General features: G+C 55.5%; 4 protein-coding genes across 9 annotated transcripts; 2 read left to right on the top strand and 2 right to left on the bottom strand.

The window, feature by feature from the left end:
* Window positions 1-10,691: 10,691 nt before the first annotated feature.
* Window positions 10,692-14,393, top strand: MSX1 (msh homeobox 1). Its single transcript, XM_081959170.1, has 2 exons — window positions 10,692-11,142; window positions 13,755-14,393. Exons 1-2 carry the CDS (start codon window positions 10,716-10,718, stop codon window positions 14,189-14,191), a joined length of 864 nt encoding a protein of 287 aa, XP_081815296.1. The 5' UTR covers window positions 10,692-10,715; the 3' UTR covers window positions 14,192-14,393.
* Window positions 14,394-33,939: 19,546 nt separating this feature from the next.
* Window positions 33,940-45,046, bottom strand: NECAP1 (NECAP endocytosis associated 1). Its single transcript, XM_081959678.1, has 8 exons — window positions 44,866-45,046; window positions 44,289-44,389; window positions 39,252-39,356; window positions 38,513-38,594; window positions 37,518-37,626; window positions 37,219-37,414; window positions 36,299-36,404; window positions 33,940-35,740 (listed from the first exon to the last, which is right to left on the bottom strand). Exons 1-8 carry the CDS (start codon window positions 44,961-44,963, stop codon window positions 35,692-35,694), a joined length of 846 nt encoding a protein of 281 aa, XP_081815804.1. The 5' UTR covers window positions 44,964-45,046; the 3' UTR covers window positions 33,940-35,691.
* A 130-nt stretch (window positions 45,047-45,176) lies between these two features.
* On the top strand, window positions 45,177-47,948 carry C3AR1 (complement C3a receptor 1). Its single transcript, XM_081960060.1, has 2 exons — window positions 45,177-45,455; window positions 46,376-47,948. The coding sequence occupies exon 2, from the start codon at window positions 46,396-46,398 to the stop codon at window positions 47,734-47,736; it is 1,341 nt and encodes a 446-aa protein (XP_081816186.1). The 5' UTR covers window positions 45,177-45,455; window positions 46,376-46,395; the 3' UTR covers window positions 47,737-47,948.
* A 2,577-nt stretch (window positions 47,949-50,525) lies between these two features.
* FOXJ2 (forkhead box J2) lies at window positions 50,526-66,883 on the bottom strand. 6 transcript variants are annotated; one of them, XM_081960278.1, is made up of 12 exons: window positions 65,821-66,216; window positions 63,560-63,654; window positions 57,682-58,032; window positions 55,634-55,708; window positions 55,253-55,321; window positions 54,729-54,869; window positions 54,416-54,611; window positions 53,048-53,335; window positions 52,709-52,810; window positions 52,375-52,575; window positions 51,660-51,758; window positions 50,526-51,330 (listed from the first exon to the last, which is right to left on the bottom strand). In XM_081960278.1, exons 2-12 carry the CDS (start codon window positions 63,560-63,562, stop codon window positions 51,251-51,253), a joined length of 1,605 nt encoding a protein of 534 aa, XP_081816404.1. In that variant the 5' UTR covers window positions 63,563-63,654; window positions 65,821-66,216; the 3' UTR covers window positions 50,526-51,250. The 6 variants fall into 6 exon arrangements, with proteins under 6 accessions (XP_081816404.1, XP_081816405.1, XP_081816403.1 ...); XM_081960279.1 differs by lacking the exon at window positions 65,821-66,216 and adding an exon at window positions 64,555-64,573; XM_081960277.1 differs by lacking the exons at window positions 63,560-63,654; window positions 65,821-66,216 and adding an exon at window positions 66,598-66,883.
* Window positions 66,884-68,099: the final 1,216 nt, after the last annotated feature.

Genomic DNA, 68,099 nt, shown 5'->3' with positions numbered 1-68,099 from the left:
GCTTTGTGGCCATTGGGGCCGTTTTTGTTGTGCACAGAGGCAAAACGTCACCACAGAGCAGTGATGGCGATCCTTTCCGGCACAGAGTGTCCAAACACACGGCCAGCTGGTCCTTGGGTCCCTGGCACATGCGAAGACCAGCTAGCCGGCATGCATGACGTGTGCCAGGAACCAGAGAAGCAGGTGGCCATGGTGTGCGTGCCCACAGAGAGGGCTCTGCGTGCCGTAGACCCCCCCCATCACAGGCATAAGGGAAAGAGATGGGGTGAGGACAGCTCGTGTGTGCGTGCGCAGGGAGGGTGGGAACGCGGAGTGTCCAAAGGCTGATTGGTGAGGGAGGGGAAAGAGAGCTACCCCCAGGTTGAGAAAACCCCCACTTCCTTCAGCCATGGCCCCCCAGAAGCCTTTTCACACAGCGGCCCTTTTCTCGCTCAGAGGCCCGTGGGCCAGCCTGTGTCAACCATCTCTGGCCACGCGGTGACAAGTCTGCGCCGCCATTCGTGGGTAAGGCGGGGGATGTATTTGTTGGGACTAAGGTGACATTTGACCCGGAAGAGAAGGCCTTTATATCCAGCTACATGAGACTTTCCCTTCTTGGCTGGCCAAGGATGTTTCCAAGGCCCCCTGGCTGGAGTGGAGCCCAAGAGGTCCCAGCATCTTTTCCTAAGAGAGCACCAGAACCTGGCTACAGAATGGCCTGGCCCAGACTGGATCCCAAAAGCTGGGCAGATCGCCTCTCCCTCTCCTGACTATTTGAATTTCCTTGGCACGTACAATATTGGCAATGGGTAGAAAAAGTGCCAACAAGCAGTTTTTGACACCAAGTAACCACATACAGATAGATTTCCTCCATCTCTTTAATCTACCTGTGATGTGTACAAAAAGTTGCCTGGAATGAAATGTATTTTTCAGCTATTTGGATTTAGTGGGAGAGGGTCTTCCTTCTTCTGCAGCTTCACTCAGCAGCAAATGGTCCGTTCTGATGGAATCAACAAGATCTGCTGCCCATCCGCCCATCTCCTGTAGGAGCAGCCTGGCCGATCCCATCTGACAGAATCAGGGTGCTCCCATTCCTGCCATCAACCAATGTCCAGCAGCGCCTGCCCTCTGGAAGGGGGTCCCCCACAAATCTGAACAGCCCCCCCACCCTGCTGGTGCTTCGAAGGGCTTTAAAGGCCTGGGTTCTTGTCCAGGTGCTGGGAGAGCTGGTTGGAGCCCCCTGCTCCTCCTCCTCCTCCTCCTCCTCCTCCTCCTCCTCCTCCTCCTCCTCCCCCCCTTTCTTCCCATTCAGGTTTTCTCCCTGCCTTCTTTGTCCTGTGTGAGAGTGTGTGTGTGTGTGTGTCATTGTTTTCTTGTTTTAGTTATTTTTTTTTTAAACAATTTGTAAACCACCCAGAGTTGCTAGAGTCAGGCACTGCACAAATGTAATAAATAAAGAAATAAGCCGTCCTGTCTTGGCGAAAGTGGGTGGGGATTCAGTATTCGACCAAGGCTTCCTTCTGACCTAGCGAGCGTGTTGGGTCCCTGTCAGAACCACAGTCAGGAGATGCAACTGAGTTAGTGACGCCGCCGTATTCTGGGAAGGGAGCCACGATCCCGGGATAGCTCCAACAGGGGCTGATGGGGTGGAAACACAGACTTGAGGCTCGTTTCGGCAAATGTGTTCCATTCTGTTCTCCATTTTCTCATTTTCAATAAGAGTCGTACAGAAATTGGCAGAGTATCAAGTTGGCAATGTGCTTGTCATGGTTGCTGTTTTTGTTTTCTCCAAGAATTCACAAAATGCCAGAGTTTTCAGACGTGACTCCCCCCCAGCTTGCTTGGTTGAACTGAATTCCAAGGGGTTTATTTCTGAGCAAACAAATTCCGTTGTTCTTCATTTGTATTTTTCAGATTGTCAGCAAATGCCTAACAGTTTGCTGCACAATTACAAGAACTGGTAGCATTAATTAAGTTCAGCACTAACATCTTAGCATGAAAAGAAAATATGCTTGGATTAAGTTCCAATGTTGACAATAAGTTTACAAATGTATTAATTGCGTTTTAAATAACGAGAGGCAAAAAGAGCAGAATGTAAACAACATTCCCCCCCACACACACACACACACACACAGCCCCCATCCTGGTTGCCTTTCATCTATTTCCAAGCCCTGGAAATGCATTTCGTTTGACTGCGACCAGTTGCTGAAAATGTCAGGCTCAAAAGAGATTTCACTGTTCCATTTAGAGCCCCTTCAATATTTGCAATTCTGCTCATACTTGAATCCAATTCTTCAAAAGGGAATCGAAGGTTTTCAAAAGCTCAACTCGGGGTATCTGCAGATCATTTTCAAGAAGGGCATCGTGGACCCAACTGCAGGACTGATTTTGCTGGACATCTTCCCAAGAGATGCAACCTGGAGGGCTTCCCCAGGCAGGAAAGGCTTGTCCTGCGGCTGAGTTAAAGTCCCCGGGAGCCAGGTGGGAGCACCGCAGGCCTTACAGCTCTGTTGGGGCCAAGGTCAGGGTACCTCAGATGCTTCCTACTTTGGGGCTATTTCAGATGGTAGGTTTAGTCATCTGTTAAGTTGCCCCACCCAAAAATCTTAGGAAGGGAAGAGGACCATCGGATACTCCTTTCTGCTCTGCTGAGGCCCTGCCCTGCCCTTTGGAGACAGCCAAATCTTTGCCTCTTTCTGTTTCCCTCTGGCGTGAGAGTTGGTACAAAGATTCCGTACGAGAAGAATGGAACAATATTGCCTACTGTTGAACAAGAACCTAAACTACAAGCTTCCCTGCAATTCTTTCGTGATGCAAACCCCTTCACTTTACTGCTCTTGGTGGTACATGCAGGCCAACCTTTAGGCAAATTAATTTGAATTCCTTCTTCATATAGAAATGGTACTACTGTTCCGAAATGGAAAAGATTGCCCACAGGGATCCTTGCATTAAAACAAATTCCTTCTGCTGATGTTGTTTAACTGTCAAATTTAAGCTGAGCGGTAGAGGGCTGAAAGAAATAGGGTAAAACCTCTGCTCCAAAGTTGAGGGGAGGGGGGGTTCTCCTTAAGAAATTGCATGGCTTAGCCATGGAGTTGTGTTTTCTGTGATTCTAAGCGATGGGGAAGGATTTGTTTTACATATGTCTGAGGCTTCAAAGAGGATAGCAACCACCTGGGGGAAAAAATAAACTACTAGGACAGATGCAGCCTTAATGGATCTGGGACAAGGAACAGATTGGTCCTGCAAGAGAAGCAACCCCAGGTTTCAATGCTCCCCTCCTCCCATTTCTTAAGGTGACCAACATGGCCTTAAGACCAGATGCCAAGAGGTACAGGGGAGCCTGAAGGGCCCGTTGCTTTCTCTGCCACCAGCAAACCCTCCCCTCCCTGCCCGTTTTGCCTCTCCTTATGATGTCCGGGCACATGGACCCAACTAAAGCAACACTCCGTGCTGAAAGGAGGCTCAAGTGAAGTTTTATTCAACACCTTGCAGAGGGATGGGTTTTTTTAAAAAGATGTTTTTTATTTTAATTTTTCCATCACCTCTCTTACATCATTAAACTTACAGTATGTCATCTGGGTACGATCTTTGTGTCATCATATTTAACAATTACATCATTTTTAATCTATTTTTATCCTGCCTTTACATTTACATTTCAATTGCCTTTTAATTCAACTCCTCCTCTATACTTCTGCGTTCTTTTCCAAATTATTCAGTTTTCTGTTTCTTTTTGTCTATATTGATTTTCTATCCAGTGATAAAAACATCCCCATATCTTATAATACTCTGATTTTCCTTCTCTTTATTTGCCAATGTTAATCTAATCAATTCTGCACAGTCTTAATATTTTTTTAATTACCTCTCCCCCTGAGGGATTTTTTTTTCCATTTTCTGATTTTGTGCAAATACAATTCTAGCTGCAGTTATTACATGAATAATTAAATATATTTTTTTCTTTACTACATTTCTTTGGTTGTTAGTCATTTTGAAGGCCAAAAATGTTTTCTTAATTTCCCAAAATTGTTACAATTTTATAATTGTAATACTGGTTATCTACATCTGCTTTGAATCTTCAAGAGGGAAGATTAATGGATCTCCAAAAACTACATTCCTCCCTTAGATACTCGTGCCAAGATATCACCTTTGGACCCTACACAGAGAAGGGTCTGGTGGTCTTCTGGGAAGTTTTAATGCACAATTATTTGTTCTATGGAAGGAAAAACAATGCATGTTTGGAAAGTCCAGAAAGGATAGTGCATGCAGCAGTGTGATTATTGCACAAGTTGGTGATGGCGCCTCCCATTCTGTGGATTGGGGACTCTGTGCACTTGGTTAAAAGACACACTGTTGCTTTACAATACAATAAAAGCAGTTGGGTTAATCACAAGCATCCCATCAAGTGTCCGGTTCCCTTGACCACCATTTGTCTGGAATTGTGTGCTGTAGCAGGAAACCAGGCTGACATTATGGATTTTTCTTTGGTCTGGCTGGTCCTTCCCAGAGTTGAGATGGGGAGACTTAGACTCCACGGGAGAAAAATCCTCCCATTGGCAACAACAGCAGGTACTTTCTGACCTGTCACAGCTGAGCCCTACACACACACACAGAGAGAGAGAGAGAGAGAGAGAGAGAGAGAGAGAGAGAGAGAGAGATCTTTTGGACATCAAGATCCTGCCCCAACACCCACAACTCCATCCCATGGTCCAATCTTCCACTGCCACAAAGATAGGTTCCTCCCATCCAGTCATCCAGTTCTGGCCAGGTGCAGAGACAAAGACAACCTTGAGTTTCTAAGAAGAATGTCATTATTGCTACATATCAACCAACCCCGACAAAAAGATGACCAGGTCTCTTGGTCTAATCACTTTTTCAGTCCTATATCCGTATATTTTTATCTGCATTTAATGAGATGTGATGTAACTGCACTGATTTGACGGCCCTTTGTCTGAAATGGTAGAGGGTCTCCTCCTTGAGCAGGGGGTTGGACTAGAAGACCCCCAAGGTCCTTTCCAGCTCTGTTATACTGCCTGTAGGAAGCTCTCCGGGATAAGGATGGATGAAGGGAAAAGATTTACATCTCATTCCCCAGCTGCTGACTCTCATCCAACAGGTCTGGTTCCCCATGACATCTGAAACTGCTTTCCAGTTGAGACAAAATTAGATTTTGAAGGGACACCTGTCCTTCCCCGAAAATAACCCATGCCAAATGCAGACGGAGGGGCACAGATGTGCATGTGTCTATGTGAATGCAAAGGATTTTTTTTGCAAATTTGGAGGAAAACAGAAAAAAGCACCTCTTGTACCTACTGTTAAGTAGAAAAGACTACTTTGGGAAAGCCACTGGCCCTGAAGAGCAGGACACCTGCCAACAGGTGGGTCCTGGCAATCCTGAGGTGTCCTATCCCCAGCCCCCCAAGGCCCTGCCTGGCTCAATGCAAGCCGGGGTGCTAGTGGGGACCAGCCAGGGACAGGCAGCCTCCGCCAACGGAGGCTCAGGGGGACCTCGACTGAATCTGGCCCTCTTCACCCATCCATCTGCATCTCCCGATGGAGCCCACGCTGACCGCCCTCCAGCCCGGCCTCTCGGGACCACGACGCTTTTGTCCTGCCGACGGAAGGGCTCGGACGAGGGAGGGTCCTGCAGGCGGCCCAGCGCGTGCCAGCGGCCCTTGGAGAACAACAGCCTGCAGGGACCCGCGCCTCCCGAGCGGTTCGAAGCCCGAGGGGCCCAGAGACAGCGGGCAGGCAGAGCTGGAGGATGGAGAGAGTCGCGGCTTCCCCCGCACCGTGGAATTCGAGGAGTCCGCCTTGCTCGCACAAAGGCCGGCAGCCCGACCCACTCTGCCCGTAGGCTCGCCCAAGCGCTGACTTGGCGCAGCAGTCTGGGCCGGCCCTTCCTTCCTCCCACGGCGTCTGTCGCTGGCCGCCCCGATCCGCTCCACCCTGCCCGCCCCGAAGAGGGGAGACGCCGACGTCTCTGGCCATCCGAACGGTCGCCAGGCCCTCTGAGCTTCGGCCCTTGAGAAGGCGCCCGACGGCCTGGCCAGGGTCGCTTCCCTGACCCACGCCGGGACTCGGGGACGCCTCTCGCAGCCGGATCCGCCCGCTGCCAGTTGGAGCGCCGTTTCTCTGGAGCCTTCAAGTGCCACCCCGGGCTGCCCAGCGTGCTCAGACTCGAGGATCTGGGCGAGGGACTGCGCTCCCGCGCAGGGACGGCCGGGGCTGGGAGTCGGCAACCGGGGATGCAGCCTGGCAGAGGCCTCGAGGCCGGTCGGGTCAGCTGGGCCTCGAATTGGACGGTTCTAACCGTGGCTGTTCGGACCCGCCCATCGGGTGCTGCCGCCGGTCGGATTTGCTTGCCGCCTCCTGAATTCGTCTGTGGGTCTCCACCGCTGCCTCCGCCGTCCACAGCGCACGCTCCCAGCGCCGCCGCTAGTCCGGCCGCTTCGATCGAAAGATTGGAGGGCGCCAGGTCGAGGGCGTTCGAACTGCAACCCAAGGTCTCCCCGGCCTCCCCGGCCGCCGCCGCCGCCGCCGCCGCCGCCATCCAGTAGCCCTGCTCTCGAAGGGCTCGGAAGCGGCGCAAAGCGAGACCGGACTCCATTCAATCGAAAGGGAATTTCTAGCCAACGAAGGACGGCGACCCAATGCCGGAGGGAAGATCCCGGTGAAGCGGAGAAGACGCGACGAAAAAGCCGCGGGGAAGGCCGGGACTCTGTTCGCGGGGCACTTGCCCAAAGGCCGAGGAAGGAGGGCGCCGCGCCAGATCCTAGAAGGCCGCCAGTCCCCCTGGCCGCCGCTGTCCGGGCCCACCTCCGACGGAGCTTGAGGGCAGGGACATCCGGCCGGGGCCCGAAGGGCGCCTCGAATCGTCCCACCGCGAGCGAGGCCAGCGGGCGAGGCTGCTCTTAACTTTCCCTTACCGTCCTCTGAGGCGCCGCTGGCCCAATTCCTCCAGTCCCGAAACGAAGAGTCTGTTGGCGGAGGGCCGGCTGGAGTGGAAGAAGACGCGGGCGGGACGCAGCGTGGGAGCCGTCGGGACTTGCCAGCGCACCAAAGAGACCCGGGGCAGCTCCAGGACTGGACCCTTCTCCCCACCGCTCTTCAAGGCAGAGCCGGCGGGTGGCCCAGGTTCCGCCTAGCTCCGCTAGTCGGTGGGGCGTCAAGGAATGTCCTCTGGAGTCAGAAGGGACAGACAAGGTCCCTCCCCGCTGCCCCTTTGCCTGCTCTGACTGCAGGGGGGAAACCCCTCAGAGATGAGGGTCCAGGGTCGTGGGAGAACTTTCCTATTACTAAGGCCGAGACGTCGGGCAAACGCAGCGGGAGGAAGCGAACGGCCCGGCTGCTCTCAAGGCAGCAGAGGAGCTCGTGGGCCAAAGCTTCTCTCCGCGAGAGGCCCGGGGCTGGGCTGTAGTGGGCAAAGCCTGCGGTTGGAGGGGAGGGGGTGTCTGGCCGGATCCCCAGGACTGAATGCAGACGGCAGATTTGGAGAGTTACTGGCTCGCAGGACGGGGCGGATTCTCGCCTGATCAGGAACGCTCAGGCCAAAAGGATCATTATCAATTATAGTAGAGTCCATGGGGCGCATAGAAGTTTAATAATAAGAATAACAATAAATAATTAGGCCGACGGTTTCCCAGGTTCCCCCTGTATAATAATCCCAAGGGCCAACAGCGCGGGAGATTAGGAAGTTTTCCCCTCGCTCACCATTAGCCCCTCCCCGTCTCACCGCCTACCAGAAGAGCTCCAGCCTCAGCCCGGGGCGGCGGGACCCTCTTGTGTCCCGAATCTTTCGGGAGAGCATCGCGGTTCACAGAAGGCGCCTCCCAGACCGACAGAAACGCCCACCCGCCTTCTTGCCTCAAACGACTTTCCGGGGGGAGCCAGTCGTCTGAGGGAAAAGCTGAGCTGGGGGGAGCAAAGGCAGCGCCCCCAGACTAAGTGGTCTCTGGGGCTCCCTTCAAGGCACCAAATGGGATCCGCTAAACTCGAAGCCAGATCTGTCCAGATCTGAAATAGAGCCTGAACCGTCCAGCCTGACTCCGGCCAAGCTGCCTGCAACCGATGATCCCTGCAGCTTCCGCCCTGATCCCATTGGATGGTTGCCGGCGGACTCCGGGCTGCCTCTGTCCTCCCGCCCCCCTCACAGAAAAGGCGGGCAGGACGCTCAGTCTAACCCCATTGAGTGCGAGCGAGAGTTGGACCCCGAGGTTTAGGATCCCACCTGCCCCCCTCAGAGCCTCCCGGACAACCTGGCACACAGGCGGGGGGGGGGAGGCGGCGGTTCCCACGACGGCTGGGGTGGCTGGAAGGCGCTCCATGATCACCGAGCAGAAACGGAGCGTTCTGCCCCGGAGCCACGACCGCTTCGGCTCAGGCGTTTTCTTTTCCCGCTGCTCCAAATGCTTGGAGTCGTCCGTGGCAGGCCGCCGGGGTTTCTGGCCCCGAGGCCTCCGCAGAGCACGAGGGGAAGGGCGCCCGCTTTTCTGGTCTCCCGGACTGCCCGCAGCCCCGGCCCCAGCCCCACAAAAGGAAGCCGCAAGAGAAGCGCCCCAGGAGGAGCTGGCAGGTGGAAAGGGCAGGCGCCGCCAGAGGGAACCCGCGGAGGGGCGGCCGGAAGGACAGAAGAGATCCAGGGCCTCCGAGGCTGTCCTCGCTTGGAAGGAGGCCTCCTTCTGCAGAGAAGCTGGGAGGGGGCGCACGAGATGGCCCCGATTCCCCAGCCTTGCCTCTAGGGCAGGCAAAGCGGCTTCCTTCGCCCACAAGGCTGAGCCAGCCTGAGGGTGGGTGGGGGGCGGAATGTTAGCCTCTGACCCACCGGCGACTCTCCCGTCCTGGTCTCAGTGCGACAGACGCCGGATGGAGAACTTGAGGAGCGATTGATGATCTGGAGCCTTCGAGGAAGAAGCTCCTCGATTCGGAACGACAGGAATTCTGTCCTCTGAGAAGCTCCAGCGCTTTGTTCGGCGGAGGAGAGCTCCTGAATCCCCAGAGGCGCTCCCGCTCCAACCCAAGACCCCTTGACCGGGAGGGTGGCTTTGAAAGGGGCAGTGGGCCTGATCCTTCGCGGAGAGGCAGAGATCGGAAAGGACAGGCGGCCTTAGCTCGCAGAACTCGCGGAAAAGAGGAGGCCTCGCGAGCGGCCACGGGGACGCGGCGGCTGAGTCCTCTCGCCCTGCGCTCCCGCGATCCGCAGTTCCTTCCGTGGGAGGCGGGCGGTGGCTGGAGGAGCCGCTTGTCCAGGCCAGAGGAGAGGGGCGGGAAGGGCAGACCAGAGGGGGTGTGGGTGTTTCCTAGGGCGCACCTTCTGGTCCTTGCTCGATCCCTCCCCTCCCCGCCCCATTTCCCAAGGGAGACTCTCACCAAAACCTGTTTCCAAAATCACCTTTTCGATCACCAAATCAAAGACCCGTAAAAGGGCTCCGGGCGGCGCTTTCTCTGCACGACCTAATACCGGTGCAGGTAATGCAATCGCTCACCGACGGCTACTAAATTCCCGAGGCCGCTGGAGACGGTTGCCGACTAAGGTGCCACAAATGCTTCAACAAATCTGGAACAAAGTTCACCACAACCCCTTTGGCTTCCCAAAGAAAGCGCAGAGGCAGCCCCTCCCCTCCGAGAAGAAATCGCGGGGAACAAGCGCAGGGATTCCTCGCATGCTCGAGGGCTGGAGGGCGGGGGGGGAAGAGAAGGACCCAGGCGGCCAGACAGCTCGAAGCCTTCGGCTGGGGCCCCTCGTGGGACCCCGCTGGAAGCTTGGAGGCGCCGAAGGGAGCAGGGCGGGGTGTGGGGACGGAAGTCGCCGCAGGCGGCACAATCGGCTACGAAGTGGCGCTGGTACGCTCCGCTGCGGCGGCGGCGGTCCTGAAGCTCCCGTTCCCTTCCCTGAGCCGCAGGCGGCATCCCTGCAAGGCGCCCCGGGCCGCCGGAGGAAAGAGTGGAGCGAGCTGCGGTCGCGGTCCCGCCGGACCCCTCGAGATATTCGCGCTTCCCAGTCGGCTTCCCGCCAGGAGGGCTTTGGGTGAGGGCCGGGATTGCCCCGCACTCAGCCCGGCCCAAAGGAGGGTCGCTGGGCGGGGTGGAAGACCGGCCTCGTAGGCGTGACGGACTCCATCGCTCACGGCGGATTTGCGGCAATTGGCAGCTCAGCTCCCGGACTTGCGTGAGAGGGAATCCCCGAGGCCGCCGACGGGACTTTCGCTCCAGGAAATCTCGTGAAAGGAACGGCCTTTGCTCGGAGCGATGATGCGCGGCGGCGGAGCGGAGCGGAGCGGAGCACGACTCCTTTGCCTCCGCTGGAAACCCAGCCAAGCGCCCGCCGCCGCCGTTACACTCCGGGCCAGGAATCGCCATCGGGAGAGGCAGGTCCGGTCCGGTCCGGCGGGGCGGCAGCGACCCCTCTGTTCGGCAACAACCGGAGAAAGTCCAGAAAGAGGCCGTCGGAAGCGCAGCGCCCGCGCTCCCCGAGTCAGCCGGCCGGTTGGCCCCGTCGCCTCTTCCCGGCCAAGACCCGCCGCCCGAGGCCGCCGCCCGCCCTCCCCGCCCGGGGCCCTCGCCGCGCGCCGCGTCCAATGGGAAGTCAGAGGCCCTCCCCTCGGCGCGCGGATTGGCCGCCGGGACAGGCGCCTCGCTTTATTAGCCGCGCCGCGGAAAGTGTCCCGGAGAGCAGCCGCGCGCGGTCCCGCCCGCGCCGTCGCTCTGGCCCGCTCCATGCGCGCCCCCCGCGCCGCCGCATGGCCCCCGGGCCCGCCATGACTTCGGTGCAGTGCGCAGCCCGAGCCGAGGAGCCGGCGGCCCAGGCCCGCAGCAAGGCGGTCCCCGGGGGCGCCATGCGGGGCGAGGAGGAGGAGGAGGAGGGCGAGAAGCCTCGCGCGGCTCTGCTGCCCTTCAGCGTGGAGGCGCTCATGGCCCAGCCCCGCAAAATCGGCAGCGGGCCCCGCGACGGGCTGGCGGAGCGCGGAGGGCTCGCGATTCACCCGCCGGCAGCCCTCAGTCCCCGACCGGCCGGGGCTTCCGCCTCGCCTCCGCTCCTGCCCAGCCCTTTCGGCGTCGGAGCCTTCGTGAAAGTTCCCGAGGAAGCTCCGGTCAAGGCCGAAAGCCCGGAGAAGGCCGACCCCTCGCCCTGGAGGCCCGCCCGCCACTTCTCCCCGTCGCCGCCAAGTAAGTGGCCCCGCCGCCAGCAGCCCCGGGAAGCCCCCTCCTCGCCGTTCGTGCCCGCCCCTAGCCCCGCCACCGCCGGGAGGGCGCCCAAGGCCGAAACCGCTGGGCAGCAGCCCTCGGCCGCCGCCGCTACAGAGGTGACTCCTTTGTCGGGGAACCCGCTTCCAACTCGGCCGAAGGATGCTCGCTGGGCGCCCGGGGGACTCGGCATGATCCTTTCCCTGCGCGGTTGCCAGTCCGGTTGCAGGCACCTTAGCGCCTCGGCTCCTCGTCTGGCCTGCAGGGGAAGGACCGCCTTTTCCCGTAGCTCAGCCCGCCCCACAAGCGAGGTGCCCTGGGAACTCCCCTGCAGAAATGCCTTGCTGACCAAAGCGATGGCTAAACGTCCTGTTGGGCTCCGAGGACCCTCCGGCTGCCCCAATGCTTGGCTCGACCTTTGCTGCCTCCCTGCCTCTCCCCAGCCCAGAGTTTCTTCCAAGGTTTGGATGGACTCCACTCCCACCCGAAGGCTCTTACCAGACGGAGGCCAGGGAGAGGTTCCCAAGGGAGAGTTTCCACTGGAGGAAATGCCCGCTTGCTTGCCTCAGAACTGTGCAACCCCTTCCCAGCTCTCCCATCCCTCCACAAGCCAGTGGACCCAATCGGAATCAGCCCAGCCCCTTCCGATTGATATGCGAAGCGGAAACCCAGCAGCCTCTCCAGTCCCCCATGAGCTGGAGCCCGTTTCCCCCAGGGAAAGTAGGTCCCTGAGACCCCCTCAGTCAGGGGTGCTGCCGAGGATTTCCGAGAAGGGGGAGAAGCTCAGACAGCACCGCTTGCTCCTCCTGGGCCTGGCGGCTGATACGGTGTGGGTGAACACCTGCCTGTGTTGCGCCTAAACACCCCGATTCCCCAGCCCTGAGCCGGTGCCTTAGTTTGAAAAAGGTGCTGTAAAAAGTAGGATGACACAAAGACTGTCCCCAGGTGACACACTGTAAGATTAATGATGTAAGAGAGGTTGATGGGGGGGGGACTTTTTCAAAGCAGAAAAGAAAACGGGACTGTCCAAATTACCTGCACGAGGTCCTCCTCAGAACTATTTCTTGTAGCCTTTCAGGTATTTTCTGCTTGGGTGGGTGAGTTTCTCTCCTGCTTTGGACAGAATTAAATGGCAGGGAAGAAAATCAGTAGAAATCGGTGAAGAACAGCAGCTGAAATTAAAGGAGAGTCTTATTCCCCTGGCCTGGAATAGCAAAACAAAATAGGGGGCATTAACCAATTTCGTTGCATTTATTTTGTACAATGACAATAAAGACTATATTAAGATTAAGCAAAACTGGCTCCTGCTGGATGGACAAGGCCGCATTATCCAAAAGGAGTTTGGCAGCCCCTTTTCCAACCAAGGTTTTATGAAACGGCATTGAGGCTTTAAAAAAAAATGCTTTAGAAACGAAGCTCATAACCCCTTCTGGTTTTCTCCTCCCATAGACTCCCATGGCTGTTTCCAGAGGAATGGCTGTGTGTGGAAATTCTCCAGGTCATGTGCCAAAGGTGGTTTTTTTCCGCCCAAGAGGCAACTGGACTTTCTGGTTTCTCTTTGAAGACCTTTCACTTCTCATGAAGAAGCTTCTCAGATGAGAAGCAAAACGTCTTCAAAGAAAAAACAGGCAGTCCCGTTGAGAACCCCCCCCCCCCCGTGGGATTTCTAGAGTGCAGCGGGCCCACAATCGCACTCCTGACAGTTTTTCTCTCCATGTAAGTGAAGTGGATCCCTCCCTTGCTCAGGACGAAGATCCAGAGTGTCTCTTATTGATAATCCGAAGGAAGATCAAAGCCAGAGATCCCATCCGCCCCTCCAGGCACAGTTTCTGCAGAGAGAACCCCAGGCCTCCTCCTTGGCATTGCGCAAGAGTAACCGTGCCCTGTCTGAGCAGGTGGAGGAAGGAAGGAGCACCCGCTCCCCTTCGTTCCTGCAATGCGGGGCAAGCTGAGGTAGGGAAGTGGGCAGAGGGACTCTCTTTCCCCATCATCTCCTCCCACCCAAACGCAACAAGTCTTTAGCCCAAGATGTTGACAAGGGCCCGGGCGCTCTCAGCCCCAACACTTTTGGCTTGCAAAATGCCGCCCTCCGACTCCAGCTCTCTAAAGCAGGCCCCTTCCTCTGATCTTTTTCCTTCTGGGAATTTCCGGAGGGACCCTCCCGCCTTTTAAAGCTCCAACCTCAGGCCGTCACCTAGAAATTCCCCGCCTCCATCACAGAAGAGATTCCGACCTCCAGCTCCAGGCAATTTCCCTTGGATTCCGAGCCAGGGCTGGAGAAGGTGGGAAGCGCAAGCGCAGGATTCTTCCGCCTGGGAATCGCGCTGATCCCGGGACATTCGGCGGCACGCGGAGCCTTTCAACCCGGGGCCCTTTGCACATAAACGAAACCAGGACCCGAGCCCGTGGAGGGCTCCGCACGATGATCCGCTTCCCGGACGGAGGGTAGAGGCGGCGCGGTAGAGACGGGCTGGGGGGGGGGGGAGCGGAGGCTGTGGGCCTTCGGACGGGGTGGGCCGGACTGTCCCTAAACGACCGTTCTCTCTCTCTGTCCCTCTCTCTTCCCCCCTCCTTACCCCCTCCTTCCCTCGCAGGGCGCTCCAGCCCGCCAGCCTGCACGCTCCGCAAGCACAAGACGAACCGTAAGCCCCGGACGCCCTTCACCACGGCTCAGCTCCTGGCGCTGGAGCGCAAGTTCCGGCAGAAGCAGTACCTCTCCATTGCCGAGCGCGCCGAGTTCTCCAGCTCGCTCAGCCTGACCGAGACGCAGGTGAAGATCTGGTTCCAGAACCGGCGCGCCAAGGCCAAGCGGCTGCAGGAGGCCGAGCTGGAGAAGCTGAAGATGGCCGCCAAGCCGCTCCTGCCGCCCGCCGCCGCCTTCGGCCTCTCCTTCCCGCTGGGCAGCCCGGCCGTGGCCGGCGCCTCCCTCTACGCCTCCGGAGGCCCCTTCCAGCGCGCCGCCTTGCCCGTCACGCCCGTCGGGCTCTATGCGGCCGCGCACGTCGGCTACAGCATGTACCACCTGGCCTAGGCCGACCGCAGGAGCAGCTCGGAGCCCGCCGCTGCCCAGGCGAGGCCGCCCTGGACGGACAGCCCTTCGGAGGCGCCGCGGCCGTTGGCTGCCTCCACGCGAGGAAGGAGCGCGGCGCCCCGTGTACAATATTGTACAGTCGAAAAAGTTATTATCGTTTATATTAATAGCTATATTTGATAAATAAATTAATTTTAAACAACAGCGGGGTGAGCGGGTTGGGCGCGCTGCCTTTGTCCCAGCCGACCTGGGGGATCTCCGCGTTGCTATCGCTCTCGCTCGCTCTCGCTCGCTCTCTCCCGCGGCGGTTCAGTTGCCGCCCTCTCCTGCGCTCTGGGTTAAGCCCCGGCCCCGCTCCCCCCCTGCCTCTTTAGCCACCCTTGGGGGGGGGGATTAACCCGGGTTCACGTGAGAGCAGCAGATCCACAGGCGCCGAGTGGGAAGCGAGACTTCCGCCGCCCAGTTTGCTCCGCGTGGCGCCTCCGAGCCCTTCTGTCCGTGGGGGGATTCCAAGCCCCGATGAGTTTCAGCAGCGTCGTTTTCCCTCACATCCGACGGCTGCGTGGATCAAAACCGGTCGGCCCTTTGCGAATGAGAGGCGCCCGGAGCGGCGCTTTCTCTCGCGGAATCTACACTGATACACTGTAGCCCCAGCGAAGCCAAAATTCTTCCTTTGGGATCCCGGTTTACTTGGGAGTAAATTCTACCGAATTCCAAGAGACCTTCTCCCGAGTAAAGGTCATCCTCGGGACGTTCAATTCCCAGGGGAACATTTGTAAAAAGGCAGCGGGGCTTTAGTGAGAGGCGGAGGGAAGCCTTCCATAACTCTCACAGCGGAAAGGCAGGAAGTGGGGAGGAGGAGAGAATCGACCCGGGATGGGAAGCTCCACGAATGCGGGGAAGCCAGCAGGTCTTTCCGCCTCCGTCTCTCCCGGGAAGTCGACTCACGGCCGGCCAGTCTCGGATTAAGTGGCGCGACCAACCGGCCCCTGCGGCGGTCCGGCCTGGCCGAGACGTGCAGGGCGAGAGGCGACTCAGGCTCCGCCTGGGAGTAGGAAGAGGCCGCCGCAGCCTCGGGGTCGCCTCCTCCGTGGGCTCCCAGACCCATTTCAGAGCGTCAATTGCGGAGGGGCGGGGTGGGCTTAGTAAGGACTCGCCCGGGAAGCGTAGCCTGCTTAACCCGTGGCCGGCGGGGGAGACGGTGCGTGGACCTGTCCGGGAGCCTCCGCCGGCCCATCCACGACTGCGGAGGCTTCCCGGCAGCGAGGGCGAGAGACGGAGAGCAGGGGCGGCCGCCACGGGCGCTGCGCTTGAAGAGAGGCCGGCTCTCCTGCTGCGTCCAGTGCCGGTCCGTCCGCGGACTTTCTAAACCCGGCGGGAATCGCGGCGCCGCTGAAAAGTTCAAAATCCGACCCTTTAGCTTTTTGGAACTCTGCAGCCTTGGACTTTTCTCAAAGAAAAAAAGTATCACGCAATCTTAGATTTGTGTGGGTCTCCCAAGGCCGCCCACTCCACCACCGGCCGCTCCGCCCAGAAGCCCCGATTCAGGAGCGCTGCCTGGCTTCCCCCGGGGGGCCCCCCTTATGTCCGTCACCGCCCCTTCTCTTTCCTTCCCCTTCCCCCTCGGCCTCAACCTGGCTCCCCTCTCCGACCTCCAACGCTTCCATCGGGACCTCCACCTGCAGCCGAAATCCTGTCAGTCCGGAGGAAGAGAGAAGTCCGCATCCTCTTCTTGCGGGAGATTCCCTGCCGGGTCCGAAGAACGCGATCGCCGATCGGCCGCCTGGTCCTTGCCCTCTTCAGCGGCTCCCCTTTCGGTCCCGGATCCTCCTCGTTGCCTTCTCTCTCCGAAGCTTCCTTCAAGGACAGGACCGAGATCCGGCCTCGGGGCTCTGGCGGTGGTCGGAGGGAAGCAGAAGGAAACGGGGCGATCTGGGAAGGGCGCTTCTCTTCTTGCTGCCGACTCTGGAGCCTCTCCAAGGCAGCCCCGAGTATCGGAGGGACTCTTCACGCTTCCAAAGCGATTCTGGCCTTGCACGGACCCGGCCAACCCCTCCTGTGCACCGAGGGGCAGTAGGTTCGGGCAAGGCACCGCCCAGCCTGCATCTAGCCTGGCACCCAGTCCGGTCAGTTCCTGCTTGCCTCTCCCTTTGGAGGATGGAGAGAGCCGGATGGCCTCTGAATAAGACTGCTGTGGACGCAGGCAGGGCCCTTGACCAGGTCCCTCGCCCCTAGCCGCCCCGGCGCTTCCCAGGCAAAAGAGGACTGGAAGGGTGGCACCAGCGGGGAGCCCGGCTGCTCTGCCCATCACAGGTGGTCCTCACTTAATGAGCCTTCTTCGGGGATCGAACTTAGAACTCTGCCGAGCCAGGGATGGGTAAGACGGTCCTCACAGTTACATCCGTCCCTGCAGTCACACGATCAGCGTTTGCTGGTTGGATTCCTTGCTGGGTTTTCTTTGGCGGCTCCCGACCAGGCCTGGGCCAACTTCCCTGGGTCAAGAGGGCAACTGGCAGGAGGGGAGCAGGTGAGGGCCATGTGATCTTCTTGCTTGGCCACAGCGAGGGATTCCTTCACGGCAGCCACAGAGACTTCCATCCCTAACGGTCACGTGACGTTGCCCTTCGGGATTGCAGGTGGACCTCTGTCTCACTGCGACGCCTTTATCTGTGCATGGCCGCATACAATCCCCCCTTGGCTGCCTCTGGAGATTCTCAGTCACCCGGCTGGTAAGTTGCCCCAAAGGTGCTTTTTCCTAAAGGCCACTTTTCAAGGAAGACCTTTGGCTTCTCATCCAAGCAGCTTCTTCGGTTCTGACTCAACTGAACCGAAGAAGAAGCTTCTTTTATATATATATATAGAGAGAGAGAGAGAGAGAGAGATATTTTATTGGGTTTAAAAAAACAAACAAATGACATATTTATGAACAAAGGATTGCCCGGTTTTTCCCCTTTACGCCCTCTTTTACAAACAATCCATTTCACAATTCTATTTCCAATTCCAGCTCTATTATTCTCTTCTCGTATTTTCCAACTTATTTTCTTCTTTTTTGTATAAACGATATAATTAATTGCCCCTTCCAAGTTATACCGAATTATCCTGTCACAGTTCCTCTTTTCATCTATTTTACCCTAATGAAACCATCTAGCCATTTTCATCTTTAGTTCCTTTTTCTTCTATTCTTGTTCTTCAATTGAGCCCTCTTTTTTTACTCTCTTCTCTTCCATTTCCTGGTCCAAGTGCTCCATCCAAATTTCTAGCTTATCCTTGCCCTCCAAAGTTCCACACACATTTTTAAACATCTCAAATATTTCATTACACATCCATGATACCAATTTGACAAATGAACAGTTTTTCCACCACAGTTCTGTTTCCATTTCCAACCCAATTTATTCTCTTTCCATTTTTTTCATCTTAAACTTATTTTCTTCTTAGTATCTAAATATTATCATCAGCTTCTTGAATGACAAGGAAACATCTTCAAGGGAAAGTTGCCTTTTGGGGAAGAAAAGCATATTTGATACAATTCATTCATCAATTGATTTTGAATCTCCTTGTACTTCGCCCTGATGAGCTCCCCAAAGTCCCCATCCTTTCCTGACCAGGTAGATTTTATGAGGGCCAGTAAACTCCTGCCTCATTTGGCTGCAGGGTTGCCTGCCAATTCCCTCATCAAAGGCAGCTTCAGTCTCTAAGGTCCACTGAACTGCTCCCCTCCTCCACACCCATGAACCATGTGAGAGCCCTGGGGGTCCATGCAGGAGGCGGCTCAGAAACCCTGCAGGGGAGGTATCACCCTCATCCAAAACCATCCTGGCTGCACCTGGGACCACTGGCTGCAAGATCAAGGCATCAAGACCAAGAAGAGTTTCCTGCTGCCCAGATGTGTCCGATGAAAGAGAACATTCGTAGCCCAGGGTTGACATGAGGGCTCCTGGGTGCTCTCTGAGCTTGGTGGGTTTCTTGCAGATGTTTCATGACCCAGGTAGGTAACTTCATCAGTGCTAGTAAGGAGGAGGGTCTGCTCTCAGCTCATATTCTAGGGGTTTTCCCTGTCAGTATTGGTGGGAGCAGTCTGGGAGATTTTGGTAGGTATTTTGGGTAATGAAATGTCTGCAGGAAAACAACCAAGATCCATGAGAAAAGTCAATAATGGCTGTTTCACTTTATTCATTTTAGGGCTGGATTTGAATCATCTGGCCATGGCTACCATCTTGACTTTTTGATATGCCCACCCAGAGTTGCTCTGCTGTTACTTCAAGCTCAGTTATTTCCATTGTAGTTTCTTTTGTTGATTTATGTAGGTAGAAAAGACCAGGTCCACCTTAAGATCCAATTAAATGGACTTATTGCTTAAAAAAAGTCTTTGCACAGGAATCTTGTCACCTACCGGTAATGATAAGCACCTGCTAGGCGTTGGATAAGGGTCCGTGGAATTCAAAGGGGGTTGGACTTCATTTGTTACTACATGGGGATTCAAGGCTGATCCCTCTTTTAACTCCACCCCAGGTTCTGCCACGCCTTCTCCTGCCATTGATTTGCCAAGGATTGTATGCCTCAGAAGCCAGCATATTTCAACTGGAAACCACCAATCCCACCTCTTCCATGTTAGGCACCCAGGAGAGGTTATGGGTACTGCAGCCCTCTGAACATCTATCTGCTAGAGTCACCAGCCCTCAGAAGGGAGGCCAGGGTGTGCCAAGTGGCTGTGAGGCAAGCCACGCCCTGGTTCCCAGGCATTTGCACAGACCTTTGTGCTTTTTTATGTTCGGTGAAATAGGTAACAGTCATTTTTCTTTATGATGGCACATCCAACCAGTTTCACTGGTGTGGACATGAAATGGCTGCTGTAACATTTTGATTCTACCTGAAGAGATTTAATAAGTGCTGAGACTTTTTCCAGTGGACGCTGCCCTCGATGCCCAGAGCATTTGCAGCTCCCACCCCAGGCTATCTCAAGGCTTCCCCCACCAGTTTTCCTTCCTTCCTTCCTTCCTTCCTTCCTTCCTTCCTTCCTTCCTTCCTTCCTGCCTGCCTGCCTGCCTGCCTGCCTGCCTGCCTGCCTGCCTGCCTGCCTGCCTGCCTGCCTGCCTGCCTGCCTGCCTGCCTGCCTGCCTGCCTGCCTGCCTGCCTGCCTGCCTGCCTGCCTGCCTGCCTGCCTGCCTGCCTGCCTGCCTGCCTGCCTGCCTGCCTGCTCTCTATTTGGGGGAAAGACACTTTGAGAGTCAGATGTGTGGTATCATCGATTTATTTATTTGGCAAATTATTGACAGATAAACATTAAATTTTAAGACCTTGCCGTTCCCCCATTCCCCCTCTGCGGGTTGTTCTGCCGGTTGTGAGCAGGCCGGCTGGGAGGCGCTGCAGTCGGCTCCCTTCACTCAACTTGGATTCTGCCCAGGGAGGAAGGAAGGGTCGTTTGAAGAGGGAAAGTTGTTTGGCCCCAAGGATCGCCTCTCGGGGAAGCGGCTGAAACAGGCAAAGAACCCGGGAAGGTCCGGCTGGTGCCGCTTGTTGGTTTCGGTTGCCCCGCCACAGTAAGAGGAAGCGGGTCGTTGTCGCCTCTGTTGTCCCTGCAGGAATTGCCGCCTCTCCACCGGCAGCTGAGCTGCCCTTGCCTGGAAGCCGCGGCGGAGGGAGCGCGGGGGTTTTCCAGACTCGAGAGAGGGCTCGGGAGGACCGGGCTTCTGGGGGAGGGGAGGGGATGAGGAGAGGGCAGCTTCCCACCGGGGGCCTCCGAGCGCACCTGCAGCAGCTCCGCTGAGCTTCGTCCATGGCGAGCGGGAGGCTGCGATTGACCAAGGCTGGGTTTGCCTCCGGCCCCCAAGTGAGGGAGGCTGGGGAGCGGTTTCATTTAAATCATGGCCAGAGATGAACTGAGAGCAAGGGGGGAAAGGGGGGGGGAAAGGCTGCAGTTCTCCAGGTCTGAAGAGAAGAGCAGCTGAAGAGAGCAAGTGGTGGTGGGCGCTTGGGAAGGGGAGGGGAGGGGGAAGGGAAAATGGGGCAATTGGGAAACACAGGATCCAGACAGCCACAGAGAGGGAGAGAGGGAGAGAGGGAGAGAGGGAGAGAGAGGGAGAGAGAGAATGAAACCTCAGCTTGGAATTCCCTATATTGGGAGGGGGACGGAGTTCCTTCTTTTAAAATGCATACCTGCATATCCCTCCTCCCCACTTGAAACTCCGGAAGAGGGACTTTCCCTCCGCTGTCCTGCTCTCGGCTCAAACTGGCTACCTGGGTTACATCCAGCCGGGGAGATTCAAAGCCCCTCCCCTTTGGGTCGCTGCATGCAGAGAAGGGGGGAGGGGCTCTTTGGGGCGGCAGGAGAGAAACCAGCGGAGGGAACCAAGATTTCTCCCTCCTTCCCGGCCTCATGAGGGGCGCCTGGGCTCTGCCTCGAGATTTACACTCCGGGCTCTTTCCACAGCATCGGACAGTCTTCTTCCAGCTGCTTTTCTCAGGAAATCAAGGACTTTCCTGCTCCCTTCGAAACGAGGCCCGCCTGGTCTCGTCCCCGCCCTGGCTGGGGCTCCGGCATTTTGCTCCGCTAAGAGTGTGGCTCTGTGCAAGAGGCGTGCGTGGTTTCTGTGGGCACGGCAGAGGGGGAGGCACTCACAAGTGCTGCCAAGACAGGCGCCCAAATATTTCCGGGTCCTCGGCTGCTCGTGGTTGGGCTTTGGGGCTGGGGCTGGCTCTGTGCGAACGGAGCCCCTTCCTCCACACGGGCCAGCCGAGGCTTCTTCTCCAAGCAGAAGGGGTACACGTGGCAGGGGTTAAATTCAGCAGGTTCTGAAAGATTCTGGAGAACCGGTAGCGGGAATTTTGAGTAGTTCGGAGAGCCGGCAAATAGCTGGCCCCAGGAGTAGGGAGGGAATGAGGATTTTGCAATATCTTTCCTACTCTCCTAGGAAAGCGTGATTCACCCCTTCCCGCATTTTACAAATCCGTATCTAGAAGATACCTTAAGAACCGTGGAAAACGTAGGAGCTGCAATTGACTGATTCTTCTGTCTTGCTACCTTTTAATATATCTAACAAATATGGCCAAAAAAATTGGAAGATTGAAGTACTTAAGGGATTTAACCCTGATCGAACCCTGACGCGCTTGTATATATTTTTATCACGTAATCAAATTCCAATCTTCTTTTAAATGAAACTTTGCAGTTACTTCCTTTTGAGCTCACTATGAAAGTTAACAGTATTTGGAAAAATTCTCCCCACTGAAAAGCAAGGGAATCCCCTGAATGTTATGTCAGGGGATTATTATCTGACTGTGCAGGAACTCCGTTCCACATCTGGATTTGACAGAAGAGCCTGCAGCTAATTATTAAGCTGTTTCTTTTGCAATCGTCTCCTGCTCACGTTGACTGTATCAATAGCACTGACCAGCTTTAGCTCGTGTTGCTATTGTTGGCAGCCCCTTAACCTCATGATCTTCATTTTTCTTTATTTTTTTCCTCTGTCTTTGCCTGCGCCTTCTCTCTGATGCCTCCCTTGTGCTTGTCCCCCCCTTTTCCCTTATAAGATCCTTGGGTGAAGATCTCCCGGCTCTGCTTTATGGTTCCAAGCAGTGGTGAAACTATTATTGTCATTTTTTTCCTACCGGTTCTGTGGGCGTGGCTTGGTGGGCATGGAAGGGGAGGATACTGAAAAATCTCAATTCCCCCCCCCCCACTCTGGGGCCAGCCAGGGGAGGCATTTGCCGGCTCTCCAAACTACTCGAAAGAACCGGTTCTCCAGAACCTGTCAGAACCTGCTGAATTTCACCCCTGGTTCCAAGGTCTGCAGCAAAGTAGCAACAACAATAATAAAGCAGTTGTGGCTTACAAGAAGATTGCCTAATCTTTGTCCAACGCCTTCTAGGAGAGATTTACTTGTGGGTGGGAAGTGGAACTTAACAAACGGTCCTTAACTGTTGCAAAGAGATCAGGTGTCCCATTGCACACTCTAGAAAAAGAGACCCACCATTTCCTTTTCCTCTTTCCTGCAAGCTTCCGCTCCTGAGAGAGTGGCATCCTTGATCTAAGCAGGGAAGCCTGTGGAAGCTTTGGCCCCACCAAGCAGTTTTCCTGGTTTTCTTTTTTCTCACATTGCAACCCCCCCACCCCGCCCCTTCTGGAGGCCCCAGGGAGCTGAGAGGCTTAAGGCTTTGCTGTGCTTGGCGTAGGGGGCAGATCCTTGCCTGTACCTGCTGCGACTATGGCCAGTTCCTGCTCATGAGAATTAAGGATGCTGGATAGATGCACCACATATTACATTGTTCTTCACACACAATGGAAAAAAGAAACCCTTTCACCAAAAGAGAATTTACAGGAAATTGAAATTCCTATTAAAGAATTAAATGCAGCAAACTGAGACAAATGTCAAACGAGTGACTTCCAAACTATGTTCCTTCAAATGCTGAATTTTTAAAGCTGGAAAAAAAAATGTCCATCAACTTCTTTTGAGAGAAAACATAGGGGAGTCTGTGTTGGGGGCATTTTGGCAGAGATTTCCGTAACAAATTGCAAGCAGGAGGGAAGGGGGTGGCAAAGAATAATGGTGCCCCTTCATAGTGGGACTGGGGTCGACTGCCAGGGGGGAGGCTGAGGAGGGGAGCCAAAGAGATTAACTCCTTCCTTCCCTCCTTGAAGGAAACACAACCTAGGAGCCAAAGGGCCCTGAGCCTCAGGAAGGTAAGAACAGGGCAATAGAGAGATTCTCTCCCCAGTTGCCCCACCATCACCTAACCATCACCTCCAAGGCCATAACCAGGGCAGCCAAGACAGCCCTTCATCCCCACCTCTCAGTGGGTCCAAAGCCCCCCCCCCCGTAGCAGCATTCCCTCCTTCCCTGTCCTGCCAAAGGCAGCCAGGAAAATAGCCAATGTCCTCACTACCCCCCACCCCGGGGACTGACTTTGTCCAAGGAAAAGGGATTGTCCACTCACCCAGCCAGAGAAGGTTGCAAACTGGTCAGTGGTGGAGCTCCATCATTCCAAATCATTTTCCATATTGTAGGCCCAGTTTCAGAATTACCTGAGAAGGAGGGGAATCAGGCCCTGGCTCCGTGTGTCCCTAACAATGTCAAGAAATAGCCTTTCTTGATAAAAAAAATTTGGGGGGGGGAGGGTTGGGGGGAGGGGAGTGGGCATAGCATGTGTATGAGATTTACATTGTATGGTGGGGGGGGTGTTAAAAGAGGGAAAATTTGTTTGCATAAAACTTTTTCAATTAAAAAAAAAAAGAAATAGCCTTTCAAAGAAGAACTATAGGGATTTTTCCACTAGTGAGATTTCTTGTTATTTCTCCACTGCTGGGCTGAAGTCATCTATAACCATGACAGCCTGGCTCAGCACACACACACACACACACACACACACACACACACACACACACACACACACACAACACCGCCTTCTGAGCTCTGCCCTTTTAGCAGATGCCCTGATGGAGATGGAAAACTGCTGTTCTGCTCTGGTCTTTCTTAAAGCTGCCACCGCTTAGATGTTCTGGCATTGGGGGGGGGGCTAATCAGGGCTAACCTGTGCCCACCACCACCCAAGCCCTACCCTCTGCCAGCTGCTCTGGAATCCAAAGGGCCCTCCAGCCACGTGCTCAACAGCCAAAACCAGCTGGAGCCTCCTCCAAAAGCTTCTGGTGCCTGCCGGAGACATCAGCCATGCGCCCCTTCTCTGGTGATCCGTGTCCCACTTCGTCTAAGGAAGCGTCTGCCTGAATGGGTCACCCACAAAATGAAAAAGAGCTTTCCTGCCCACCTCCAGTGCTTTGGGTAAATGCCTCACCTGATTGGGCTAAATCCAGAAGACGCCTCTGGGAGTTATAACAGCAGGTGGCTGATTATCCTTTTACTTTCCTTATTGAGAATTCCTTCTTTGCCATTACGGAAATAACTAACGTGCAAAGCTCAGCCTAACTTCACAGAGTAGAGGAATGGCGGAATAAGTGATTCAGCAGCTGGAAGATGGGGTAGCACAACGTGTCTCCCTTCGGCACAATTAGAAAAGGAGCCCATTTTTTCAGAAGCAGGGAGAGCAGAATGGAAAAAGTATAAACAGTTGCCCAACCATTGCGGATCTGAGGATTAAGCTGTTTGGGGGTCCGAAAGTTGATAGCCTGCTAGCAAAATTGAGAAGCAGCTAAATACTGGAAAAGATCTGCTGACTGGATTTTGCTGAATGCTCCGACAAGTTATGGATCTACTTGCTGAAGCAGGATTTAAATGTTTGGCTTTATTAGCTGGTTAATGATGAAGACCAGCATAAGGCATCTGCCTGCTATATCCTTCCTTCCATTGTCAGGAAAAGCCCACAAAAAATGGCAACTAATAGAGGTATGAATGAAAAGTGCATGTTTACACAGTGTTGTAATTACACTTTTTAATGATTTATTTTTCCATACTGGATTTGGATACTCTGTTTGGAAAACTGTTATATGAGAAGGATGCTGTCTGAAGATCTCCAACCATTATGTAATACCATCCAAATTGCATTCTGCTGAAATATATCAGCCAAAATTATTAAGCAGCGTAATTCTACTATCTATTCATTGCCTTTCTTATAACTCTTGCGTTACACCTGAGAGAGCATCCAGATAAGAAGGCCTGTTATGATTTCAGAAATAGGAGATCAACCATGCCATGTTTGGAACAGATCCCTTGGAATCCACAATAACCCCACTCACCCACCCATTTACTCCAGGACTGAGACTTTGTGTGACATGGGAGTAAACCATTGTTTTACTCCTCTTTTCCCCACCAGTGTTTGGATGGAGACAATGGAGGGCTTTCCCAGAATTCCTCAGTGTTTGTGCTCTGATTAAGTCGGGGCTGGGCTGCAGGTCCCCTTTCTGGCCCACATGGGCCTCCTCTCTCCAAGGTGTGCCCCTCTTGTGCTGGACCTCTGGCTCTTCCAGACAGAGGTGCTCAGCGCTGGTCAGGATGGGGGACCTAGCCTCACAACTGCCTCTCCTCAGTGGCGGAGGAGGAGGAGGAGGAGGCCTTAGGCGAAGGAGAGGGCCTTTCTTTCGAAGCAGGAGGGGGGGGAGATTCTTGTAAAGCCCGAGTCATCTCCAACCATAGCCACCCCTCCTTCCTCCTCTCCTGCTCTTCTTTGAAGATACTACTTGAGGAGGAATGCATAATTCACCGATAAAACCTTCATTATGTGGCAATCTTTCCAACAAATGCAGCAGTATTGCATATTTTCATCCATTAATGCCAGCCTCATCAACATAATCCATAAATAGCTTCCACATGTTTTTGAAAGAAATCTCCCCTCTTCTGTGTTTTATTAACTACTCTCCCAAGAGATGAAACTTGAGTAAAGTCAACCTTCCCTCCTGCCTCTGCTGAGGGCACCCGGTCTTGGAAATGCCTCTTTCGGCCCTCCCGTCTGATCTGCATCTCAGCCGCCTCCTGTGGCGAAGGGACTCACGCTCACAACAGAGCCATTGGGGGGAGGGGGGCATAAAGTTGGCATTCCTGGGCTACCATTTAAGACCCAGGCAGGCCTGACTGCACCAGGCTCCCCCACTGCCAATGGGCTGCTTTCAGGCCCTACCCCTGAATTTTTCCATAGAACTCAACACAGGCAGCGTAAAACATTAAACGCCTGCCCTAAGAGGAAAGAGTGAGATCTTCCCTCACTGACTCTCAAGGTAACCCCCCTCCCCAGTTTGCAATCCCCTTGTGGCTGAGAAGTATGAAAGGCACCAGTGTGGGCATTTATAAGAAGAACTTTATTTAGGCAAGGTGTGTATTTGGTTCTTCCCAGCAGTGACAGGAAAAGAGAAGAGCAGAATCCGAATCCAGCACCAGGGACAGGGAGCTCGGGCGTTTCCATCTTCACATAAAGGATTGCTGCCTCTTCCTCCTCCTGGATCCCGGGGACCCCACTGGACAGCAGCAGGTGATGCATGCGGGGTCTTGGCTGAATGTCTGAGCCTTGCTCTGCCCAGGGGAGGGGGCCTGGCATAGCTGCTTTCATGTAGAGGGGGCCCTCCATTGAGTCGCCTACTTTCCGATGGGAAAGTGAGAGGAGAGCACAGTATGGACTGAGAAACCTGATAAGACCATCCTTGTTCATAGAACAAAACAGAACAGAATAGGAAATATGGAATGGAGTGGAATAGAGAAAATATAGAATAGAACACAGAAAACAGAATAGAATACAGAAAACAGAATAGTGTAGAATAATGGATTGAAGAGTAGAGTGGAGTGGAGTAGAGTAGAGTAGAGTAGAGTAGAGTAGAGTAGAGTAGAGTAGAGTAGAATAGAATAGAATAGAATAGAATATAGGCCAAGTGAAAGGAAATTGTCTCCAGTACATAAGCTTTCAGTGGACATGCAAAGAACAATGTGACAGGTCATAGATCATAGTTACAATCATTAATCATAAGATACAACAAGAAGTGCTCAATCATAGATACCAATAGGAGAAGGTCTTAGCAAAGATGAGAAAGATCAGAAGGATAATATCAACACAGTGTATTGCATGGGTAAAATACCTGAGACAGTGCGGTGGTGAGGATGAGTTCTTCAGCAGAGTGATGACATGGGGGAGTGGGGAGACGACTGTGTCTAATTCTTTTGAGCCCAAATCTTCCGAGGAGGAGGAGGAGGAGGAGGAGGAGGGGTTTTCTCTAGCTTGTGGCAAATCATTGGCCACTCTGCTCTAAGCAGGATCTGGACTGAAGCGCCCGAGGGCAAGCCTTTCTCGAGAGCTCTGAAGGTGTGGATGTGCTGAAGCCCAGCAAAGTCACACGCGCAGCATTTCTCACCAGCAGCATCTCGGCAGTTTGAGAAGTTTCCTTGGAAGGCCCTCAAGCAAATCTGGATGGGACCCCATGGCGCTTCTGCCCCCTCCTGAGCCCTGGGGCTGGCTCCAGCAGAAGCCCCCTGGACAGAGTTTTGGGTCAAGCGGGACCTGAGCCCAATGGCTCCCACACCAGCAGCTGTTTGCCAGCCACCAGCCTGGCCCAGCCGTGGCAATGAAGCTGGCAGTGTCGGTGAGGCCTGCAGGCATTGTGGAAAAGGAGATGGGGTTTTTTTAATCATTAAAACGAATACATTCCCTCTCTCTCACACACACACCAAAAAGTGCCATTTTCAATCCCATAATTGAAAGTGCAAGATGGACAAAGAATACGTATTTTATTTGGAAAAGGGAAAAAAAAACCTGAAAGTAAAAATAAAATAAAATGAAAATGACACAATTCAAAAACAGAGGTAGACTGCTTTTCCAAGACTGAATTATTTTACCCCACAAGTTGTTCCTTTAGAATGATGATAAAATCCCCGAACAGCAGAATGTCAGCATTAGATTAGATGCCAGCCTGGCTAATGGACTTTCAGAGATAATAATGCAGATAGAATAGAAGACAAAAACTCAAAGGGACGCATTTATAAGGCAGAGGTGGACAAAAACAGGAACTTCTGTTTAAAAAAATGAATAAGTGCAGCAATCTTGCCTTTAGTGGGATACTGCTTTTGAGATTTCCCTGAAATGCCTTTTGTTTTAGGAAAAAAATATTGCAAGATAAGCATAATTCTGTGCATTATGTGAATCTGGTCCATCCGGGCTCCAGAAAAAGACTAAAGCGGCAAAAGAGATTGATCTGGTAAAGACCAAATCCACCGTGGCTGATGGGTTTACAGATTGCTGGAAGGATAAAAAGGGATCTGAAGAAAGGAAGAGCGTTTTTAAGACAAAATCTAGCCTAAGAACACTTTCACTGAGCCAAAATAGTTCACTATGATGTATTTATCAATGTTTATTAAAATACAGCACAAAGTTACAAGGAACTATCTCATGATAAAGTGAATGCAACATTTTAAAGAAACAATTACAATGCAATACTGAGAGGATCTAGAAAAAAAATGGTAAAATTTTTCCAATGCTATAATTTAAGAGAAAATCATGGAACAACAAAAACTAGAAATGTTGCAACACTGAAGGAAGATTTAATCATAGGTGCTGGTCTTGTAAAAATTACTTGTAAGAACTGAAGGAGAATACATTGTTTATTTAAAAATTGTAGAGTCTGAACATTGAATTGAAATCTTGGTGTTTTTAATTCTACTAGGTAATGTTCCGGAACAATTCCAGGAGTAAGAAATGAACCAATGCAAATGACTATATAATAAGATCCATGCTGAGAGCTGCAGGAGGGAAATTTGCCTCCATGGGGGAAGAGGGACCTTCTCAGGCTGAAAAACCCATCAATTCACCAGGGAGGATCCCTGATGTATAATTCCGGGGACCGGACTGGAAAACCCAATTGCAGCCATGACAAAAGAACAGAAGAGATGCAGCACAGACAGAGGTTTGGACAAATTTAAGCCAGAACGTGTTTCATGCGTCACAAAACAAGGGAGACTCCTCCGTCTGACAGAATATGATTTTTAAGAGGGAGATAATGCGAAGAAAGTAATTGGAAGCCGTGTCAAGGTTTATAAACATGCTGATGCAATCATAAGTTGCGCACGATGGGAGGGAATGTAAAACTGGCCAGTTTCCTAATATGAGTCCTCCTCTTGTTCAGTTTATCCTTTTTCCTGGTGGCCTGGTGGCTCCCTGGGGCTGGACCAGGGAGGGGCTCCTCCCACGGGGGGGGAGCTTCCCCTCCATGGCCCCTCCATCACCAGGGCCCAACCAGCAGGTGGGAAGGCGTGGGGGGGGGGTTTGTCGGGGCGTCAGAGAGCTGCTGCAGCTGCTGAGCCCCTCTGAGCCTGGGGGAAAGTCCGCCTGAGGGGACCAACCCCAAGAGGGGAAAGACCTCTCTGCCTCTGGTGCCCGATGGCCCCAGGATGGCATTTCTTCCTGGGAGCCGAGGCTTCTTTTAAAACTATTGCCTTGCTGGCCCTGGGACCCTCCCTTCCTTCTGCAGGGAGACCCAGGGCTTTTCTGTAAGTGGGGGGAGGGGGGTGAAGGGAGCTGCCAGGTGTTGCACTGCAAGGAAATTGGGCTGCTCCCCTCTCCCGCCCAACTTTGAAGTGGCCCCAAGGTGCATGGGGGGAGCGGGGGGGGGAGGGGGGGTGCCCCAGCCCCTTTGACCCAGGTCTCTAGCAATTCCTTTCAACTCCTATGCAGATGGGGAGGAAATGCATGCCAAGAGTGACTCTTTCTGTGGGTGAGAATGAAGGTATTACAGGAGCTTGAAAAGTGTAAGAATACTATGCCAGACTGGAATACTGAGCTGGCAAAACAGATATTAAAAAGAAAACCATCCTTGACTAAGAATCACAATGACAGCCCTTGAAAGTTATAGTGAAAAGCAGAAATATAGATGCTTGTTCAATAAATGAATAACGTTCAAACACACATGCTACAGCAATCTCTCATTGTTGTGCCCTCATGTGAGGAGAGGGAGGGAGGGAGAGGGAGGGAGGGAGAGCGGGAGAAGGACAGAAGCTTCTGGAGACCCAGAACATCCTTGTATGAAAGACTTGGGAGAAACCTGCAGAAAAGTACTTAGCAGGCACAAAAATGCCCTTGGAACTGGAAATGCTGGCTTGATCAATCTCTTTTAAAAGGTAAATACTGTTTTTTCCCCCATTGCTCCTCAGTTGCAGTTTTTAGAGAGCCCACTGATTTATAATTTGGAACAGCAGCATTTTCAGATTCAAAAAAACCTGAATTATTAGAATGCATCATTACATTTTATGAGACAGAAAAGCCCACAATCATATCTGTTATCAATAAATCAATTTAATAGGCAAATTTTAAAGAATGAATGGAGTAAGAAATTGAGGTTTGCTCTTTTGTCTAAACAATGGGAAATTGTTTTCCCTCAGTGTCAAAAATCTTAGATTATGAATTTAATCAACCAAAAATAATATTTAAAACTCATTGAAATCATGGCGTTTGAATAGAAAATAAATGGGTGAATCACCATTTTTTTGAAGATGCAATTAAAAGACCATTTTGTTGGAGATTCATTAAAACGTGTCCTAAAGTTATTATACTCTGGGGAAAAGTGATTAAATCTATTAATTTAAGGTATGATTTAATATTTCTGGACATCCCTATTCTTTTGAACCATATACCGATTACGAGGAAACGGATGGTGGGACAAGAGAATGGATCCTCTGTGCCGCTCTCCTTGACAAAGGGGGGGGTGTCCCTGGATGGGGGAAAGATGAATGCCTGGTTCCCGGTTACTCGGTGGGTGGAAGCCTGGGTGTGAGTTGCTCCCAGACGTAGATTACACCCGGAGGATCCCAATGAAATATGCTCCTCTTTCCTTGGAACCATTGCATAAAACTATTCCCAAAGTCCATGCCTTCCTGTAAGAAGTCTCTTGCTTTGTTTTTCTCTTGCTGATGTCATTTTATTATTTCCCCCCCTCTGTGTTCTGTTTTATTAAGTAAACTAAGCAAAAAATTAGGAAGCATTTGGTTCATCTTTTTTCAGGCCGGGGAAAGGGGAAGTGATTTTGATTTATTTAACCAAATTAAAATGGACACGTTTTAATATTTAAAACAAACACATTGGTTGAATAAAGCGGGTAATATCTGCAATATTTGGGCTTGGATCATGGTGGCAAGAAGACTTGGGAGACAATTCCACCCTCCGATGCCATCTTCAGCCCGGAGACTTCCTCGTCCTTTGGAGCCACCTCTGAAGCTTCAGAGGCTCTTCTCAGAACAGGATGAGGGGTGACGATGCCCCCCCTCCCCATCTTGGGAGGCAGGTGGGCACCTCAGTTTAGGCCACAGAGCACGCGGAGACCCTGAGGGTGAGACGGTGGGCTCCCAATCTGGGCGCAGGTGTGACCTAGACCTGCAAGGGAGCCCCCTTGGGGTGGGGGCTGCATCTGCAGGAGATTAGAGCAGGAGTCCTGTTCCAGGGCCGCTGAAGGGTCTGTTTCCAAGAAGCCAAAGCTGCGCTGGATGGACGCCGGGGACACAGCGGTGAGCCTGCAATCTGGTCTGGTTTAAAGCCAGTTCTAAGCTGGGGCTGCTGGGATGAATGGGAGCCATTGTCTTGCACGATCCAGAGTTATTTGCCCCTAAGAAAGAATCTCCCCGCCCACCTATCACCCTGCAAACCCCTGATGTCTCCGTGCTGCTGGGCCACCGTCAGAGCAGGGCTGCAGTCGCACAATGAAAGCTCCGGAAGGAGCAGGAGCATCAGCCAGAATACAGAGCTGGAAGGGACCTTGGAGGTCTTCTAGTCCAACCCCCTGCTCAAGCAGGAGACCCTGTAGTACCATTTCAGTCAAGTGGCGGTCCATGTCTCTTCTCGAAAACCTCCAGTGATGATGGAATCACCCACAACTTCTGGAGGCAACTTCTGTTCCAAGGGTTCATTCTTCTCCCCATTAGGAAGTTTCTCCTTAGTCCCAGACTGCTTCTCTCTCTGATTCGTTTCCATCCGTTGTTTCCTGTCCTGCCTTGAGGTGCTTTGGAAAATGAATCGACACACACACACCCTCTTTGTGGCAACCGTCAAATACTGGCGTATTGCTCTCATGTCACCCCTAATCGTTTTTTCCCCTCTAGGCTGGCCTGCAGCCCCTTCTTCATATGTTTTCAACTCCGGGCGGTTAATCCTCTTAGTTGCTCTTCTCTGCACTTTCCCCAAAAGTCCAAACCTCTTTTTTGTAATGTGGGGACCACAACTGGATGCGGTACTCCAGGTGTGGCCTTACTAAGGCCTTATAAAGCGGTAGTAAGGCTTCACGTGATTTTGATTCTATGCCTCTGTTTATAGGACCGAGGATTGTATTCGCTCTTTTACCAGCGTACAAAGAGGCTCTTGAAAAGAGGGGTCTCATCAGATGCCCCCCCCTCTTCAAGTTCTCCGCAAATCTTCAAGCATCTTCCTGGGTAAGGAAGGAGCAGGCTTGTACAAAACTCTTTTAATAAAATAAAAAATAAAAAAAAGGAAGGAGCAGGCTGACTGAGCCAGAGAATAACAACTCTCGCCACCCAGCAACGGCATTCCTAGGTCCCTGAACAAAGCCTCCTCCTCCTCCCTGCAGGAGACGCGCCCACCCACCAAGGCTTCCCTGGTGAGGACCCCACCTGAGCGCAGGGCAACCCACCTCCTCCCTCTCCCCGTCCTGCAGTTGCCAAGGCCTGCTGCTGAAACCTCGGTCCACCAGGGGGCGCCAGGTACCCCTTTCCAAAATGCAGCTTTTATTTTGGTGATTGTAGGCAAAGAGCGCTGAGAACAGTTTGCTTTTCTTCCTCTTCCTCCTCCTCCTCCTCCTCCCCCCCCCCGAAAGCTCCAAGCAAAACGGCCCCTGACTTTCCAGGCCATCCAAGGCCACCACCTGAGCCCCTTTCAGGTTGCAAAAGGGCCTGGCGAGCTGCCTCTTCCCAAATCGCCCAGTTGGTTGGAGGGGGGGGGGCACTTGGCCCCTTCAGTGGCCACGGTGGGTTTTCCGCATGGACAGAGGCCACATCACAAAACACGGAAGAAGAGGCGGCCCAGCTACACCTCTAGGGCCAATGTGCCCTGAAGAAGTAAGCCCCCCCTCCCTCGAGGGGGAGGCTTAGGCTGAGCCAGCCGTAGGATGATGGGCTCTGAGCCATGAAAAAGTAACCCTGGGGAAGCGCAGGGAGGGTTTGCCTTCTCCCCCACCACCTACGGCCTCCTTTCCCGAGGGGAGAGCCAGGACTGGGCAGGCCAGGGAGGGAGGGCCGGCTTCCTTCCCGCCCCCCCCCCCCGGCTCTTGGGGGAGCAGCCGCCAGCCAGCCTCAGGAGCTGCAGGCCCCACTTGCTGGGGTGGCGGGAGGGCAGGACCAGGCAGGGGCCCTGGGTGGAAGGGAGGCTCCCAGGGAGTGAGCCAGGCCACAGGACAAGCTTTGAGCGCTACTGAAAGAGAACCATCTCGAGGTCAAAGAGAAACTCTCCGTTTCTTCAAGCTCTTCAATTCCTCAATTTTCTGGCTGGAAAAGAGAAGCGGTTTTGCAAAGCTCGGAAGTTTAAGAGTGTTGTCAATTGCTGACACTGAACTTAGCCCGTTGCTTCAGGCTTCTCCTTCCTTCTCCCCAGGCCGCTCTTCATCTCGCAGGGCAACCAGGAGGGGCTTCCTGGTCCAAAGCCAGGTTTCAAATGGGTAGAGAGGAAGCCGTTTCTGCCAGGGGGCCTGGAAGTCCCCGTCGGCCCCAGCGCCTGGCCAGGAGCAGGCTCTGGGCAGCAGCCTCTGTTGCAATTTCTGGGTCGTGGTGAGTCACCAAACCCATGACTCTGTTCCTTGTGACTCCATAGAGCATAGCCGCGTCCTCCTCTCTGCCCTGTAGAGGACCTTGCCCCCCACCCCCACCCCCGCCCCACTTGCAAGGGCCACGAAACCACAGAGGGCTTTTGCAGAGCTCTCTTGGCGCAGTTGCTGCCCTCGGCTTCCTCCCTCCGTGCTCCTTCCTCAATCCCGTCTTCTCTCTCCTGCTTCACTTAAGGACGGCCATTTAACGCTTTCTCTAAAAAACGATGGGGAGGCCAAAATAAGCAACACAACTGTTGCAGCGCTGCAATCAAAGCTCTGCCCCTTTGTGCACACAGGGACTCTGCCCATGTTCAGAGGCTGAGTCGGTGGTCCCCTCTGCCCTTCTGACCGGACGGGCAGCGTCCAGCACTGCCAGGGAGGCTAAAGGCTCAGCGGCCACCTGGTCCCATGGCTCTCTTCCAGCCTCCTCAGCCAACCAAGCCACCCACCGACCCAGCCTGGCCCAACCCCGGGGAAGGAGGAGGCAGATTCCAGACGGGAGCTGCTTCTTTTAACACACAGCTTTTCCCAGGCTTAATTCTTTTATTTGCTATTTATGGAACCAGTACATCTTATACTTTATATACAGACAGGTGAATATTACTTTTGTGTTTGTGACAATACATAATATATTATTTAGGTAATACTAGCCGTAAGAAAACACACACACACACACAGAGGGGCAGCCTCCCGATTGGTCAGCGTGGGAGGTGAGGGAATGGCCTGGGGGGGGAGGGGAGGGGGGCTGTGGAAATGGCCATGGAGGGGGGAGGACTCAGCCGCCGCATCCAGAAGCTCCAGGCGGGGCGTGGGAGGGCGAAAAGAAGGAGTGGAACCGGCTAAGCCCAACCAGGCGCCTCTCCCAGCTGGGCTACGACTCCCACTTTCCAGGGGAACCGGGGTCCTTCCAGGGGGCCACAGCCCTGCGTAACCCTTGGCTGCCGCCTACCAGGGACAGAGAAAACCTCAGGAGCAAGTGGGACCGGGGGGGGGGGAGGGAGGGGGGCTGTTTACGGAGAGCCTTGCTAGGTAGGCTTCTTCTTTTTCAAAAAGTGCATTTCATTCCTTGCGGTCTCCCGCCTGACACTAACGGAGCAGATCCCCCCCCTCTTCCTCTGCAAAGGAGATGGAGATTTGGCTGGGGGGGGAGGGGGGGGCAGAGAAGAGACTAAACACGGAGAGGCGGACCTGGAAGTGCCCGGCTCACTTGAAAACTACCCACAGGGGAAGCACCAAACCACGGGGGGGTGGGGTGGGGGTGTCACCCAGGACATGCAACAGGCGGGAGCCAAGACTACGGTGTAAGGATTCCTGCCCACGGAGGCCAGGAGCCTCCCGGGAGAAACGGATCTAGAGCGTAACAAGAAAAGGGCCTCCCAATTCGAGGGCCAAGCGAAGCGGGTGTTTCAGAGCCATTCGCGCTCCCCATTGGCAAGGGGAGCGGAGGGGAGACCTGCGCAAATCCCCAAAAGACACGGACCAGGCAGGCAGGCAGGCAGGAGGAGGAGGAGGGAAGAGACGCTGCCAGAAAAGACGCCAGGATTCAGGCACCTCCGCCAGGGACAGTCTGACAAAACGTACTGGCCAGAAAGTGGCATCCGGGAGCCCAACCCTCCCTGGCAGGGGCAGAGCTCCCACGCCACCAGGCTCCTCTGATGCAGGAGTGGGAGGGGGGGGGTGCCCCCTGCCGCGTGCATGCCAGGCAGCCCCTCCTGAGGGCACAACCAGACGGGTTCACAAGGAAGCCCAGAGGAAGATCACACCTGCCGTCCGTGAAAGGGCTAGGGAGCAGGAGGGTCTCTGGGGTGCTGCATCTACGTCCAATTTTGGAAGGGATCTTCTCACTGGATCTGAGCAGGGGGGGGGGAGAGGAAAGCCGGATGAGGACGGCCACAGGGAGCAGAGGTCAAGAGGGGCAGCTCTGGCCCTCCGCCCGCCCCAGGTGCACCGAGGCTCAGAAAGAAGGAGACGGAGGCCTGGCTGGAACTCCCAAAGGAAAAGCAGCGCCTGGTTAGCCTCCCAGACCTCGGGGACTGACCAGAAGCGGGGACCCGGGTTCCAGCCCCCCTTCCTCGCCCTTTCAAGGCTCCCGGAGGGGCGAATTCTGCTGCCAGGGATCAAATGCAACGGACGTCAATGGGACGGGGACACCAACAAAAACAGGAGGATTGTCTGGAAATCAGGATTCGGCTGAAGAGCCCGAAGGACGTCGGGAAACTCCCTCCCCAGTTGGGTCCATCTGCCTCAGCCGCTGGTCCGTTTCCGCTCCCTCCACTCTGCTTCTTCAGAACTGGACCCAGTTAGGCGGCTGAGCAGGCTGGCTGGGAACTGCGCTGGAGGGGGGACGGGGGGGGGGGACAGAGGTGGGGAAAGGATTAGGAAAAAGGCAAGGACTCCCCCCCGAGAACACACACACCCCATCTTCCCAACAAGACCTTGAAGCAAAGGCCCCTCCCCACAAAAGGAGAAAGGGGCCGCCCCAGGGCTGCGGGGGCTCAGCAGAGGCCAGACAGAGGAGAAGGTGGTCATCCAGCTGGACAAAAGGAAAGGGAGACATCGAGGGGCAGCCCCTTGGATCCATCCCTTATCTACCCTGCTTCCCCCAAAATAAGACCTCCTCCCCGGAGAATAAGCCCAGCCAGGCTTTTGAGCTCATGTGCTAAAATAATCCCTCCCCAAAAATAAGCCCTCCCTGAAAACATTGCAACCCAGCAGCAGCCATGAGGTGACCCCCGCTTGTTGCCTCCTGCACCTCAAAAATAGTAAGACCTCCCCAAAAATAAGGCCAAGCGCTTATTTCAGGGGTCAAAAGAAAATAAGACCTGGGCTTACTTTCAGGGAAGCACGGTGGCCTCAACCCCGGAGCCCCCCCCCTCCCCGACCCCCCTTACCTGGGTGCCGTGTTGAAGTCTCCCCAGAGATCTGCACTGCCTGGGACGGGGGCAGGCGGGGGGCCCTTGGAGGCGGCAGGGGGCAAATCAATGTCTAGGAGGATATCTGCCGGGAGGGGGGGAATATCAAAGGAAGGGGTTCTTGGTTAGAAATACTGGGAGAGGGTCTCCTCCAGCTTTCTTTGGGGCCACCAGCCAGGATCCTCTCCCCATGTCCTCAGCCCTCGGGGCACCAGAGACAGGACCATGCCCCTTGCTCAGCTCCAGCTCTTGGCAAGAGAGGCAGGGGCTGAATCTCTTGGGCTGCGTGCCCCCCACCTCCCAAACCTTGCCCGGAGCCCCAGAACCCCCCAAATCAGGTTGTATAGGTAGTCCTCGACTTATGATAACACCAGTGAGCCCAAAGTTTACTTTGTTAAGCAAGACATTTGTTAAGCGAGTTTTGCCCCATGTTGCGCCCTTCTTGCCACCGTTGTTAAGTAAATCCCTGCAGCTGTTAAGTGAGTAACATGGCTGTAAAGCCAATCTGGCTTCCCCGTGGACTTTGCTGGTCAGAACCTCACAACGGCCGTAAGTATGAACCGGCTGCCACGCATCTGAATTCTGAGATCATGTGATCAGGGGGAGACTGCAAAGGTCACAACCGGGGAAAGCAGCCGCAAGCCCCTTTTTTCAACGCCGTTGTTTGAACAGTCACCAAATGAACGGTTGTAAGTCAAGGACCACTTGACTGTAAGACCCACAAAAGGAAAGCCACGGGGGGGGGGGAGGAAGGGGGGGGAATCCAGGCCAATCCAAGAGGCCGGCCTTTCCTCGGACCGGCTGACCATCAGGGCCTCTGCCGTCCCCCGCTCTTCTGAGCGCCTGCCGGGTGGGGACCCCCCCCCCAGAATCCCCCTCTACCAGGAAGCCTCCGTTACCTGCGTTGCCAGCACTGCTGGACTTCGGCACGGGGGGAGGAGTGACGTGGTTGGAAATGGCTGTTGAAGAAAGAGGGGGGACCGGAGGGGGAGGAGGGGCCGTCTTGCCCCCCGGGGGTGGGGGGGGGAGGAGGCTGAGTCCACCTGAGCCAGCGGGGCGGAGCTTTGCTGACCCACTTTTCTTGGTGGGCATATTCTGCAAAGGGAGAAAGGCGGCGTTAAGAGGGGCATCCCGGAAACACAGCCCCTCCCAAGCCCAAAGCAAGCCCAAGGGAAGAGGCACAGGGGGGGGGGCTCACCCCAATGTTGAGCTTAATGGTCTGCCCTTCCTTGAAACCCAGGTCAAGCTTTGGCCGGCTGTCCAGCTCCTGGGACTCCCGCGAGATTTCCGTCTCTTGCTTCACCCACCTGTGTGCGAGAAGGTTACGCGCAGGGACAGGGAAGAGCGGAAACCGGGCAAGGCCCTCCTTGGCTTACAGCAGCCACGGAACGCCTGCCACTAAACAAAGCGGTCACAAAGCGCGACTGCATCGCTTAGCGGTGGCAATGGCAGCTGCAGGTGCTAACTGGTCGCTGGCTTCCCACAATGGGAGTCAGAAGGAAAGCTAGCGAAGGGGGCAGAGAGTGGGGGCGGGGGAGGGGTGTGTGAGCAAGTGCAAAGGTGCTGAGGGGGAGGGGGGTGCACAGGTGGGGTAAGCTTTCCCGAGCGAAATGCGCCCTTCTCTGCCAACTTCCCCACTGACTTTCTGGGGAAGCCGGCAGGAAATGTTGTGAATGGCGATCAGGTGACCAGGGGGGCCCTGAAGCCACTCAGGAAGTGCTAAGCGCCCAGATCGTGATCCTACGACTGTGAGGAAGCTGCAACGCTGAGGATCCGTCCTAACCGCCCTCTGTTCAGCCCTGCTCCAAGTCTGAGTGATTGTCCACGGAATGGCCGAAGCTCACGGTCAACCCGCCCGCCTTGTCCTCTCTGGCCAGTGAGCTTGCCCAAAGGAACGCCTCAAAAACCCTTTGGCCCTGGGGAGACCGGCCGGCGGGTGGGAGGCTCGCTAGGGGATGCTGCAACGTTGTTCAGTGCAATCGTACACCCCGACTTCCTCCTGGGTCTTAAGGGAGACTGAGGGCCTTCTGGACCAGGCGATGAAACAGCCCCATCTGGACGGAGCCGGGCAAACCGAAGGCCCGTTTCAGACAGGAGCAGCTCCGCTTCTGCAGAGCCAGGAAGGAAGTTCTCCCTCCCCAGGCTGACCCTCCTCCGGCCGATCCCTCCCCTCGCCCAGCGGGGCAGACTCACTTGAAATGGTCCTGCAGGGCCACGTTGAAGTCAAAGGCGTCTCCTCTGTCACCAAAGCCGATGCCAATGAAGGCGCTGCGCCCTGAGGGAGAAAGCCAGCAGCAGTTAGCCCAGCTGCCGGAGGGGGAGATGCCAAGAGCTCCCGGAAATCCTCTGCCCCTTTCTGCTAACAAGGCCGCGCCTTCTCCGCCTGGCCTACGGGGAGAGTCTTTGGCTCCCCATTGGGCGGAGAAGGGGCCGCCTCTGCTGCCTTCTAGGCCCCCTTCCCCTTCTCAAAGGAATGCCAACCTCTGTATGCCCGTCTCACTGCCCCAGAGACGCAGCTCTTCTTAGGGCTCAGGAGGCATGGCGGTCAGAAGGAACCTGCTAAGAGGTATCACGCCACACCTGTACAAGAGCCCCAAGGACGTCCTTGGCTCCGTGATCCCTCCTCCTTCAGATGCCTTCAGGTCCTCAGATGAGAACCAGTCGGACAGAGAGAGGAGCTTCCACACGTAATCTCTTTCAACTTCCCTCCCCACGTTCAACTTCAGAAACTTCCTGGCATTTGGCTCTGCTCAAGGCATGCTCCGCTCTGAACCGCTTTGCTCCACCTGCCCCCGAGGGCTCCCTGATGGCTGACCGGGGGTCCTCAGGGGCCAGACCCCTCGGGGCGGCTGGAGGCACCCTCGGTGGGGCCGCCATCGTTCCCATTGGCCAAGAAGAAACCACGCCTCCTCCTCCTCCTCCTCCTCCTTACCGTTTCCATCCTGAATCCGGATGACAAAATACCGGCTGGAGTCGTTTACTGTCTCCATTGCGATGCCGGGGTACTGATCAATCGGGGCCTGGGCGAAAAGCTCCCCTGGGAGGAAAGGAGGAGAAGAGAGACAACCTTCAAGGCCCAGTAAGGGACGTGGAAACCAGGCCCTTCCCAGAAGGCCTCGGGGGGAGCCCCTGGCAAGGAGAGCTGCCCACTCACAAAAGGCACCCTGCTCGTCTCCCTCCAGCTGGCCAAGAGACGGATGGGTCCAAAGCCCTCTTCTTTCCTGCCCTCTCGCGAGGCAATACTGCTGCAACCTTGGCTGACCTCTGGAAGGAGGCCCTTCCCCAGGGCCCTCTCTTTGCAACTAGATTGGATTAATAAACAGCAGTAGCGCTTAGACTCATATACCGCTTTACAGTGCTTTGCAGCCTTCTCTAAGCGGTTCACAAATGCCAGCATTATTTGCCCCCCACCCCACCCAAGCAATCTGGGTCCTCTTACCGAAGGACGGGAGGCTGAGTCGACCTTGAGCCGGTCAGGATCGACCTGCCGGCAGTGGGCAGACTTGGCCTGCAATGCTGCATTGTAACTGCTGCGCCACCACAGCAAAATATCAATTACATAATTTATAAAATAATCTAACAAAAAAATCAAATTAACCCAATAAAAAATTGATAAATAAGACGCTAATAATTTTCAAAGCTGCAATTAGAGAACCTTTATTATTTCATAAGTTTCAATGTTCCACTTCTAGGAAAGCTGTTTGAGCATTTCTTGTGATTTGAAAGTCAGTTCTTTCCCTCCGTTTTGAATGAGGAGCAGGAGGATGGCTGAGAACGGGAGGGGAAGGTGTGTGCATGGGGGGGGGGAGCCCACTTTGGCAAAAAGCTGGGCTAGAACACAAGAGCCAGCCTGGAGTGAGTAAAGGGCCCCCCCATCAGTCAGCTGTTGGACAGCATGAGTTGGCCTGTTGTGCGGGTGCTTGGGGGGGGTTGAGGGGCGGGGAATTTCTGGTGGGGGGTGGGGTTGTGTTTGGGGACCGTGGTGTGTGTTGGGCCTGGTCTCTGGGCGTCATGTGAATTTCGTTGCATGGGTCCACTGTATACGTGCAATGACAATAAAATATTCTCTGGTTAGGGATCCCAAGTCAATCTGCAGACATCCTCATTGGGGGGGGAATGCAAGAGCCCAGCCCAGGAAGGGCCCCCCATGGCCAAGAAAGGAGGCTCAGCCATGAAATTGCCGGTTATCCCAAACCACCCAATCTGTGTCTCAATTACCCAGAGATCATTGCAGGGAGCCCTGAGTGGCTCCGGCATCACTTTTCACAAGCAGGAAAGGGGAAAGAAGCCAAGTTATTCCATTGGCCCCGATGGAGGGGCTGCCTGCTGCAGCCAAAGGGCAGCTCTGTTTGTTTGTTTGTTTCTTATTGGGTTTATATGCCGCCCTTCTCCCAAAGGACTCAGGGCGGCGTACAACATTAAAAAACACACATCCCGAAAGTAAAAAAAAATTAAATACATATCCAAAAAACAAACCCAATTTATAGGACAATACATTTTAAAAATGAGATAAAATTAACAGGCCAGGCCGGCTTGCTGGAAAAGCCAACTTTTTAGGGCGCGTCGGAAGGACCGGAGGTCAGGGATTATGCGAAGCTCCGGGGGCAGCTCATTCCAGAGGGAAGGCGCTCCCACAGAGAAGGCTCTCCCCCTGGGGGTCACCAGCCGACACTGTCTGGCCGACGGCACCCTGAGGAGGCCAACTCTGTGGGATCGCACTGGACGGTGGGAGGCTACTGGTGGCAGTAGGTGGTCTCGCAGGTACCCTGGGCCTAAGCCATGGAGCACTTTAAAGGTCATAATTAATACCTTGAATTGCACCCGGAAAACAACCGGCAACAAGTGCAGGCCGCCTAAAGGGGGTGTAACATGGGAGCACCTAGGTACCCCCGTGACAACCCGCGCGGCCGCATTCTGGACCAGCTGAAGCCTCCGGGTGCTCTTCAAGGGCAGCCCCATGTAGAGAGCATTGCAGTAGTCCAGGCGAGAAAGGACGAGGGCATGAGTGACTGTGCACAGAGCATCCCGATCCAGGAAGGGGCGCAACTGACGTACCAGGCGCACCTGGTAAAAGGCCCCCCTGGTCACGGCCGTCAGGTGTTCTTCTAAACTAAGCCGCGTATCCAGGAGGACTCCCAGATTGCGAGCCTTCTCTGAGGGGGCTAAAATTTCTCCTATCATCAAAGATGGAACAAGATGTACAAATCGGGATGACGGAAACCACAGCCACTCAGTCTTGGAGGGATTGAGCTTGAGCCTGTTCCTCCCCATCCAGATCCGCACAGCCTCCAGGCATCGTGACACCACGCCAAGGGCATCGTTTGGGTGGTTTGGGGTAGAGATGAAAAGGTGGGTATCATCAGCATATTGATGATACCGTACCCCAAAACCACGGATGATCTCGCCCAGCGGTTTCATGTATATGTTGCACAGGAGGGGTGAGAGAACCGACCCCTGGGGCACCCCACAAGTGACGCGTCTGGGGGTCGATCTCTGCCCTCCAGTCAACACAAACTGCGACCGATCCGACAGGTAGGAGGAGAACCACCGTAAAATGGTGCCCCCCACTCCCAACCCCCCATCGCCGCAGTAGGATACCATGGTCGATGATATCGAAAGCCGCCGAGAGGTCTTTTTTTTTTTTTTTATTAAAAGAGTTTTGTAGAAACAATTTTTCCCCCTTTTCACCCCCCCCGCCATACAATATAAATCTCATACAAATGCTATACCCCCAACCCCCCCACAAAAATTCACTTTCAAATATTATACCAAATACTTTGCCCCCTCCTCTCCCCCATCTTAAAATAGATTACTCGTAACCCCTCTCCTCCCAACACAATATAAATTTCTCTTAGATTAATAATAACACATTGATCCCATTTTCTAAGCTAATTTAACATCTATAACTCTTAATATAAATTTCTCCTAGCATAACAATATTTCATTAATCCCATCTTCTAATTTATTCATACATATATATTACCCCACCCTCCACCCTAACCCTCCCCCACCTCCCACACAAACCCACCCCCCTGACTTCCGCTGTATACCACTCTAACAATTCCAAACATCCCATATACTATTTACTCTGATCATCTATCGGTCTAAACATTCTTACCTAAAGACTAGATAATAACTCCTAGTCTGGTATTTATTCTGTATTTATTTATTTTGCCCATTCCTGTGTGTAATCCTCCTGTTTCTGAGCTTTTAAGAAAGCTGAAATTTTTGCCATTTCAGCGAACCCTGCCACCTTCTGAATCCATTGATCCAATTAATACTTGCAAATGTTTCTTTCTAAGTTGCTCGAAATTAAAACTTTGACATTTAAGTAGTTCAGGTTATGTAAACTGGCTTAAAGATTGTTAATAGTTAGGGTTGTTTCAACCGTTCCGCCTTTACTGCCCCGGCTATCAGCAAGTAATTAGCTTTCGTTTTCTGTAGGTTTTCAGCTATAAATCAACGCCGAGAGGTCTAATAGGACCAGGACAGAGGAACAGCCCCTGTCCCGGGCCCGCCAGAGATCATCAACTAACGCGACTAATGCCGTCTCCGTGCTGTACCCAGGCCTGAAACCCGACTGAAACTGATCCAGGTAGACAGCTTCATTCAGGTACTGGGAAAGCTGACGTGCTACCACACTCTCGACAACCTTTGCTACAAAGCGAAGGTTGGAGACCGGACGATAGTTGGCTAAAGAGGCTGGGTCCAGGGAAGGCTTCTTAAGGAGGGGCCTCACCACCACCTCCTTCAAGGCAGTGGGAAAGAACCCCTCTCTCAATGAAGCGTTGGTAATCGCCTGGAGCCAGCCTCGTGTCACCTCCCGGGAAGCCGAAACTAACCAAGAGGGACATGGGTCCAGCACACAAGTGGCAGCACTGAGTCTCCCCATAATCCTGTCCATGCCTTCGGGGGTCACAGGGTCAAACCCATCTCAGATTGTCTCCTCAAGATTCATCCCCGTCGGCTCGCCCAAATCTACCCAGTCAGAGTCCAAGCCTGTCCAGATCTGAGCGATTTTATCCTGCAGATACTGAACAAATTCTTCAGCCCTACCCTGCAAGGGGTCTTCCCCAGTTCTTTGGTTAAGTAAGGAGCGGGTCACCCTAAACAGGGCGGCTGGGCGGTTATCTGCGGACGCGATAAGAGCGGAAAAATTGCCACTTCTATCGCCACTAAGTAGGATTTAATATGAATTCTTACTAGTGTTCGATCAGATTTGGACCAGCTGGCCCTCCAGCCACTCTCTAGGCGTCTTTTCCGGCGTTTCATCTCCCGGAGCTCCTCGGTAAACCAGGGAGCCATCCAGGATCGACACCGGGTCAGAGGCTGCAAAGGCACAACGCGATCCAAGGCCCCAGCGGCCGCCCTATCCCAGGCTTCCACTGGGGCTTCGGTCGAGTTGTGAGCAAGGGATTCAGGAAAAGTCCCAAGCTCCATCAGGAACCTTTCGGGGTCCATCAGGCGCCTGGGGCGGAACCATCTAGTCGGTTCCGCCTCCCTGCGGCGAGGGGTAGCGGTATGGAAGTCAAGCCTGATGAGGAAATGATCAGACCATGACAAGGGTTGAATAGAAATATCCCCTAAATCTAGATCATTCATCCACTGCCCAGAGACAAAAATCAGGTTGAGCGTGTGTCCCCCATCATGGGTGGGGTCTTGAATTAACTGAGTTAGGTCCATAGCTGTCATGGAAGCCATGAACTCCCGAGCTGACTCGGATGTCTCGCCAATGGAAGGCAGATTGAAATCCCCCAGGACCATAAGCCTGGGGAAATCAATCGTCAATCTGCTCTGGAGCATCGCCCCAAGCAAGAGGGGGCTTCGAAGGGGCCCTTCCGCATCACTCCCCACCCCCAACTCCTCAATGAGGACAGGAGCATCCACAGGCGGAAGAGGAGGAGGAGCCTTTGGGAAGCCCACCAAGGCCTCGGTCCCTGCATCCCCCACGCAGACCCCTCCTCCTCACCTGAGACTTTGTCCTCCAGCTTCACGTAGGCCACCTTCCCCTTGGAAGTGACCCTCAGGCGCCCCGTCCAGTCCGGCTGCTCCAGCTTCCAGTCGGAGGCCCTGCAAGGAAAGTCCCCCACTTACGACGGCTCTTTCGGCGGCTGCTCAGAGTCTTACAAGGCCCCTGAAAAGAGCGGCTCACAGGACCCTCATCCCACACTTACGACGGCTTGGACGCAGGGCAACCGACTCGCAGTTATGACGGTCGCAGCCTCCCAGGGTCCCCCTTTGGCCACCTTCCTCTGACAAGCAAAGCCAGATTCAGGTCAACAACCACTGCAGCGCCTCACTTAACAACCGGGGCAAGAAGCGTCGCAAAATGGGGTGGGGGCAAAACCCACTTAACGGCATAACCTTCGGGCTGATTCGCAGTCGTTGGGGGGCGGGGGGATGGGGGGTGGGGGGGCTGCCTGCGGGGGCAGATGGAGCCGCCGGGAGGGTCCCCGGGGAACAGCCCCCCCTCCCCCAAGGGCCCCCGGGGAGGGGCTGGGCTGGGCTTGGCGGGGAGGAAGGCGCCGCAGGGCTCGGCCTCCTACCGGTAGCCGCGGTTGGAGGCCCTGGGCGGGATGCGGTAGACGCTGACCTCGGGCTTCACGCAGAGCACCGACTCGTACTCCGCCTCGGCCGCCGCCATCGCCCCCGCCAGCTGACCGCGAGCCGGAAGGGAAGACCTCCCGCCCGCCGACTTCCGTCCCACCGCGCCGCTCCTGCCTCCCGACCTCTATGGCCGCTCACGCGCTTGGGACGCCGGGCCGTAGAGCCGCGAAGGGGCAGAGCGAGCGGGCCGCCTCCTCTGCTGGCTCCTCCCCTGGGCCGGGCTTGGGGCGTGGCCGGCACCCTGCACGTGCGGAAGAAAGGCGGTGAGGGCGGGAGGCGCCCGCCGCAGCCGCCCGCCTCGCCGAGATGCGCTGCAAGTGGCGGGGAGTCTCCCCGGCTCAGCCCCTCCGCCCCCTTCTGCAGCGCCCGCTATGGCTGCCTCAACCCCCCCCCGCCCCCTGGGAAAGCGGAACTGCCCCACCGGCTCCTGCCCCAAAAGCGCTGTCGGGGCATTTTCTCCCCTTCCTCCGTCTGGACTCCGTGGAGAAGGAGGAGAGGCAGGGAGCTCCGCGGTTGAGCTTCGCCCCAGGTAGGCAGGGGGGCCGCGACCCTCCCCAGGCAGGCAAGAGCGCTGGGCTTCCCCCAACCCCCCCCCTCCCTCGCCCACCCGGCTCTTCAGAGGCCACTCGCTTTGCACCGACCGGTTGCCCGCGGACAGCCCCTGCGGAGAAAGCCGTTCCTGGGCAAAGCGAAATCGGAGGGTCGCGCGGGCTGGAGACCACCCCTCTCCTTAGCCCCCTGCTGTTCTCCGAGATGCCGCTCAGCGGTGGAAGGAGCCCCCCGTGGAGGATCAGGAAGAAGCGCCTTTTGCTGGCCTCCCTCCCCTCCAGACCATGGAAGATCGACCCCCTGGCGCTCCCCCCTCCCCATGGCCAGATCCTGCGAGGGGGCCAGCAGAGATCCCCCCCCAGCTCTGACCACCCCGTGGCCTTGGGCTGCAATAGGTTTGGGTGCCACCAGGAGAGCCTGGCCGGTGGGGTTTATCCTCTGCCGTCCTGAAATGGATCTGCAAAGACTTTTTTCTTCTTTTTTGCAGTTCAAAGCCAGCACGTTTTCTGGTTCTAACCAGGACCAGGACCTCCTTCCTTGATCAGCTCAAACAATATAAATCTCCCCTACAGGCTTTGGGTATTGTCCTAATTATATCTGCCTTGCTTACAAATGGAGCCAGGGCCAGCTGAATGACAGGGATCTTGTGGTTGGGAAAAACTAAAGCAGAAATCCCCTCTGCCGGCCAGCATCTTCCACTTACTAAAGCACAGTGGCCGCCTTGTGGGGAGCCACCCCACAAGCATCTCCCCACAAGGCTGGCCGAGGGAGGAGATCGAGTCCTGAAAATGTAGCTCGCCAAAGGCCCCTCTGGGAAGGGGGGGGGAAGAGGGAAGGGGGCGCCTGCAAAGCCCCCCCCTCCACCTGCAGTCCAAGGTAACGTTTCAAAACTTTTTTCAGGCTTCCCTTTGTGACAGGCGATGGCTCCACTGCCACCGAACGGCAGCGTAGACGGAGCCAGTGAGGCTTCCCCGCTGCTGCCTCCCACCTCGGCCGGTTCTCTGGCCATTTTCTCCATCACCTTCCTCTTGGGCTTCCCCGGAAACGGCCTGGTCATCTGGGCGATCACCCTGAAGATGAAGCGAACGGTCAACACAGTCTGGTTCGTGCACTTGGCAATCGCCGACTTCGTCTGCTGCCTCTCCTTGCCCTTCTCCATCGCTCAGCTGGCCCTCCGCGAGCACTGGCCCTTTGGCTGGCTCCTCTGCAAGGTTCTCCCCTCGGCCGTCATTTTCAACATGTTTGCCAGCGTCTTCCTCCTCACCGCCATCAGTGTTGATCGGTGCCTCCTGGTGACCAAACCCGTCTGGTGCCAGAATCACCGGACGGCCAGGCTGGCGTCCGCCATCTGCGTTGCTATCTGGATCCTCGCCTTCCTTCTGTGCTGCCCTTCCTTCTTCTACCGGGATACCCTGGAAGATGAATTTGGCAACACCAGGTGCATGAACAACTGGAAAACGGGGGGACACGAGGATTACCAGTGGTTCGATGATCTGTGGGATGTAGAAGACACCATCCTTTTGTCCACCGAAAGCGCCTACGACGGTCTCTTCCCAGGTGGGAACCTGGATCCACACCCCTCCTACTACCCCACTGTAAGCACAACCAGAGGGTTGGGGGTATCGCACCATCCTGCCACCAAGACAGGGAGAGAGCTGATGAGGCGGCCGGTTACTGCGGCTCCTTTCACGCTGCACGGGTTTCCCAGGGTCCATCCGAGTTTCCCCACGGCCAGCATTTCCCAGTTCCAGGACCAACCGGCCGATTATTTCCCTGAAGCCCAACCGCCCGGCGTCTTTGTTTCCACCACCATCGCCAGAGCCATCTTGGGCTTCCTCCTGCCTTTTACGGTCATGGCCGCTTGCTACACCCTGATTGCCCGGAAGATGCTGGCTAAGGTCTTTGTGGGGCCTCGCCGGAGGGCCCTGCAGCTGATCCTGCTGGTGGTGGCCACTTTCTTCCTCTGCTGGGCCCCCTACCACGTCACCGGGGTGCTCTTCCTCCTGGCTGCCCCCCAGAGCTCCCTTCACCAGGCCCTGCTGTGGTGGGACAGTGTCTCCGTGGCCCTGGCGTACGCCAACAGCTGCATCAACCCTCTTCTCTACGTCTTCGTGGGACGACAGTTCAGGAGGAAGGTCTGCCAGACGGTGCAGCAGGTGCTTGAGGAGGCCTTTGCTGAGGGCGCCTCCTTGCCCGTCTCTTCCCAGGACAAACAGCAGACGACCACGATGGACAACGAGGTGGATGTTTCGGTCCTCTAACGCGGCTCTTCTGGGCAGCCAATGCTTTGGGGAAACCTTTAGTCAAGCGAGGGAGGGGAGGCCAGCTTGGCTTGCAACCTGCACTACTTCCGCTCCCCTTTTGCGCTTGTTTTACCCAGGTTGTTTTAAGCGGCTTATATACCTCTAGCATGTCAGCAAGGAGTGTTCTTTCCAAATATTTTTTAGATGTCTTTAAAAAAGATGAGCAAAAAGATACGTTTCTTCAGGTGCCAGTTATTTCTACAAGGGCCCCGCCAGCTCCCTCAGGATGCAGCTTTCTCCTTTCCCCAAGCCCATCCAGGCGCAAAGCACCCCTTCTGCTTTCCTCAGCCGAGAAGAGGTCAGAAACCGAGGATTGGGGGGGGGGGAGTCTGCAGCCTAAATCTCTCTCCTTCTGTCCCCTAGCGGCCCCACCCTCCCCCAACAGCACTTCTGTGGCCATTGGGCTGGAGCCTCCTAGGAGAGGCCCCTTCCCAGGGCTTGCTTCCCACTGGAAGGCCTCCCCATGGGGCCCTTGCCGAGGCCGAGGCTGCTGGCGTTGCCCTTCCAGGGATTGCTAGGACGGGGATTCAGCAGGTGGCAGTGGGGGGGGGGGGGAGATACTTTTCCTGCATTGGGGCAGTTTCCCTTATAGCCCTTGTGGGCTGCATGAGAAATAAAGAACATGGCACTCCCTGAGGCCACCTTTATTTTCCTCCATCCCCTCACCGTCTCCCACCTGCCTTGAAGGAAGCAGGCACCTTTTCCTGCTAGGGTGGTGGTGGAGGATGAGGAGGGAGTCGGGGGGGGAAAGGCCACAGGGACCCCCTGGGCCAGCTGACCATGGCTGCCTTCCTCCAGGCTGCCCAGGAACAGAAAGTCGCCCAGGGAAGTTCACATCTGTTGGGCCTTGAGGGCGATGGCCTCCGGGAGCTTTGTGGCTGAGCTGGCATCCATCGGCCACCGCAAGGGGGTGAAACAGGAAGTGGAGGAAGGCCCAGGCCATTCTGAGCCTGGGGTGGTGGGCGTGGGAGGCTAGCCAGTGAGTGGAGCGAACTACGGAGGCCTCCTGGAGGGGTGGGAGTAGCAGGGCCCCATCCTAAGGGCTGGCACACACACACATGGCCTACAGCTTGATCACATGACCGTGGGGGGGTGGGGGTGCTGCTGGAGTTGGTGGGCTTTTGGGGCTCCCTTGGACGGCCAGGTGGTGACTCTGGGCCTGGGAGAACGGTGGACCCTTGGCGAGGACAGCCCCTTCCCCGAGGCAGCTCAGTCCTTCGCCACGCCACCCAGAGCCTTCCTTTGCGCCGAGAGGCTAGAGCCAGAGAGGCTGCACGCCAAAGGACTGGATTTAAACTTTTGTTGGCTTTTCTTCAGCAAGAACTGAAAGGGCCTTAAACCCCTCAGTCCTGCAGTCGGCCACAAATGAAAACAGGGGCACCAAAACGGTTAAACCATAAACATTCACTTTTTTAATTAAGAAAGCATGCACAAAAATAATTTGTGTGAGGCCGCCCCTCCCCTCCTCGGCATCAGGCATTGTGGGTCCCACGGAGCAATGGGCAGGTGAGGGGTCCCCCTCCGTGGCTGAGCCCCTTTCCCCAGGCAGACGGGAAGGGACGGCCGCTGGCAGGGCACCGCCTCGGATGGCATCCTCACCCCAGGATGACAAAGAGTGTCTTTACGCGGAAGGAAACGGGGGACGAGGCCGGTTTGGACACGGACGGGCATAGATTCACACAGGCAAAATGGCGCAACTGTGTGGGTGAAGAGCCTGATGGATCTCTTGCCTCGCTTAACGACCCTTTGGGCGGGGTGGGGGTGGGGTCATCCTCAGAAGCCGCCCTGCCCGAAACCTGGAGTGAAGCCACCCCTGCCTCCGGCAACCTTCTCGTGACAGGAGGGAGCAGCAAGGCTGCACAACTGGCTCAGGGTCCCCCTTGAGATCACCGGATGATGCCCCCCGGCCAAACTCCCCTCCCTCCCTCCCCAGCAGTGGGCTGGATGTGGCAGGAACCTCCCCCACCCATGATGGTTCTCCCCCCACCCCACCTCCCTCCCCTCGGCTAACCCTAAGGCTGGCAGCTGGATGGGGAAGGAGGGGCCCCAAGAGAAGCACACTAGGAAGGGCACTGTTTGTGGCACCCACGCTCGGAGGGGCCTGCCTACGCTCCTCCACCCTGCCTCTGCCCCTTCCCCACTCTCCCTGCAACGGAAGGGGTCCCCCTCCATCGCCCCGCCCCAGTCGATCGCGGAGTGCCCCGTGTCCCCTTCGGAGGTCGGCTGCTGCCACAGGAGAGGCTCACATCGGCGCCCTCCAACTTCTGCCTGGCACCATGTTCCTCTTTCTGCCTGGCTTCATCCCCCATGCAGGAAGCCTCCCTTGCTCAGCTATACAAGGCAGAGGGCGGGGGGGGGGGGAGAAAGACCCTCCTCCACTTTTGCATCACAAGTCACAACACGTTCCAGCAAAATGAGGGGTTGGGGGGGGGAGGAGAGTAAAATCCAGAAGTTTTAAAACAAAAAAGCCCTTGAAGGGGAGAAGAGGATGGTTCTTCTTGATTGTCTCCTCCGCCGCCTTCAAGGAAGGGAAGAGAGGGGAGGGGGAAGCGGGTGGTAGCAGCTCTGGCGGCGGTGGGTGGGGGTCTGGTCCAGCGGTCCTTGCTGTGCAGCCCACCTGACACGGAGGGAGCAGGCCAGTCCGGCTCTTCTCATCTGCCAAGGGCTGAAGGGCAAAACGGCAGGGAGTCGGAGGGCCACCCCACACGCCTCTTCCAGCAGCTGCCAAACAGCCTTCGCACTGCAAGTCGGGCAATTCTCCTCCTCCTCCTCCTCCTCGCTTCCTGTTCCAGCCAGTCTCTCTGAGCTCAGTCTTCCCTTCCTCCCTTCGCTCGCTGCTGCTCGCTGGTGCAAGGAAGCGGGCAGAGTTCTCCTTCAGTCCAGCTCCAGCTCCTCCTCCTCCTCCACCACCACCCCCGCCACACACATGTACGTTACGACATTTAGGAAGAACATAATTCTTACAGACTCTCAAGATCCACGGGCGTGCTCACTTCAGCAGCCATCAAGGGAGTCCCTGGCCACCTCTAGGGGAAAGAGGGATTGTACAATGCAAGGGGTGACGGTGATGAAGACGAAAGGCGCCCTTCAATTCTTTGGAAGTCTCCTCCGGCACCAGGGCAGCCTTCCCACTTGCATCCAGACAAGGTGCCTGCTAAACGTGTAAAAATCCGAAGCGGGCAGAGAGCGCGAAAAGGGCTGGGTACAAGATGATGATGATGATGGTAATAATAATATAATAATAATAATAATAAGGAAGAAGAAGAAAAGAAGGAGGTAAAAACAAGGAGCGCAAGGAAGATTATCTTGGGCAGCATCTTGTGGCAGCTTCTCTGGCTGAAGTAGAGAATATATATCTATATACAGGCAAGGGAGGAGGCCGAGCGCTGGCCTGGGACTGGCCGCCCGGCTTCCTCCCCCTGCAGGGGACCCTCCGGGAGAGAGAGGGACAGCCTTCCAAGTCTCTCGCTTGCTAGGTGATCAAATCCCAATTGAAATCATCCGGGATCTCCTCGGGGGCTCCTGGAGGGGGCCGCGAAACCAAGTGGTGACCTGAGAAAATTGCAGAAGGTGGGGGGGGGGGAAAGGGGGGGAGAGCAGAAGGAGGAAGGGGTTTAGTAAGTGGAATTCTTCTGAGTGCTTCTGGTGGCAAAGCCCCCTCCCCTCTCGCTGGCATTGGAGGGAGGCCCTCAATTGAATCCACTTCTCTCATCTAAGGAATCAAAACGTTCTCGACCTCCGCGAGGTTTGCCAATTGGAGGCCGGAGGGATTAAGTGGGCAGGCCGACGTCCAGAGGGTCTCAGGAGGGAAAACCAGGAGGAGCGTCTATCAAGCAGCTCAAGCCGCAGCCGGCTGCCTCCCCCGCTGGGCGTCTCCTTACCTGGGCGGTTATACCCTGGCGAATCCTGGGTGGGGATCGGGTACATCGGAGAGGGTCCCGAATACAGGTGGGGAGGTGCCGGCTGACCATACGAGTTCACTGGGGAGAAGGGGGAGGGGCAGAGAGAGAGGGGGGGGGTCAGGTCTGAAAATCCACACGGACTCTATGGGACCCCCTTGGAGTGGGAGCAGTGGGGGGGGGCTGCTTGATGGGGGCTGCTGGCTTCCTCCTCCTCTTCTTCTTGTGGGGAAGATCCGGTTCATGTCACGTTTCGTACTGAAAGGGCTTAGGGTCCCCATACTCTTCCCCCCTCCAGGACTGGGAAAGAACGTTGGGGCCCTCACTTGGGCATCCGGGGGGCATGGGTGTCTCTCCCATGAGGACACTGCGCCTCCAGGCCTCCCCGCCATCCACCAAGTTGGTCCTGACCTCCCCTGCTATGACCAGGCCTGAACCCTGGGAGACACAGGTCAATTTTAAAGGGGGACGGGGGAGAGCCACGAGGGCAAGAGGCGGCCTGGGCCTAGACTCCCCCTCTCGCCCAACCCTCGGCTGCTGCAGAAGGGAAGCCCTGCCCCCAATCTGCTCCCCATAACCCCCCCGCTGATGTTCTCAGGTCACCCAGATTCCTTCAGGGGAGGGGCACGCTCCCCCGCAAAAGGCGGCCATCCTTGCCCCTCCCCCCCTCCCTCCCCGTCCCGCCCTCGGGATCTACCTTGGCTCATGGGCTGCTCCTGCTTGTTGCTGTTCAGGGCACAGGACTCGGAGATGCGGGGGGGCTGTGGGGGCCCCCCCAGGTGAGGGAGCTGCCCGGTCTGGGTGAGGAAGTGGTTCAGGGAGTCGCAGAGGTTGGCAATGTGGTGCTGGTCTAAGGACCAGTTCTTCCGTTCGGCCTGGCGGAGGCTCTCCATTAACTCTGAGGGGGTAGGGGAGGAAGGGGGGGAATCACTGCTCTGCCCGCACCAGGGAGACACCCCCACCCCCGTAGAGGGTGGGGTCCCTCCTTCCCCCCCCTCCCTCCCTCGGAGGAGAAGAAGACGAGGCCCCACCTGAGAACTGGGAGTGCTCAATGCTGGACCAGTTGAGGCGATTGACGACCTTGAAGCTCTCCTTCAGAGAGTCGATGTTGGAGCACCAGTCGGGGGGGAAAGCTGAGGGGGGGGGGAGACAAAACAGGCAGGGAAATGAGCGGCCCCCTTCCCCCCACCCCACCCCCTTGTCCCCGGGCGCAGGAGATGCACCCCGACGTTACGGGGGATCGAAACGCCACTCAACGAAGCCACCCTGTTCATTGATGCTAGAGAGCGCAAAGATGGCTTCCATCCGCTTGGGCGGCCACTTTGCTTTCCGCCCCACGGGACGAAGCCCCTCCCTGGGCTGGGACTCACCAAAGCTGGCGTTGTTGAGGGAGGCCTGCGACTGCTGCTGCGGGTGGGCGTGGGGATGATGGTGCTGGTGGTACCCTCCGTGCTGCATGGCAGAGGGGTGCAGAGACATCACGGGAGGGGGGCCGTAGCCATCCCCCACCGGCTGCTTGCTGCCCTGGGACTGGCAGCTCTCCGAGGTTGGAGTGTGGAGGGGCGGCGCAGCTCCGACGGAGGGAGGCCCCTGTGGCTGCTGGTACATGTAGTAGCTGTGGTTGGAGGGCTGCATCTCCCCCAGGAGGGAGGAGAAATCTGAAGGGCAGATGAGGGGGAAAAGCTCAGCAGGGGCATCGGGTGGGGGGGGCAGGCGGGGGGGGGGGAAATGGCCTTCCTGCCCTCTCCCAACCCCTTCGTGCCAGGCTTCGGCCCTTTTCCAGGGGGGGTGAGGGGGGGCTCTGGTGCTGGGAACTGAACCTGTCTCTGACGGGAATCCGGTCAGGGGTGTCTACAGGCGGGGGCCCAAAGAACCAAGGTGGGGGCCACAGAGGTGTGACCAAAACTCTGCCTGTTCTTTATGTGCAGCTGGCAACGCTTGGCTTTTCCAATGGCAACTCCTGCTTCCGATGCCCCCCCCCCAGCCCTGCAGCCCCCCCCCCCCAGCCAGCTCTGCTTCCTCCAGAGGAAGGCCGCTGGGCAAGCAGGAGAGGATCTGCCCCACAGCCCATGACCCCCGCTGCTCAATATGGCGCCCTGCCAGCTGTGCCCCTCGTGGGGCCAGGGAGCGGTTTCAGAAGGGGCTGCGAAGAGCAAAACCCCCTCCCAGCCCAGCCTGCCTGATGTCCCTCACTGGCCGTTCCCCACCAGACCAGAGGTGGCTTGCTCCCGGTTCGGCCCAGTTTGGCTGAACCAGTAGTGGAATTCAGGCCTGGTTGCAGAACCGGCAGTGACCCAGGCCTGCCACGGCCCCGAACCGCTTCCTTCCCCACCGCTGGGCCGTCACCATTTTGGTTTTTAGTAACTATGCGTGCGCGGGTCGGTGTAAATTGTTCTGCACATGCGCAAACAACAATTTACAGCAAACTGCGCACACCCGCATAGCAAACCAGTAGTAAAACCGGCAGCAAACACACACACCCCGAACCAGACATTTCCAGGCAGAGTCCTGGGCAGACCCTAACCCTAACCCTAACCCTAAGCAAGCAGGGAGCCAAAGGGGAGGGGCGCTGGGGGCAGACGGAGGGCTCCCCCAAAGGGCGTTAAGGGGCCGTTTCATGCCAGCCGCCCATCCTCCTCATCCCGAAGGACCACTCAAAGTAGCCCCCATCTGGATCAGAGGAGACGGTCCCGGGTGCAACTAAACCCCGCGCCCGACCGTCTGGCCCCATGACCCACCATGCTGGGAGGAGGAGGATTTCTCGAGCATCGATTTGTAGAGGTTCCGGAAGGACCAGCTCAGATCCTGGAAGTTGATTTCGGAGTAGGAGAACTTCAGGTCGTTGCTGGTGGTGTAGTGCGGAGGTGGCCCCTCGCTCCCTTCCCGGCCTTGTCCGCCCGCCACCGTGGCAGCCACCTCCACTGGCCCCGCGCTCTGTTGCAGAAGGCAAGCAGGGGGTGTGGGTGAAGCAGGAGCATCTGTCCTGGGCCAAGGCTCAGTGGGCCACCTGCACCCACCCGGCCAAGGGTCTTCGGGGCCGCCGTCACGCACCTGGCCGTAACTGCCCAGCGGGGGTGTGCTTTGCAAGGAGAGCTGCTGGTTGGACTCGGGGGAGAGCGAGGCCTCCGGGCCCAGAGAGACGGCCCCCCGGGGGCTTTTGCTGGCCTCCTGGTCCGGGGAATCCTGTGACAGCTGGAAGATCAAAGCAGGCGGAGAAGCCTCATCACAAGAAATACAGATGCACCTTCTGCGCAAACGCCAGGAGCAAAGAAGGCCGGCGCAATCTCCCAAGCCAGGGGCCTCCGAGAGAAGCCCCGGGCTCCATCCCTGGTGGCCAAGGCAGGTGCCCTTCCCGGGACTCTCTCTCACACAGCGGCTCACAGTGGGGGGGACCCTCAAAGGGCCGCGTGGGCTGCGAGAGTTTGAGAAAACTCTCATCAATTAAGCGACTGAAGGAGACGTCCATGAAATCCCTTCCGCTAAGGGGCTCCTCGACTAGTCTAAAAGCCCCTTTCCCTGGGGGAGAGGGACACGCACACCCCCTTCTCAGGGCTCTTCTGGAGGGCCAAACTCACATCGTCATCCTGCGGATGGCGCCTCTTCCGGGAAATATCGGGACAGGTGTCGATCGTCCAATAGGAGCCCTGGAAAGAGAAAGGCAGGCAATGCAGCTGCTCTTCCCCCCTCTTGCCGTGGCCTCTGCCCTCTTTCCTTTTCCCTGTCATCCTCCCCCGTAAACCCTCCCGGGAGGAACAGGTTGGACAGGAAAGGGAAGGGAGCCTCCCAGGCGAAGCTCCCGTCTCCTGCCTCTGCCTGCTGCCTCCAAAAACAGGGAGGCTCAGTGCCCGCAAACCTCCCCTCTGCCCCCATCCCACCCTTTGCCTTCTTCCTCCCCTCGGTCTCCTTTTGCCTCGCTGGGCCAAGGGAAGGCGCAAGGCTCGAAGGAATCCCCTCACCTTTCCAGGGTCGTCCCGGGGACGAGGCACTTTCCGGAAGCATTTGTTCAGCGAAAGGTTGTGCCGGATGGAGTTCTAGGGAGAGAACCGGAGGGATCACTGCAGTAGTCAAGCAGCTGCTTAGCCCGCCTTCCCACCTCCTTCCCAAACACGCCTTGCCCACATCCTGGGAGAAAGAGCAAAGGTCGGCACAGCAGCTTCCCCACCTCCTGCATCTCGGTGTCCGTGCCCAGCCACCCAAGCCCCCTTCCTCCCCACCCCCACCCCCCAGGTCCCCTGCCCTGACAGCCCCTGGGCCTCCCCACGAGGGCTCCTGGCCTGCCCGTTCCCACAGCTTCAGCCCAGGGAAGGCCTTCAGGGCTCCGGGCCCCTCGTTCTTTGCATCACCAAGCAGCTGAGAAATCATGGCTCAAGCTTTGCCAGGAAATGGAGGGCTGCAAGGGGCAGCAGCAGCAGCAGCAGGCTGACCTTCTCTGGCCTGAGACCAAGAGCCGGCCTGGCCTGACCTAATCAGGCCTGGATGGGAGGCCTGGATAAAATGGCTGCAGCCAACAGGACTCATGAAAGGATATTGGTCTCATTGGTCTGTCTGCCCCCATCTTGTTCTCTACTGCAACCACCTCGCATCGGCACAGACACACTTGGCAAACGAATGAAGGAATGTCGCCAGGGGTGAAATCCAATTATTTTTACTGCCGGTTCTGTGGGCGGGGCTTGGTGGGCGTGGCAGGGGAAGGATACTGCAAAATCCCCATTCCCTCCCCCCTCTGGGGCCAGCCGGAGGTGGCATTGGCCGGTTCTCCCAACTACTCAAAATTTCTGCTTCCGGTTCTCCAGAACCTGTCAGAACCTGCTGGATTCCACCCCTGAATGTTGTCCTTGGGAGAGATTCCTGCCCTGCTGGGTTCTCCGGGCCAGGCACGAGAGTCCAAGAAGGGGCACCAAGGAGACCCCAGCGCCCTCTAGGCAGCCCCGCCCTGAGGAGGAGGAGGAGGAGGAGGAGGAGGAGGGCTTTACCACCCCCCCACTCTCCTGCCTGCCTGCCTGCCTGCCCGCTCAGGACTTCCAGCTCTGACGCTCCGAGCCTCCCATCTCCAGTCGCCCATCAACCCCCGTCTGCAGTAAAAACAGTTTCCAATCCAAACTTGCTTAATCCTTAGAATAGGGCTGCTGTCTGCCAGGAAACCAGGTCCTGTTGCCCAAAACAGACAGGCTTCCCTGTGAAATAGCTTCCCTGGAGCAAAGCAAAATCTTGATCAAGAAATAGGAGCCCCCCCCCCCCCCCCCCGCTGCAGCCGAAGGAATTCTGGCACTTTCTCCAGAGGTCAGGCTAAGAAACTGGACTTTTGCAGGACTAAAACAGCATTTGTGGCTTTCCCCCACATAAACAAGGACCCTGGCCTGTGGGGGCGGGGTCTCTGCCTCTGCTGCTACAGCCCATCTGGGACTTTGGGCTGGGCCCTAGAGCAAGCCTGCCCCAAAGCCTAGCCTTCCCCAGGAGCGAAACCTTTGGCCCTCTGAGCAAAGGCCTCAACCTCCGGAGTCGGCCCGGAGCCCGTGAGGTCCCGTTCCCCCCCCCTCCCCCTAGTCCCCAATAAGGGACCCTCATATTTCTGATCGCCCCTTGGTTGTTTTAGCTGCTTTTAACACCGTGTGTTATTTCTCTTATTACACCTTCATATTTCCTTTCCCTTTATTGCCCTGCAGCCCAGAGCCCGTCCCACTGCAGCCCTACAAATGCTCCAATGAAATATACAGCCCAGGCACCCTCAGGAGGGACCTGGGAAGCATGTGCAGAGAAGTTTTCTGGAGTTCTGTTCCAAAGTAAGACTACTCGTATAAAAAATGCTTCCATCGCATGCGCACCTCCCCTCAACCGCCACCGCAATTTAAGCCACAAGCTCCTTGGGGGGGGGGGGGGCAGAGATCTATGGCTTTGGCTCGACTGAGCCCTCCCTGCACTGGGAGCAGGTCACGGCAATGAGGACTAGCTTCTTAAAAGCCGGTTTTCTCACGAGCCCAGAGAGCTCCACGCTCGGGGTCCTCACCTTCCAGCCTATGCCCGCGTTCTTGTAATAGGGGAAGTTGTCACAAATCCAGCGGTAGATTTCACTGAGGGTCATCTTCTTGGCGGGCGAGGAGTTGATGGCGTAGGTGATGAGGGTGGCATAGCTGTAGCGAGGCTTCCCGTCCTGGTGCACTGTGGCCTCGTCCTTGCTCAACGTGGCATTGGGGTCGGTGGGGGAGCCGGGCGGACACTTCCGGCCAGCTCCCGGGGCGCCCGACTGAGAAGCCCCCCCCAATTTCTCAATGGTGGCTCGAAGAGTGAGCTGGGGGAGCCAGTCGATGGAGGTGAGGCTGCTCTCCAGGTCGGAAGCCATGGCGCTGGAGGACAAGATCTGTGGTGGAGGCAGAAGCAAAGGCAGGGAAGGTCAGCTGGGCCGCTCCCCAACCCCTCTGCAGGGCCAGGCGGAAGCCTTCTTCATCCCCACAGCCACCCCTTTCACAGGCCTATACCTCACACGTGCCCGGGTAGCCTAGAAGTATCAACTAGGGAAGCCAAACACTGCGATCTGCTCCCTTCTGCTTGAAACGGAGGTCACACATTTTTCCTGGAACAGGTGACAAATCATCTGCACAGATGATCTCACACACACACACACACACACACACACCAAGGGAGAGGCGCTAGCTCAACCACAGGTAGTTCTTGGCTTCCGACTGCAAGTAGGGACTGGAACCTCCATGGCTGAGGGATGTGGTGAAGTGATGCCTGATCTCAGAAGGACGATGCCAATTAGAAAGGGAAACTTTGTGGAAGTAGTGGGCAGTCCGTAAATAAGGGTATCATTAGATGAAAGCTAACACACAGATCCGTAGGGAGCCAGGATGGCACAGTGGTTGAAGTGCGGCATTGCAGGCAAACTCTGCCCTGAGCCAGGAGTTTGATCCTGACCAGCTGAAGGTTTCCGTCTTTCCCAGGTGGGTCAAATGAGGAGCCAGACTGCTGGGGTCAAGAGGCGGACTCTGTCAACCGCTCAGAGAAGGCTGCAAAGCGCTTGGGGGGCGGGATAGGAGTCTAAGGTCTGTGGCTATTCAGGGGCTGTGAGCACATTTGAACCATTAAGAGCACGAACTCATTCATTCATGGGAATTTCTGCATTCCCCACAATCATTTTGTAGACTTCTCACAGAGAACGACCCAAACTTAAAAAACATAATAATAAATCGGAGTAAACGGAGGGCCATGGGAATCCAGGGTGGACCTAGCGTGGATGAGCAGACGCTTTCCACAATGCCTCACTCCTCCTGTGGGATGAGGCGGCCATCGGGGCCTCTCAGGCAGCCTGTTTGCAGACGCCCAGCGGACCAAGGTCAAAAGTAAGGAGGCGCTGTGGGGCAGGCAGGCTGCATCTGTCAGGGGCAGCCCCCTCTAATTCCCCTGGGATTGCCCCACAGCTCCTTCCCCTGGGATTGCAGGGTAGCTGCCCACACCCAAGAGTCAAGGAGGCCTTGGCCGCACACCCACCCCTGCCCCTCAGCATCAGGCTGCACCACTGGCACCTCCAGCGTGCTTTTTCCAGGGGTGAGAGAGCAACCATGCGGTCCCAGGGATGGAAGCAGCTTCCCTTACACGGGGTGGGGGGAGGGGGTGGGCTGGCAGCCCCCCCCCCCCCCCCCCCAGCCACCTGGGAAACGCTTTTGCAGCTTTGGGTCCAAACTGTCACAATCTGACCATACTCTCAAAACCTGGAAGAGGGTGGCCAAATCTCCTGTGATTCAAAGAGATGAGAAGAAAAGGTCTAGAACGGAATCCCTGAACAGAGATCTCCTCTCCAGATCTACCTGCTGTTGGGCCCAATCACACTCGCCCTGCAGCGGGTGAATCTGGAGGATCTCGCCTCCAGTCAAGTAACTCCTCTGGCCTGGTTTGTGTGTTAATGACTTAGTTCTTATTGGCTGATTAAGGGAATCCTTAAAGTCAGAAGAACCTCAGGAGAAAAAACCTGCCCCACCTCCACCCCACGGCCTACCCTGAGATTACAATTATTTGCTGATCTGTTTCATATCCTTGATGCGAAGAAGCTTAATGAACGACTAACCACGGACTCAAGAGAAGTCTAGAAATTGGAGTTTTACACCAAGGAACCAGCAGGAAACATTCTCTGAGGCTCAGTAGGCATCTCCCAAACGTTCGTTTTATGTTCTTTTAGAGATTACATTAAGGGAAATACGTCATGGTAATACTTTTGTTCTTTTAACCACAGGCTATTACCATCCTTGGTTTCTCAGCCTTTTAGATAAGATCCTCTCAATTGTTTTCCTTTTCCCACTTGATCAGAAGTTTGAGGGACGAAAACAAGGGAGGAAAAGGACAAGAATCCAGCTGCATAAACTGCTAATCAGTACTGGATTAATTTATCTAGAACAATAGCCACTCTTCAGTTTCACGATCAACAATTCCAAATGCACTTCGCTCATCAACAGGTAGAAGAGTGGGAAAAACAGAGCTCTCAGGGCACCTCCTTTGATCTACTAGGAAGGCAAAAGTGGGCTAGTATAAATGGGGATTAGGTAGTCTGGAATTATGCTTCCTTTTCTGTCGGGAAACGTGAGGAACTGTGAGGAAATATTATAGATTTTTCATCACGGCCTTCATTCAAAGGCAGTCGAAAGGCACGAAAACAATGAACCCAAATTAAGTCAATTATGTTTTGGTCTCACTGACTTATGCAAGTCACTGCTAATTTTATTTCTTTCAATGGCACTTGAAAAGGATTGATCTTAGAATATTCTTCAAACCAACCCGGGGGACGGGGGAAGCCCGACACTTGGGTGGTTTGAACAAATGAAGGAAAGCACAGTTCTCTCACTTAAGATAGGAAGAACTTGCTGCATGGTAAAAGAAGGCAGGCAGGCAGACCAAGGTCTCTCAACTTTAGCCACTTCAAGATGCGTGGACTTAAAAAATGCCTAGAATTCCTCACCAAGCTGGCTGGAGAATTCTGGGAGTTGAAGTCCACACACCTTAAAAGTGGTCGAGGTTGAGAAGCCCTGAGGCAGACGGTGCAGCGGTCAGACTAGGGAAAGAACCTGGCCGCTGTGGTGGGCCTCACATTAAACCTCAGCCAGCAGCGTCCTGCAGCAGCTACCGAAAGCTAGCAAAGGCAATTCCTGGGCTGCACCAGTAAGAGACCGGACCCTTCCATTCTACGTCACATCGACCAGGCCTCTCCAGTTCTGGTCATCCCAAGGAGGAGGCTAAAGAGCTGGAGAGAGCGAGGGAAGCGTCGCAAGGACCGTGAGGCTGAATTCCTCTTGGAATGGATAGAAGAGCAATGGTGCTTAGCTTAAAGAAGAGAAACCTGGGAGGAGACACGAGAGGAGCCTCCCAGGACTTGAAGGGATGCCACAGGGCAGAGGGTGGGGCAAGCGCCAAAGAACGGAAGTCTTACAGAAGGAGAACCAAACCTAAAATAAGGAGGAAATTCCTGAGCTTCCAGGCATTGGGTCAGCCTGTCGCCTGGAAATGCTGGGCTTCCATCACTGGAGGTTTTCAGACAAAATGATGGACAACTCATTGGTCTCACTTGGTCTGCAGATTCCTTCCCTGGGCAGGGGTCGGGCTTGGAAGACCTCCAAGGTGAATTCCAAACTTTGAGTCCCATTAGTCTTTTTCTGGACTTTCTGGAGCTTCCTTCCAGCTATCGGATGAGCCTAGGAACAGCCTGGTTGCTGGTCAGATGCTTTGGGGCCTCCTGGACGAGGCCTTCCTGGGCTAGAGGCGATCCCACCACCCCATTTGGAGTTTGCTGCAGGAGAGAGCGGCCTTACTATTATTATGAAACATGTTGCCCCGTCTATTCTTAGTGACTGAACTATTTCAGTATTAACTTTCCAGGTCTGAAGCAGCAGGAGATGACCAGGCTAACCCCTTCAAGATCAGTTCTTCCGTTCTCAGCTATTCAGTAGTTCCTTGTGAACTGGATGCTTGCTAAGTCTACAAGACCAGGAGTGAACATGCAAGGAGAACCAGACTCCCAGTGCTTGCAAAAAGGGTGGATACACTCTTGGAAGGAAAGGGACAGTCCATCCAAAAGTTAAGAGAAAGTTCAGAAAGACAGTTCCAGCTCCAGGGAAGGACACCAAGAATCTTTGGATAGAAATGAACTAAATGAAACTAAATAAAAATAAACATGAATAGCAGGAAAGCAGGCACAAGAGATTCACATAAAGCATTTGATTCGTGCTATACGCAGGGAACAAGCCACTAAATTCAGGGGTGGGGGGAGGAAAGTGTCCTGGCATCTCATTTGAGATACTAGAAGAAAACTAGGAGACTTCCTTCCTTGGAGAATCTGGAGGGTTGGAACAATTCAATCTGGGGAAACCCACAAAGACACAATTGTCTGGGCCTACTGCAAATGTTGAATCTGTGTTGAATGCTCTGGTCAAATTTAAATTTAAAAATTACTTCAGTGACCAAGATAGTAACATAAAGAGCCTAACATATTCTACATTGCAAGACAACGAAGAGAATAACTCCTCCTCTCTTCTGTGGGGTGTGCAGTTTTCTCCTTAAAACAAAACAAAATAAAAATCTAAGACCATGCAAGAGAGCGGCAGCTTGCTGTTAGCTGCATTTCTCAGAAGCTCTTCCCCATTGTCAGGTGGCTGATGGGAAGCATCTGAAGTCACCCTATCACCGTCCTGGTTTTTAAAAATTTACAGGAGGGATGGTGTTTCCTCATTTTTTATATATATACAAACTAATATAAATGGTCTTACACTAGGGCAGTTTGTTTTAACTATTCTTCTGCTTTTTTATGTTTATAAACTTTGCCCGGATACCTTCGATTTTAGAGTGGATAATAACGAGAACAACATTCAAGCCTGAATATAACACAAACTGATTCATAATATCTGATTTCAACACAGGACAGCTGCAAGATTCAAGATAGCTAAACTGCAACAATGAAGTTCAAAACTTGTTCATGTTTTGATTACTGAGTTTGAAATCTAGCCTGGCATGGATTCCTGCTCAAAAACCGTGTTATAAAAGAGCACCGAGCTTTGTGGATGCTTTCTGCAATCATGTCTGCAGGTTTTATGACATTTGCAAGAAAACCTCCCCCACTGGGCTGCGATCTGGCGATTATAGACGACAGGAAGGCCCCTTTAAAGGGCTGGGAATCCACCAGCAGCTGCCAATATTCTATCTGATTAATCGGTACAGATATCACAGCTATTACAAGTGACCCCCTCAGCCCCAATGTGGCTCTTCCTCCTCCTGGAGGCCCATCACGCCCCCCCCTCCCTAGAAAGCTTCCCAGCCAGGCCTGTCTAGGGGTGCTGGAGGTGGACTTCCCCCAGTCCAGCTCTTTCTCCTGCTCTACAGGGAGACCCAGCAGCCTTCCTCCCACAACCACAGGTCCTCCCAAATGGTGCCCTTGGCTCCGCATTTCCAAAGCTACTGCTCCTCATTGCATTTATTTGAAAGCTAATTTAGGACCTATAGCATTTAAAGTCCTCTCTATGCAAACTTCGTGTTAAATCGAAAACAATTACCATATTTTTGGGTATCTGAATATAAACCATGCAAATGCCAAGCCAAAAGGGCAGCCTTCACCCCAGACCAGAAGCAGCAGCTGTTAAGTTCTGGAATGAGAACCTCCTCCTCCTCCTCCTCCTGCCAGGAAGTGGTGGAATTCTTGGCACGTGGGAGCAAGCAATGAGGGACGGGGGGGATGGCACTTTGCACATGCCCCTAGCCCCGTCATTCACCACAAAATGAGAATTTGCTATCCGCCCTTCTTGTCAGAAGGCATGTGAATTTAAAGTACTTTCCCATTTAATGAAACAAGTGAAAAATCCAGCAGAATGGATCCAGCAGAAGATTACTTTGTAAAACACCAAAACAATTACCATTTGTCTTAAAACTGCCCTTGCGGGCTCTATGGAAGTGAGCTGGACTCTGTTGTAGATAGAAAGATAAATACTTCCTTGAACTGAAATGAAATCTGAAAAAAGATATTTCAGTGGTCATTTTTTAAAAATCCAATGTAATCTTCTTAAAGCAACTTCTTCTATTGCCATAATTTAATCATAAGCCTCTTGGCTAGAGTCTTAAGTAAATTGTGTGCATAGAACTTGCTTGTATGGTTAAAATGGAAAACTGTGAGCAATTAAGCACTAAGAGCAGATCAGTCTAGAGACTAAACATCAAATTACTAGACAAAAGCAATGGTGAAGAAGCGCATTCACACATTGCATTAAGCCACTGGTTTGCTTTTGGCTTCAGGTGGTAGGAGAACATAGTCTGTGAATAACATATGGACCTAGCCTGGATACATAGCATGTTGTAGCACGTTGTGTTACCTATTACAACCACCATTTAAACCGAGGTGTGAATGGGGGCTGGTGGGAGACCTCCATGGCCCCAATGCACAAAGTGGTCTATTTAATTTTGTTTTGGCTTAATGTTGGACTTGCCAACTTTTGGGGCCGGTGCGCTTCGTGGGGTTCCCTCAGAGCACAAGGCAGGACAGGAAAAAGTGGTGGTTGGTGGGGAAGACTTTGCAAGGCAATGAAAGCTGCTGCTTCCATACATTCCTATTTCATCTTTTGCCAACAGGCCATTACAAAAAGAAAAGCAATTCTTAAGCATGATAGAAAACATAACTATTAATATGTTTGATCCTTCCTCAATTAATACAGTGTTTCTCTTCTACCACTTAAGATTCTTTTCAACTCATAACGCCAGAATTTTATGAATGCTGTATGAATTGTGTGCGTGTCACAGTTTTGCACAGCACAGATAAAAGGAATCAAACAGTTCAGCTCAGAAGCCACTTCTGGCGTTACTAGTCGAGTCAAGCAACTAAATTCACTTACATCTGGACTGGGAAGAAGGTGGTTACCTGGATATATTCAGCCAAGAGCAAAATATTCTCCACAACTTGCAATCAACTTTCTGGGATCAATCAGCCCTTCCCTGCTTTATTTCCATTGAGAAAGGCAAAATTCACTGCTGACAGTGGTTCAGAGGAGGGCAAGTCATTCCAAGAGCTGTTTTTTTTTTCCATAAGTTTGCAGGGACAGATATTTTCTAGCTCTTTCCAGAGAAACGTCTACCAAAGGCGTAGGCAGAAGGGAGACTGAGATGAGCTGATAAATCTTTGGGGATCACCGAAGCCGATGGGTTCATTATGTAACAGCAGCAGCAAGAGTTTCCACCATAGGTGGCTGCTATGGGACAAAGTTGGGAAACCAGGAAGGGCAGCCCCAGAAGCCAGCAGGGCTCCCTAAAGAAACTCACTCAGCCTGCTGTTAAGTGGGCCAAAGTCAAACCATAATAATAATAATAATAATAATAATAATAATAATAATAATAATAATAATAATAATAATAATAATAATAATAATAATACAACAAGAACAAGTTATCTGGTAGCACCCTCTGCCTGCCTTTTCAGACAACGGGCATAGCTCAACCACAATTCTGGACATAAAAGTCCACTTGCAGGGGAAATATTGCTCAATATTCACAATATATATATACATCTATATCTACCTATACATCTGTATCTCCATCTTGCCTTTTCCCTAGGGGGGGGGGGAAACCCCACTTTTCTGTTCTCCTATGGAAGCCAGGTAAGGAAAGGGACCTTCTTGCGGCCCCTCTTGCTTCCCTGAGACCAGAAACTGACCTGGAGGGGGCTCGCATCCAGGGCCCCATCTACCCACCCAGGGCGAAGGTCCCCCCAGGGAAGACCCTTCCTCCCTCTGCAACCAGAGGAGGGGAAGCCGGGGGGGGGGTCCCAATCTCTGCAGCCCCTCTGCCCCGGGGAAGGGGGGGGCTTCGGGCTCGGAGGAATGGGGGAGGGGCTTGCTACGACCCCACTCGTTCCCCAGCAGACCTAACCGCCCCCCCACCCCCCTTCCGTTCCCCCCACCTCCCCTCGGCCCTCCGCCATCCGGCCGCCTCGGGCTCCCGCGAGGCCCAAACCCGCCGCCTCCGCCGCCTCCGCCTCCTCCTCCTCCTGCTCCTGCTGGGCAAGGCCGGGCGGGGCCCTCAAGGGCATCGGGGCCGGGCCGGGGCGCCAACGGCTCCGGCGGGAAAGGCCGCGGCGGCGCCCAGCAACCCTCCCTGCCCGCCCGCCCCGCTCGCTCGTTCGCTCACCCACCGGCCGCTCAGGGGGACGCCTCCGCCGCCTCCGCCGCCCCGCGCCCCGGCCTCACGCTCCGCCCGGCCCTCTGCGCCCGCCGCTCCCGCATCTCCGGCGCTCGAGCGGAGCGGCCGCGGGGCCTCGCCTGGACGGAGCAGGAAGGGCGCGGCGGAGGCCTCTGGCTTAGGGCTCACTCGTTCTCTCCCGCTCTCCCGCTCTCCCACTCGCTCTCCGCCGCAGGGAAGGCAGGCCGGCCCCGGAGCCCCGCAGCAGGCCCTCCGCCACCGCCGCGGCCTCCTTCTCCTACGCCGCCTCCTACGCCGCCGCCTCCGCCGCTCGGGCTCGGTGCGCGCTGGGCCGCGGCTCCACTGCAGGCCCCGGCTCCTCCCCGGCCGCTGCTCCGCCTCCCCCGGGCCGCGTCACCCGCCGCCCTCCCCGCCTTAAGGAGGCTCCCTCGGCGGCGGCGGCGGCATTTCGGCGGGGAGGCGCGGTCCGCTGCCGGGTCCCTCGGAGCTTCCCCCTCCCGCCGGGGGCAGCGGGGTCCTGGGCACTCCTGGCCCCCCGCGGCGACTGCGGGAGCGGCCCTCGCGCGCCTGCCCCGCCCCTCCCATCTGTGTGTGTGTGGGGGGGTCCCTCGTGGGGGAGGGTCCCTCGTGGGGGGGGGGTCCCGGGGCTTCCCGCGGAGGGAGGAGGCCCAGCGTGGCCCCCTCGGGGAAGGCCGCCCGTGGAGGGGAGAGTCCTGCCGCTCCTCCCGGGGCCCGCGCTGCGCTGCCCTCCTCACCGCCCGGCGCTCACCTGCTCAGCCGCCGGAGGGTCCGGCCCTCGCTCGCCCGGGGGGACGCGCGCCCAGCAGCAGCAACAGCGGCGGACGGGAGGCATCGGCCCCGGGCGGGCGGGGTGGAGGAGGGGTCGGTCTGCCGGTTCCCTCGCCGCCCGCGGACCCTCCTCAGCCCCTGGCAAGCGCCCGAAGGGCCGGCATGCCGGCTGGGGAGGCTACGGCCGCCTCTTTGGCCTTCCGGGCGGCCGGAGAGCGTCCCCGGAGCCTCGCCGTCGCGGAGGGGGCCTGTCCTCCCGCAGCGGGCGGGGGGGGGGGTTGTCTGGCGGCAGGGCCGCTCCGCACCAGAGGCCGCGGCCACCTTAAGCGCCGCCGAGGCCTCTGGGGGCTCCTCCCCTCCCAGCCCCGTGTGGCGGGCAGGCCCGGAACGTGCGCCGCCGTGGCCGTCGGAGGGAGCCGGTGGAGACGCGCCCGGCCGCCTGCCCGGCCACCTCGGGCGGGGGGTGCTGCGGGCCGCGGCCAGCTTGGGGGCAGCAGCAGAATCTGTGCGTGGCTGGACGGGGGGGAGAGCGGGCGTTTCGGGGACTGGAGGCGGTTGGGGGCCGCTGCTGCCGCGGTCTTTGCTTCCAGATGCTGCGCCCTGGCTGAGAAGAGCCGCTTCTCCTGGGCGGATCCCCTGCAGACGCTCGGCCTCAATGGCTCCCCGTTTGAATTCCCCAAGGAGTTTTAAAGGCTGCTTCTGCCTCTTCTGCTCTCCCCCAAAGCGCTTCACGCACACAATCTAAGCGGTGCTTCTAGGCTTTACGACCACCTGCCTAGAGATGCCCAGGGCCGTTGCGCTCAGCTAGGATCGGGACATTGGGTCCTTCCTGCAGGCTTTGAGAGGGTCTCCCCACGCCGGGAGAGGGGCTGCTGGGTGACTCCCTCTCGAATTGTAAATCCAAGGCATCAAAAATGCCCCCACCCGTCCCATGGTCACCCCTTGTGATCTTCACTGCCAGCTTCCGAGAAGTCAAGTCAATGAGGAAAGCAGCCACCCTCTGATGTTGCACTTAATGACTGCACACCTGGACTGTCATTGTACACTGAAGGTCGCATTTAATTTCGTTGTACAAGGTGCAATGGCAATAAAGTAAACTAAACTCTTCTTTGGATAGTTTCTGTTCTAGGGCCCAGCCTCTTTGGGGGGGGGGGAGTGGGAGGAGACTTAGGCATGGGGGAGCTGGGAGTCCAAGTGTGGCTGAGAAGGTAGGGGGTGTCGGGAGTTGGGGGGCGCTAGCCCCTGTCCAGCCTCTCAAGGGATGGTGGGCGAGCGAGATGGGGGAAGCCGAGGTGGGGAAGGGGCTGGGGCAGCTGCATGGGGCTGGGATCCTTCAGGACAGATGGAGAGATCCCTCCTCCCCGCCCCAAGACTCTACATGTCCTCGAAGCCCCAGAGCCCCAAACAACCCCCGTCCGCAAACGCCAAACATTTCCCGCAACCGCCTTCCAAAGCCCTGGCCACAGCCGCCGCTCGCTCGCT

This window comes from Natrix helvetica, assembly GCF_964273705.1.
Source record: "Natrix helvetica genome assembly, chromosome: 7".
In the NCBI taxonomy this organism is placed as follows: domain Eukaryota; kingdom Metazoa; phylum Chordata; class Lepidosauria; order Squamata; family Natricidae; genus Natrix; species Natrix helvetica.
This window is presented reverse-complemented; position numbering and strand designations above follow the sequence as displayed.

Excerpts from the sequence above, each read along its gene's own strand:
- MSX1 (XM_081959170.1), top strand. The coding sequence starts at position 10,716 with ATGGCCCCCGGGCCCGCCATGACTTCGGTGCAGTGCGCAGCCCGAGCC. Across the intron at positions 11,143-13,754 it reads CTTCTCCCCGTCGCCGCCAA|GGCGCTCCAGCCCGCCAGCC; the intron begins GTAAGTGGCCCC and ends CTTCCCTCGCAG.
- NECAP1 (XM_081959678.1), bottom strand. The coding sequence starts at position 44,963 with ATGGCGGCGGCCGAGGCGGAGTACGAGTCGGTGCTCTGCGTGAAGCCC. Across the intron at positions 44,390-44,865 it reads GCCTCCAACCGCGGCTACCG|GGCCTCCGACTGGAAGCTGG; the intron begins GTAGGAGGCCGA and ends CTTTCCTTGCAG. Across the intron at positions 37,415-37,517 it reads CCATTAAGCTCAACATTGGG|AATATGCCCACCAAGAAAAG; the intron begins GTGAGCCCCCCC and ends CTCCCTTTGCAG.
- FOXJ2 (XM_081960277.1), bottom strand. The coding sequence starts at position 66,681 with ATGCCTCCCGTCCGCCGCTGTTGCTGCTGCTGGGCGCGCGTCCCCCCG. Across the intron at positions 55,709-57,681 it reads ACGCGGGCATAGGCTGGAAG|AACTCCATCCGGCACAACCT; the intron begins GTGAGGACCCCG and ends TTCTCTCCCTAG. Across the intron at positions 54,612-54,728 it reads CGCTGGGCAGTTACGGCCAG|AGCGCGGGGCCAGTGGAGGT; the intron begins GTGCGTGACGGC and ends CTTCTGCAACAG.
- C3AR1 (XM_081960060.1), top strand. The coding sequence starts at position 46,396 with ATGGCTCCACTGCCACCGAACGGCAGCGTAGACGGAGCCAGTGAGGCT.